Consider the following 72,089-nt stretch of genomic DNA (forward strand, 5'->3'; position numbering starts at 1 on the left):
GATGCATAGCTGCACCCTAATCCCTCATACCTCAGTGACAGGGGATGCATAGCTGCACCCTAATCCCCCCATAGCTCAGTGACAGGGGATGCATAGCTGCACCCTAATCCCCCCATAGCTCAGTGACAGAGGATGCATAGCTGCACCCTAATCCCCCCATAGCTCAGTGACAGGGGATGCATAGCTGCACCCTAATCCCCCATAGCTCAGTGACAGGGGATGCATAGCTGCACCCTAATCCCCCCATAGCTCGTGACAGGGGATGCATAGCTGCACCCTAATCCCCCCATAGCTCAGTGACAGGGGATGCATAGCTGCACCCTAATCCCCCCATAGCTCAGTGGCAGGGGATGCATAGCTGCACCCTAATCCCCCTATAGCTCAGTGACAGGGATGCATAGCTGCACCCTAATCCCCCCATACCTCAGTGACAGGGGATGCATAGCTGCACCCTAATCCCCCCATACCTCAGTGACAGGGGATGCATAGCTGCACCCTAATCCCCCCATAGCTCAGTGACAGGGGATGCATAGCTGCACCCGAATCCCCCCATAGCTCAGTGACAGGGCATGCATAGCTGCACCCTAATCCCCCCATACCTCAGTGACAGGGGATGCATAGCTGCACCCTAATCCCCCCATAGCTCGGCGACAGGGGATGCATTGCTGCACCCTAATCCCCCCATAGCTCGGTGACAGGGGATGCATAGCTGCACCCTAATCCCCCCATAGCTCGGCGACAAGCAGGCAGTGTTGGCTCCGAGAACCAGCCCACTACTTGGCTGTTTGTGGTTGTGTTGCTTAGTACAGCAGAGGGGGCGGTACTAGGGAGGTTGGCAATGCTATAATCTCTTGCTCCAGATTATTTCACTCTCCCAACAGCAGAGAGCTGTGAGCAGCTGACATCCCCCAGGAGTTACTCGTTCACACTGCTGCTGCTTCCTCGCCCTGGGATTTAAAAACCATTTTCCATCCAGGTGGAGCTCCTCGGATCTGCTGCCTTCATTGACCACTGTGCAGAAGACCTGACAAGATCCCAGTCTTTGGAAAACTTGGGCTTCTTTTTGCTTCTTTCCTCTGAGACAGACACAGTGCTCGCTGCCTTTTGTGCATTTAATGATTGGGGAGGGAGGGGGTCCATAGGAGCTCCATGCAGACAGGTGATGGGCGTTTCAGTGGAGATCTAGAGCTGCCTCCTTGGGTCTGATCAGTGCACAACATGCGGACCATGAGCCTCATTGCCTGGTAAAGATCAACCCATCTGCAAAAAAAAAAAGGAAAGGGGGAGAAAAAGCAGGTTGGTCCTGGAGAACCCACCCAACCCCTCAAAACGTCCAGCAGATCTACCACATTTGGTGGGGTGTTGATCCCCCTCTAAGGGATGGTACTGACTCCCCCAGACACAGGAGCAGTTCTGCAGCTCCTACATCAAGACATTGCATTGTCATTCAGTAATAAGTGCAGCAGAACGCAATGACGAGCTGGGCTTGGATTTTGCTTCTAGGCGTCTGCTACCTGTCTTCTTCATTCTGCGAGGTAGGTCTTGGCTTGGTCTTCATGTTCTCTATATGTTCTGTGTGCAGAGAACCTTTTATGTATAAGCATTGTGTGCAGAGAGCCTACATCTGCCTCCCATACAACCAGCACCCTCTCCACACTTGCACTAAGGGCAGGGCTGGAAAGACCTACAATCCATTGCCTCAGATCATGAGGAGCTCCTTACCATGACCATGCTGCAAGTCACCTGCACTTGAGCAAGTTGCAGACTTAAACCAGCCAACCATATTGAAGTCTAGTAAAGTCTAGCCAAGGACCTATTGGAGGGTGGACTCTCTTCATGGTTGTATTAAAATACATTGAAGGTGCCCACCAGTGTCACCATGGGCGCATGACTGTACAGTTAGACTTTTGGGCAAAGATTCTCCACCCTTTTTAGACCAGCTGCTGAAAATATATAATATAATATATATATATATATATATATATATATATATAAAATAATTCTTTTTTTTCCCCCTTTTGCTAGTCTTGCGTCACCATTCATGGTCCTAGATGATCGTTGATGACCCAAATTCTAGTTGATTTTTATTTTATTTTTTTCAGTGGATGGGCACCTTTAAGACAATAATTGACAGGTCTGTTTCCCAGGAGGTTCTGCAGTAGATGCAGATGCTCGACTCCTTAATGACAGCTGAGAGGTTCTGGCGCAAGCTCCTCTGTATTGACCTCCCATGGTGGCAGTAATAATGAAACCGCAAAAAGTCCAATATTCCTATATAATCCGCCTCATTGACTAGTGCAGTGAACCACATTCTGAGTCCATGCCTAGACAAGATCAGGGCATGTTCAAGCACATTGGACATCTCTAAATGCTATTTTACTCCATTCCTGCCCATAAGCTACTATGTCGGAGGACCTAACACATGTGCTCCCAGTGTTAGGAGTCCTGCTGAGCACAACTGTCTGGGGTATGCTGCCTCCTAGTAGAAAAGTTACTAAGCTATAATTATTGTGGATTTGTAGGATCCTAGTGGAAAAGAAAATGAAGCTAAACCTAAACTCGTTGCTGTTTTAGTGTGTAGAAGAAGAGGGGATCCTGGATTATTATTATTTTTTGGGGTATTTTTGCCACGCTTTGGCATAAAAAAAGCTCATTGGTCAAGATCAAGTTCAAAGATGATACATTTGTGTTTATTATTATTCTACAGTTTATATAAAAAGTTACATTTGTATAAAGAAGCTTTTGCATGTTTTCTGAGCAGTTTTAGATTGATTTCTATAGCATGATGGGTGTCCTCCAGCACAGACGGAGCTGATCATGAATGGTCGTCCCTTACACAATAAAACGTGTCTGAGAACTGGGGCATAGCTGGTAAAGTTTCAAGGCTCTGTTGTACACAATGTAATGTATATCCCTGGCTTCGTAAAGGTGGGGGGGGGGGGGAGTCCAATCTGGGTGCTTTTTGGTGCCATTAGGTGTAAAGGCAGGGATTTTTATTTTTGTCCACTTTCCTTGTTGACTTCATGGGTAAATGGAAGCAGTTACGGTACCTGCCTGTGGGTTCTTCTCAAAGCGTTTTGTTTGTCATATCCCCCCCCTTACATGTGGTGGTCTTCAAAGCCCCTGGTTTGTCTCTTTCATATAATGGCTCCTCCAGGTTGAGCGAAGTAAACCATGCAACCACTTCAGAACTCTGCGGTTAGGGAAGAGAAGGGCGTGCATGCAGAAGACTGGCTAACCATATAAAGGAATCATTAGAACGTGTCCTCGAGGATTAAAAAATGCTAATGTTGATGCTCTTGGCCAAAGGGCTTGCAATCCTGTCAATCTGTTTTATAGGAGTCTCGGATCTGTATGGTGTCTGACTAGGCCTTAGACTGGAGATAATTTTTTCATTTTTTTCTTGCTTGCCCTTTAGCTATAGCGTAGGACACAATAAGCTGATTTTTCATCTCTTGCCTTTATGTCTTGGTTTCCAGACTGCTGACATGCTTCCTTAGAGAAAACACAGACTCCCCCTTTTTTTTTTTTTTTTTTGTCCTCAAGCCTAGTTTGCTTCTGTTATACAACTGGCTGAGTGATTCCAAGTTCTCCGGTCTCCTGCTTATAAAATGGGCAGGGAAAATGACATTCAGTGACAACTTTTGAGAATGTAAAGTGGGTACAAAGGTAACTCTGGTCACCGATAAGGAGTAAGACGCAAGCGTGTCGTTGGTTTTGCTTTGTGACTGTGGAAGGAGATGTGCAGTAGTTTTTTTTTATTCCTCCTTGACATTGTGAAGGATTAGTTGGGCCTGCGCCAGGTACCTGAAATTGGGGCAAACCCCTCCTGGGGCTGGGGCTACACCCTAGGCTTTTTGTGGCGCCTTCAGTTAATTTTAACGCTAGATCTACAGCTGGAGTCCAAAGTGGCAAACTGACTTGGATGCAATCTTTCAGCTGTCACTCCCTAGTAAAGAAAATCAATCAAAAGTGCTACAAAAAGTCTAGGTGCAGCCCCAGCCTTGGGTACTTTTTGTCCCTCTGTGCTGGAGGTGTGTTTTTTTTTTTTTTTTTTTTTTTGCATTCTATCCTGCAGCGTGCTTGGTACTAAGGGAGGATCCAGCATGTGAGCTGTATATTATATAGTAGGAGTGGATTATCATTGGGAAGTGTCTATGAATTTGTATATATATATATATATATATATATATTTTTTTAAATGATGTTTCTTCCCTGGCTGCATTAAGGAAGCAGAGATCCCTCCGGAGCTGATCGAGAGACTGGCTCACAGTGAAATCAACAGCATCAGTGACCTACAGCGCCTCCTGGAGATTGATTCCGTAGGTAAATTCAGTTTCTTTTTTACCTTCTTTTGTTCGCTTCTGATTTTTATGGGTGTGTTTTATTTTTTATTTTTTTATTTTTTTATTTTTTATTCTATGTTCTCATGCATCACTTTCCTTTTGAGGGGGGGACAGGACACAAATGGTTAAAACGAGAAGAAGAAGAGGTCAGATTCCAGGCCAATAAATGGCAGCTGAGCTATTGATAAACTAACAGGGCTTATAATGAGTGGGTGTGACTGGACTCTCTTGGAGAGAGGAGGGGGATGGAGGCCTAGGCATTGGGAGATAGTAGTATAAAAGGTGACCTGTGTTCACGTTCATTGCCTAGTCCCAGAAGAAAGGACATTGGTGGAAGAGGTTGTGATGATGATTTCAGAGGTAGCTTTTGTCGCTGTGTATTTACAGCCCATCTGGTTGCTGTCGAAAAGGAAATGTAACGTGGATGTCACGGAAATGTTTTCTCTTTTGGTACCACGTGGTGGAGGGGCACGTGGGGCAAAATGTGATCTAGGCCATTCCAATCGAGAAAACCCTTTGGATAACTAGAGAGGAGAGGTGTCTTCAAAGGAACATACAACAAGTCCAGTTGCTCGGACGTATTACTTCTAATATACTTGACCTGGATGAATTTGGACCTTCAAGGACCCGATTAGGCAAAATTGCTGCCCGTAATGTCGTATTTGTGGATGGACGACACTGTTTTCTGGGACGATCATCATCAGCGTTGGCATTTTACTACTGTTTGAAAGGGGGATGTAACACACTTGCAAATTAGATCATCTTTTTATTAAACGAGTAGATCCCAGTTTTCAGGTCAAGTTCACACAGTCCATTTTACATGAGTGCATCCTAAAGAGAAGTGGAGGGGGGGGGGGGGGGGGGTGGTGGTGGCTTATTTCACTTTTTGAATCCAGATCTGACCATCATATTAAAAAGCGCCAAAATCGACTGGACCAAAATATGTCCACTGCAGCATGTTTTAGGTACGCAGCCTGGTCTAGCATTATGGAAAATGGGAAGCTACCTATAGGTGGCAGTAGAGAGACAGTTTTCTTCCTTCTAGAGGAGAGATCATTTGCATATTTATCAATGAGCTGCACCTTGCACCAGAAAAATCGGTGTACGAAAAGAAACCATAAGTCTAGACTCCATAGTCAATACTTACAATGCTGGCAGTGAGGCTGATCCTTCTCGAATCCCACATGCCTGTGACACTATTGAGGATTGTGCCTTTTAGATTATAACTACTTTTACTTGCTTTCGAACTCATTATGTTTCACAATGGAGCACAGTTATGAAGCTGGAGAATCTTGTGGAGCCTATTTTTGGTTAATTTTGTAAAGGTAAAAAAAAAAAAATTTTTTATATATATATATATTTTTTTTTTAATTTTTTTTTTTTTTTTTTTTCATTCATACTTTGGGGTGTGCTCATGGATTTCAGCCCATGCTGGATGATTGTCTATTACACTTTTTTTTTTTTTTTTTTTTTTTTTGGGTGCATATTGATAGAATATTATACTGAACTAGTGGAGTACATAAGGCCTTCTGCTGTCTGACAAGTGTTGAAACCACCATTGATGTGTGCAGAGAAGATGGTAGGCTGTGCCAAAAGTCAGAATGGGTAACCCTTATGGTTGAACTTTACATCCCCCTTTCCAATTTGGGACACCACCACCCTTCAAAATCTTCAAATGTCTTGGTGCTGTGACCCCCTTTGGCTTGTCCCGTCCCTCCTTCCTATAGACCTGGGTTTGGGGCCAATCTGAGTCGAGGGCTTCCAGTCTACACTGCCCCCATAGTTTCCATGGTAGACCTTGTCATGCTTTACTGGGCTCGAATGCTTTTTAGTGTTGTGTGTGTTTTTTTTTTTTATATAATAAATAAAATATATATATATAATCACAATATAATTCATAATTATAAACTCCCGCTGCTTTTGTAAGATAATTACCAAATATATCCCTTTATAAAGCCTTAGGGAAGAATTGCAGTAATTATTCCAATTATCCGGGATTATGTGGCACCAGATATTTTTGTAGCCTTCTACCTGTTGACAGGAATGTTTTCTTTTTCTTCTTCTTCTTCTTCTTCTTCCTTTTGTAAAGCTATAAACCAGAGAGGAAGATTATGCCTGGTGCTGAAAAGATAGTTGACAATAGCCGAGTTATGATGTTGTCTCTAATGAATAGGGAAGAGTCTTTGATAACGTTGGGTTGGTAGCTTCTGTTGAGTGCATGCCTTTAGCAATTTAGGCTGCCTTGCTTTTGAAGTCGTGTTGGGACCTCCTCACGTTGGCCGTAGTCATAAATAATAAAAAGCAATTATTTGTAGGGTATTAAACAAATCAGTGGTAGAGGATCAGAGAGCCTGTTGTAACAAGACTGCAAGGCTAATTTCTCTTGGATCCAAACAATTGTCTAGCAGGGTTGTAGGACACAGAGAGCTCCTCGCCTCATTCACACATCCTTTTTACCGAGGGCATAATTGCAGGTCTATTTATATAGGCCAGGTTTTCTGCTTCACAACCTCCCTTTGGCCGCTGAGCTTTGAGCAGGTAATGAAGCACTGCGGTCCCAGACAGCTGATTGTGCATGTTTTAATAAAGATAAAAGAAGCTTTTATCTTGAAAGGGGTAAAATACTGCTGAACTTCCAATTATACACCGCAACATTTCTCTGTCTGTATGGGGAAAGCGCGCACGGCTATGTGACGCCAGCAGGGTGGATGGGTGGAAAGATGGCTGTTCCCTAGGCCTCATGCACTCATATTCTATATTGAAAAGGAGGGTCTCAAGAAGTTGTCGGAAGGGGTTTTGATCCATAAGGAGAACACTAGGTGGATGCCCTGGTGGCACACTTATGTGGCGGCAGCAAAATCTGCACATGTTTTTAAAACTGTTTTCCGAGAACTTTATACTGATGACCGGTAATGTTGAGCGAACTTGTGTTTTTAAGTTCAGGGCGTCTAAAGTTTTGGTTCGGGTTATCGAAGTATCCCGTTATGGATTCTAAATTCCGTTATGGTCCATGGTAGCGGAATCTATAACGGGATACTTCGATAACCCGAACTTTAGACGCCGAACTTAAAACACAAGTTCGCTCAACACTAATGGACCTGTCCTCTGGATAAAGTAGTCAGTATGTGATCGGTGGGGGTCCGACACCTGCGATCAGTTGTTTTGAGATGGCGCCACAGCCTAGTCCAGTGATGGCTAACCTTCGGCACTCAAGCTGTGGTGAAACTACGACTCCCACCATGCTCCATTTCTGTGGAGTTCTGAGAAAAGCCAAGCAAGTGTGCATCTTGAGAGTTGTAGTTTTACCACAGCTGGAGTGCCGGAGGTTAGCCATCATTGGCACCTCGGACCCCATTGAAATGAATGCGACTGAGCTGCAATACCAAGCGCAGCCGCTATACAATGGACGACGCTGCGCTTGGTGAGCGGAGAGAAGGCAGCAGCACTACTACGAGCGCCGGTACCTTTTTCAAATTGCTGTTCGGTGGGGGTGTCGGCAAATCTGCAGCTAGTCTCTAGCAACTTCAATGCAAAATCCTCACGTAAGGCCTCATGCACACGACTGTTGTTTTGGTCCGCATCCGAGCCGCAGTATTTGCAGCTTGGATGCGGACCCATTCACTTCAATGGGGCTGCAAAAGATGCAGATAGCACTCCGTGTGCTGTCCGCATCCGTTGCTCCAGTTTTGTAGCCTTGCAAAAATTATATAACCTGTCCTATTCTTGTCTGTTTTCGGACAAGAATAGGCATTTATATTAATGGCTGTCCACGCCGTATCGCAAACTGCAGAACGCACACAGACGTCATCAGTGTTATGCGGATCCGCAATTTGCAGACTGCAAAACGCACAACAGTCGTGTGCATGATCCCCAACACTTATGGATTGTCCGGAGGATTCACTGCAGCCAAATCCGTGACTGAGAAATGCAGCGGAAGCATTGGCTTGAATGGAGCCATGAACGTGATTTGCGGCAATAATAGGACATGTGCTATCTTTGAACGGAAATACGGAAGCGGAAGGCATACTGAGTACCTTCCGTTGTTTTTGTGGATAAAATTGAAATGAATGGTTCCGTTTACGGAACGTAAACGGGGGGGAAAAAATAAAAAACCTTTTGTGCGCAGGAGGCCTAAGAGTACATCCACACATGACGGAAAAGTCTGCTGTGGATTTTGAAGTGAACCTGCAGCAAAAAAACACCTGAAATATCTACGTTTTTGTCGTGGAAATGGCTCTAGATTTCACTTTCTCCGTAGCAGAGGGTGAAATCCGCAGCATCAATTGACACGTCGCAGATTTTAAAAAAACGCACCTCAGGTCAATTTATACAGCAAATGTTTTTACGAAGTGTGTGGACGAGGCTACTTAGTTTTATGCAGTTTGCTGGCACTGTACAATGCTGAGAATTTGAGAAATGGCCGGTCCCTGATGGAACAGTCCTATCCTTGTCCGTAATGCGGACAATAATAGGACATGTTCTATTTTTTTTTTTTTTTTGCAGAATGGCCATACAGACACAGAATGCACAGTCATTTTGTTTTTTTGCGACCACATTGAAGTGAATGGTTCTGCATACGGGCTGAAAAAAACCAGAACAGACTCTGAAAACAAATGTGTTTGTGTGTATGACCCTTACGCTTGGTTATGCTCTGTACATCCGTGTACTGTTCACCAGCTGACCTGATGGAGGCCCCTAACATTTCCTAATATGGCTTCACTTTAAAGTTTTTTTGTTTCAGTTAATAATATTTATCAGTTAGTATTATCAGATCTGCGGTAGTCCAACACCCGGGACCCCCATCCACCAGCTCTTCGAGGTTGGGTGCTTGGTGAGCGCTACAGCCTCTTCCGTAGCCATGTGACGTCACCATACCTCGGTCACATGGCCTAGTGGCAGCTCCGTTCCATTCAAGTTGATGGGGCTGAGCTGCAATACCAAGCGCATCCACTATACTGTGCTGAGCGCTGAAGCTCCCTGAAACAGCTGAACGGTGGGGGGGGGGGGGGGCCCGGATTTTGGTATTTGTTTTTGATGACTTATCCGGTAGCTAGATCATCAATATTATTTCCCGGATAACCCCTTTAAGGGTAGGGCTACATTGGTCGCGGCCCGGATCGCAAGGGGCATCGCAGTGTAGTGGTGACCCCACAGAAATGAATCCGGTCGCAACGTTGGTTGCACATGTGCAGCGACTGCGTTCCCTGAATAGCAAAAAATCCAACACTGCTGCAACTCCATTCATTTCTATGGGATCACCACTACACTGCGATCCTGGCCGCGACCAGTGTCTCCATGTTGCCCTGCCCTAAATCCTATCATATCCCTATTACCTGGGATATCAAGGCCTATATCCCATTATAGTGTACCTGCAGCCTACCCAGCGCTGGTTTACGGGGGCCAAACTAGCCAGCGGCTCTGCTTTTCCATAGGGGCGCTCTCTGGGGAAAATAATCCCAAACTGAAACCAGTACTGGTTGTATGCTGGGAGTGAATTGCATTATATGCGCTCTAGAAATGAATATTAGATGGATACTGGATATTTGGGCCACTCAGTGGTGGTAATTAGGTGGATTGTGTATGACGGTATTATCTTGACACCGTATGGCGGTATTATTTAGGTTAACGTTATTAAAAACCTGGTTGAAAAGGCAATGCTGGGCCTGCTTTGGTTGTTGCTCAGGGAACCATTTCTGTAACTAGCCCTGAGCTCATGCTACATCTGTATGGGCCAAGAAAAGATTAATGAGCGTGTAAACTGGAAACCATGGAGTATGAATGACTGTGCACTTGGGTTATATATGCTTCTTTATAGGCAAAGCCACATTAAACCTCGTTATTCTGCTCCTTCACCTTTTACTGTCTTCAAGATCTGCTTCATTTATCCATGAAGATGGCACTTGTCTGCAAAATACCGATATGCAATGCCAATATCCTAAATGTTTACATTATTGCAAAAAAAATACAGACCACCGAGGGGACGGATTACCCGTAGTATAGATGATATGAATACTTACCACATTTTTGTGGCTGCTCCCAGACAGCATTGCAGGTCCTTTCTAGTATGAACAACTTCAGATGCTCCATGCCTCTCACACTATATAGAGCTGCAGGTTTTAGTGTCGCCACCTAGTGGAGAAGATTAAAACAGAATGAACTACAAATCTGACATGTGATATTATTACCAGCTATAAATGACACAAAATATATTGCGCTGTTCCTTTTAGATGACAACCATCACCATACCATTTACCAAACCTAACGTGCAATAAAAAGTATAATTTTTATTGTTTTTAACCTACCTTATGGGGGGTTCTCCAGGCAGCGATGCCGGCTGCTGTAGGTAATACTACCTGGGAAAATGTATGCAAATTAGCTCTCCTAATTCTTTAAAGTGATGGATTTCTTACTTCTGAAGGAGAGCTAATTTGTTTAGAATTGACCTTGGGTAGTTTCCCAAAAAATAAGATTTCAGCACCAAAGTAAAATTATCTTAAAGCAGTTGTGTCACAAAACATATTCTACATTTTTTCAAACCAGCACCTGGATCGGAATACTTTTGTAATTGCATGTAATTTTAATTTTTGTATGCTATAACCTGCTGTGTATGTGTGTGTGTAATAAAAAATAATATATATATATATATATATATATATATATATAATATATATTTTTTTTTATTTATTTTAGAAGCTGTGGCAGTTCACAGGGATGCGCCGTTCCCCCCCCCCCCCCCCCACCTTGGGCTGCCAGGCTGAATAGGATCTAGCAGAGCAATGATTGGGGAGATCTCTGGATCCATGTGAGGTGCAGGGCTGGTTCTAGCTTTGGTAGAAAGAGATTGTCATGGACTAGATGATGTCTAGTGCCTTTATCATTGTTGACCATATCAGCGATTTAAGGGTTTTTTCTAGGATTTTGATATTGATAGCCTATCCTCAGGATAGGCTAATGTGAGATTGATGGGGTTCCGACTCCCCTCACCCCAACTGACCAATTGCTCTGAGCGCGTAGGCCATGTGAAATAACGTCACGTCCATCGGTCACGTGGCCTAGGAGAGGCTCAGTCCCATTAAAGTAAATGGGACTGAGCTGCGATACCAAGCACAGCCGCTATCCAATGGCCGGCGCTGCCAGAAGTTCAGAGAGCTCTGGGGAGCACCATGGCTTCATCAAACGGATGATAGGACGGGGTATCTGCCCCCCCTGCGGATCTCATGTTGAAGACCTGTCCTGAGGATAGACCTTCAATATGAAAATCCTGGAGATCTCCCCCCCCCCCCCCCCCCCCTTTAACATTGGGTGAGCTGTTTGAGTCTATTTCTTAGTCTTCTTCATAAGGCCTGACCTTCCAGAGTTTGTCATAACTTGCAATGTGGTATTAAACCCTTATCATGCAGCAGTTTGAACCCGAGCCGAGGAAGCAAGTGACATTTTCATCCGCTGCTAAAATAAAATGACAGCAGGGCAGGAAGAGATTTGGTCGGGACGTGCTATATACAGAACATAATTGCATAAGAGAAGCAAGGACTCCCATAAATAACTTTTGGCCAGTGCTTTGGCCATTGAAGGTGGTTCTGATGACTAAAAGGCATAATTTTGGCACGTCTTGGCTCCCAGAAAGGTATTACAGGAAGCAACCCCTTGAAATAGGTTCAGTTCTAGATGGAGAACTCTTTATAGATGATGATGTTCACGGGAAACCGTATAATGCCAAGGTACTAAATCTAACCAGCTGTGTGAAACATTGCAGCTTTCATCCTCCTCCTCCTTCTTCATTTATGAATAGAATGACAATGTCATTGAAGACTGACACAACCCCTGTCCCAAAGCCTTACTAGGACATATGGACGTTATGTAGACTGGGTGTCAGCATTTTGAGGGAGCTATGACTGACTGCGGCTTTGTGTGTAGGGAGCCTGACCTAAAGGCTGAATGCTGCTCTGAGGGAATGTAACGCTGTGACTATACAGATAAGGGTGGGTTCACACTAGCGTTAGGGATTCCGTTATGGCTAATAAAATTTTAAAACTCATTCCGTGTGCTCTCCGTCCTAATAGAAGTCCTACGGGAAAATAGAACGGATCCGTCTGGGTCCCGTTACGCGAGACGGAAAACAAAGTCCTGTCGACCGGACGGAGAGCAAACGGAATGCCTTTTAAAGGCTTCCGTTTTGCATTCCGTCATAATACAAGTCTATGGGCAGAAAAACAGATCCGTCCTTTTCGTCTTTCGTTATAACGGAAAGAAATAACGGAATCCCGAACGTTAGTGTGATACCACCCTTACAATGTCATTCAGGGTCTTTGTAAAGCCACATGACAAACTCTGAGCAATGGCTGTGATGACCGAGACTGGAATGGGACTTGTTTTTCCATGGTTTCCATGGGCCTCTTATATGAAGACTTTTTTTTTTTTTGCCTATAGCAACCAATCAAAGCTCGGCTTTTATTTTTTCAGAGCAGTGAAATGTGAAAGCTAAGCTCTGATTGGCTGCCATGAACAACAGAGACTGTCTTACTATTAGTCTGTCCATGGCAACCAATCAGATTCCACCTTTCATTTTCCAAAGGAGCTGTCCAAAATGAATGGTGGAATCTGGTTGCCATGGGCAACTAAGCCAGTTCTACTTTACACCATTTTGATAAATGACCCCAACAGTCCTTACTATCACAGACCGATTGACATTAGTGGCAGAGACAGTCTTTAATAATAAGACTTTCTTTGTTGCCCATGGCAGCCAATTAGAGCTCAGCTTTCACTTCTCAAACAGCTCTGGAAAAATGAAAACTGAGCTCTGATTGGTTGCTATGGGCAATAAAGCAGTCCTACTATTAGTTTTGATATAAGTAGGTCTATTAGGCAAAACTTGTACCCCAGTTAAAAAAGGAAAAACTGGTCTTGTTTCCCATAGCAACTACAGTGTAACTATTATTATGTTTTAATTGAAGCACAGCTTTTAAGAAATAAAAGCTGAGTTCTGGTCGCTATGGGCCACAATGGCAGATTTTCGGGCCTCCTTGTGTTATTTAGTGCAGGGCTGGACCACGGGACTTAATCTTTGATGTCATGGCCACCCACCCTGGCACGTCACGAGGCACCACTTTTCGTTGGGGTGTTCTTTTTAGCTTTACCTAGGTAGAGGACTTTACGCCATCAAACCATGATGCTGATCGTAACCAGTAGCAGAACTGGCATCTAAAAAAGATAAAAGAATTTTAACAAAATTGGCTTAGCCGTCACTAGATTAGCATTAAAATAGTGTGCATTGTTTTTGTTCCCTGATGGTCCACATGAGTTACTGTGAATTCAATCATATTTTGTCTACCTAGGCCCATAGATCAATGCAAGGCGACTCCATTCTGGGCTTCTGAAAATGTAATTGCCTTTTTTTTTGGCAGATGTTAAAACAAATGCCAATACAGAGTCATTCCACGTAGGAGCACCTCCCCACCCCCTCCTACGTTTACTTGGCGTTCCTCCATTTTGCCATTTCGTCGGTAACGATCAAGTTGCATTTTCAGATACATTACGGAACAAGAGGGAACTAATTGTCGTATATTTTATCCATTCTCTAAACATTGTCAGTACATCAGGGCATAAAAAATTTAAGTGAAACTATTTGGTTCCTTGCCACAAAACCATTCTAAATTAACTGCTGGCAATGTCTTGCCCTCTCCCCACACCTCCCAGAGAGTCTAGAAGAGAATCGGAGATATAGAAAACGTAAGATATGGAAACAATGAACGCAGGATCAAAGCTTTTTTTTTTATGTTGAGAGACATACGTTGCCTGTGTTAATAGCAGGTCATAAACAGCAGAGAATGTAAAATAGCGGGGAAAAAAAGCTCTACAATTTTACTATATGTAATAATGAAAATATAAACCAAACAAATAGAAAAAAAAATAATAATACACAAAATTTACTGTAGGTTAGGCTACATTCAGACGACGGTAACTGTTTTGTGCTCCCCAAACTGCGGATGTGCAAAACACGGATACCAGCCGTGTGCCGGACAGGGCCTGATATAGAAATGCCTATTCTTGTCCGTGATTGCGGATAAGAATAGGACATGCTGTATATATTTTGCGGGGCCTCGGAATGGAACTACGAATATCACATGGTGTGTGACCCGCATCCGTTTCTCAAAACTGTGAAGCAGATGCAGACCTGGAAATACAGTCGTCTGAAGGCACCTTTTAAGATGATGACCTTTTTTTGGATCTGTATTCCAAAACCATCTGACCATGGGGATATATTGGAGCAGATAGACTAAGACTGGGGGTCCCAGTCCCAGCACCCCTGCCTGTCAGCTGTTTTAAGAGGCCGGTACGCTCATTGGAGCTCTGAGTGCTGTGGGCTCCTGGCAGCATTCCGAGCACAGCGTTGTACATTGTATAGCGGCTGTGCTTGGGGTTGCAGCTCAGCCCCGTTGACTTGAATACGACTGAGCTGCAACTCGGCCACGTGACTGATGTATGGTGACGTCGCTGGCCTAGGAAGAGGCCGCGGCACTCACGGAGTGTTGATCTCTTCTAACTGCGGATCGGCAGGGGTATCAGGTTTCAGATCTGATATTGGTTACCTATCCTGACGATTGGTCATCAATATCTTTTCCCAGATAACCCCTTTCATTTCAAAATCCTGGAAACCCCTTTTAATGGTCTTGTCTTGTAAGAGCCTACAAAAACATTGCTGGTTTCTCCCAGAACCAGTTTGGACTATAGGCTGTGTCTGATCTTGGATTTATGAATGGGTTGATATATACGATATTTCAAGGAGGCAGCTATGTTTTTCTAATTTCATACTTCTTTGATTTATAACTATGGAAGGTACTGTAGTGTGGATAAGCTGGTCACGGAAGATTTGCTTTTGACTTATTTTAGTAAATTATTTTTCTAGCGTTAGTAATAATGGGAGAATAGCTTACTTGGACTATGTATGTCTAACCATGGTACAAGATCCTACTGCAAGTGCAGGTTTTGGTGCGGAGAAGCAAATTGCAAATTTGTGGGAATGGAGCCATTTTCTTTTTAAGAAATGGCCAAACTTGTGATGAGTTAATAAAACGCCAGAACCATGTTTTTCAGTCATGGATAACCCATTTGAACATCTGATGGCATGGTAGGTAGAGAATGAATAGAGATTTTGAAATATAATCTACTACCCTGCTACTTTTTTTTTTTTTTTTTTAAGGCCTCAACTGAATATGTAAAAAGGTGATCGGGCCTCCAGACTTTCCAGATGCATTGTATACTTTACACTGTTTTATGTTGTCTTTTCAGTTTTTGTCTTAATGGTGACTTTTATTTTATTTAATTTTTTTACCGTTTCCTCTTTTTATAGGGTCTGATGATTTATCGGGAGGAAACGTAAAAACGCAGACACACAACTTCCATCACAATAAACATGTTCAAGAGAAAAGGTCCGTACCTATTCGCAGGAAGCGAAGCATTGGTAAGATTTACATATGTGGAAATACCCACTCCCACAATTTGTTATATTTTTTTTTTCTGGTTCATCGCCGCTATAACATCACTTTTTTGTCTGGTTTGCTTAGTATCCCCCGTTGAATTTAATAATGGGGAACTTTGGGTCTGCACTGTGATGTCATATCTCTGCAATGGTTTTGTACTTGAAATGAGACCTTACAAATTATGGAAAAGTTTTGTGAATGAAATACTGTATTGCACAATGTTGTGAAAGTTCAGCAAGGGATCACTTTATTTGTTAAAGGGGAGCGGTCATGTTGAACATGGTGGCTGATCTGCAGGCAGCTTGTCATAGAGCAGGAGGAGCGGAGCAGATTAATATATAGTATTGTGGGAAAAGATTTGTACAACTTGCATTTCATTCATTTAATACTCCTTTTTTCTGTTTTTGAGTCCATTGGGTGGTCCTACTTAGTGATAGCTATCTCTGTATGCAGTCCCATGCAAGGAAGGCTGTTGTTCATTGGGATGAGCTCACTGGACTCCAAATCTCAGAAAGAACAGAGATTTATATAAATAAAATATATTTAGTCTCTCTTTATGGCTCTGGAGGGTGCCTCAGAATGGCACCAATATCTGGACCTTCTGAGTTCCTGGACCAAGTAATTTTTAATAAAGTGCAATGGTGTTGGACATTCCTACAAACCCGGCTCCCGCTACCTTGTATAAATACCCATCCTGAAATGTTTATAGTCTCTTATCCAGTGCTGGGAATTGTTGGCCGTTTTCCTAGAAAAATAGCTTGCCGTGGAAGAACAGCACATCCGCCGTGTGTATGATCACCAACATGTCTCCTGCTGCCATGAAACTCCGTTCTCCTGAGGAGCATGAGGAACTGACATAATCACCATTTTTAGATTGTGCCATTCCTATCTTCAGGCTAGGCCTACACGGCGAAGTGTGTTGCGCGACAAAAAGGGTACAACATGTGTTGCAGGACTTTTTTTGTAATGAAGGACAATGGTGGTCATGTGAAATACTGCGCAGTTACAGTCGCACAAAAATCCAACTTGGATGGATTTTTTTGTGACTGTCGTGTCGCAGTTACAGCATGTCAAATTGATTATCATTACAAAAAATGTCACATGACTTTTCAGCGTCAAGTTGCGCGAAACATGTCACCATGTGGCCCTAGCCTAACGTTCAACATCTAGTAAGAACATTCAGAATTTTTAATGGAACTTCCTTTTTAAAAATATTTTTTTATTTTTATTATTTTTTTATTTAAAGGCTTCTTTAGTAAACTGATGAAGCTGAATACAGTGTTGGGTGACAAAACGACTGCCGACGTGCAACTATTGTAGTTGTATCCTAGTTCTGCCCTGTAAAAGTATTTATTGCTGGACCTAATTGTCTGTTTTCATTTCTCGGCGCTACGATTCATTGTGTTGGTTGTCTGGAGAGATGGCCTTGGATGATTCAGAAAGAATGATTATCACTCAGAACGTAGACTCAACTTTCACACTTACTTAGAGTATATATTTAGCAAGACATAGGTGACAGATTGTATGACTGGGACTGCGGCAGGTGTTTAGCTGAGTCATAACTTTGTGTGGTGCCTTAGTTGTATGATAGGTTTTCAAAGTGCAAATAAGTCGGCGGCTGTATCGAATTGTAAAAAAATAAAAAATAAATCTACATGCATATAGCCAAAAACTGTATTAATGATCTTCTCTTTTATTTTTTTAATTTTTTTTTATAACAGAGGAAGCTGTCCCTGCAGTCTGCAAAACAAGGACTGTTATATACGAGATACCTCGTAGCCAAATTGACCCAACATCTGCAAACTTTCTGATATGGCCGCCTTGTGTGGAGGTGAAACGTTGCACAGGCTGCTGTAATACCAGCAGTGTTAAATGCCAACCATCAAGAATACACCACCGGAGTGTTAAGGTAAGCAGATTGCGCAGATCTTGACATATGGTCTGGGTCGATTTTTGCCTTGGGGCACTGATAACAGATCCAGCCATGGTTTGGGACCCTGCTGTTGGCTTCATGATCCTTTTTGGTAGCCTAAAAATCCATGATGGTTAGTTGGTGTCACCCTTGTTAGTTTCCTCATGGTGCATGGCGTTGGCATGTCTTGTATTTTGAGCGGTCTTGGACTGGGGTCCTTAGGCTCACCACAGTAAATAATTCTGAGAGCCCATCCTTCATTTATACAGAACATGTACATGTCAACTCTTGTTGTAGTAGGGGCCCACTAATATCAGAACTTGGGTCCACAGGAGACTTCTTTTGTACTTTGACGTTTGCTTCTTTGAAATACCTTGTTCTACAGTGATGTCTTTGCTATACTTGATCCCATGATGGACTCAAATGTGATAGCCAAGGCCAGTTATGGCAAATGTTTGCTGGGGAAAACCTCTTCTGCTTCTTTGACTATCTTCTATCTTTTTTTTTTTTGATTTGCCTCACTATTGATTTGGTATTTTGGCACTTTTTATGTAGGCACTTTATATATAAATATCTCAACAGCTTTTTTAATTGATTTTAAGGGATAATCCACCTCCCAATCTGGATTCAGAATGAACCATTGGATATATTCTTCTTAATAAACAGTTGATGAATAAAGAAATATACTGAAATCATTCATCCCTATATTAAAATGATGTAGTTTGGCTAGTTCCAGATATTGGGCTCATGTTGGATTAGCTCATTTGCTAGCTAAAAATATAATTCTGTTCAAAGTGCTAGCTTTGATTGTAGTTTTGAGCCCATCTAAGACCACACCGATATGGAGTTTATGTGGTTGTATGCTTCCCTTTTTTTTTTTTTTTTTTTTTTTTTTTTTTTTACGACATGGCATGAACATGCTTCAGTTAACTGGTTTCTAATAGTGTTGAGCGAACTTGTGTTTTCAAGTTTGGCTTACAAGGTTCGGGTTATCTCTAGAATTCCATTATGGATTCCACTACCACGGGCCATGACTTGTGGTCCGTGGTAGCAGAATCCATAACGGAATTCTTAGATAACCCAAACCTTGTATGCTGAACTTGAAAACAGAAGTTTGCTCATTCCTAGTTTCTAATGAAACTGCCTTTGGCTGGGAAGTCTATTGGAGCTGTATAAAGAACTGAAAATAAGCAAAGTCACATTAGTGACTACATACTATACATCTGTGACTGATTGGTTAACCATACTATTTGAGAAAACATATCTGCAAGCTGGCCAAACTGGTCGGCTGTACTTTTCTGGATCTTTCTACTTGAGCTCAATATTTTTTATTTTTTTCTGCGTGGTTTTGACAAAATCATATCTTTTATGTTTTAAGCCCTTATAACTGTCTATATGCCATACTAACGCGAAGGATTTTTTAAAAATTAATTTCCTTTCAGCAAAATGTCAAAACCTTGGTCTATTACAAATGCTTGATGGCTAACAATCTAGATAATATCCATCTATGTAAAATTGGAACAAACTACAGCTAATTTATCCGACCGAAGTTAAAGGACAGAAGGTCAAAGAGCATGTTAGGAGAAAGGGTGTTTAATCCTTGAAACTGGAAGCTCACCCCGTCACCTCCCAATGTAGACAATGGAGCACAGTGTACACCGCAACACCCGCCTCTTTCTTGGGGCTTTATGGAGTTGACAAGCAGAGTTTTCTAATTCTGGGCTCTGCACTTGAATGGCTTTGTGTGGCGTCATTTAGTAAATTGTACGGGAGAGCCGCGCAGGATGTGGTGGAAAGTGTTACACTACGGGACTGCTCCGTGTTCTTGGAATGTTTTTAAACTTTTTTTTTTTTAAACTGTTTGCACAATGTCTAGCTTTCTAAAGACTTCCCTTTTTCTATTAAAATAGAGGCCTTTAATATGACAAGGTACTGAGATCATAGGAATGAATGCTGACTGACTGAGTACACAGGCACATCCAAAGATCAATAAATGATAACGCCGGCTGTTCCTACAAGGGCATCAGGCTGCATCTTTCACATCAAGTTGGCAACCTTACCTTTTCTTTCAAAGTGTAATTATATAGCAGCTGAGTAATAGCTTCTACTGTCCTTGGAAAGTTTAGGAATTTCGTCTAAAGGACTATTGCAAATTGTACGATATTGAAGAAGTTGTCAACTTTGTAATGGTCTTCTTAGGCTAAGTTAACATCTGCGTTGTAGATGTTGGGGCCCACGTCACAGAGTTTGTCAAAAATATTGCATGCGTGACTTTTTTATTCTTCACTAATATTTTTTTTTTCTCTTGAACGGAAACCTAACCGATCCCATTATAGTCAATGGGATCTGTTACGCTCTGTTCCTATCAGTTGTGTGCCGAATCCGGCACATGTAGTATTTTCGTTCTTCTGCTCCTGTAATAGAACAGACAAATGGTAATAAGTGTTGCTGATGTGAAAGAGCCTTTTCCAGGGTGAATACAAAAAATCTAATTGCAGTAGAAGGCTACTAAACCATGTATGAAGCCATTGGATGGTTGCTGGACCAATTGTGTGCCACCTGTAGGTTGAAAACCCTGCCTAACCTGGAGTTGAAGAATCTGCTTTTGAGGTCGCTTAACCTTAAGCCAACTTCTATGGTAAAAAAGTTGACCTTTTAGTGAAAAATGATCCACCTGATATTGATACATTAGTCATATTAGTGAGCTATAAGCATAATACACATGTCAATACATGATGGGCCTGACATGCAGACCTGTAAGGTCTTCCATATGCCATCTCAGCGAGGCATTATATTCCCATTGGAACTAGTGCCATTTTTGTTTCACACAAGTCGTAATGAACATGTAGTATAAAGAAGGGGAGCAGCAGATCCAAAAGAAATTTTAAAAATAGGGTGCAAGCCTATGTATCCAAATGAAGAAGCAGCACTCCAGAAATCTTCAGAAAATCAAGTGTTATATTCACCCAATGGGTTGCAATGTTTCAGTCCCTCTAGAGCAGGGATGTCAAACTCGTGGCCCTCCAGCTGTTGCAAAACTACAACTCCCATCATGCCTGGGCATACTACAGCTGTCAGGGAATGATGGGAGTTGTAGTTTTGCAACATCTGGAGGGCCATGAGTTTGACATCCATGCTCTAGAGAATCAATTTCAATGCAAATTGTTCCATAGAGGGACTGAAACGTTGCTATTCGTTGGGTGAATAAACGACTTGATTTTTATGAAGCTTGCTGGAGTTCTTCATTTGGATTAGGTCTCGTGCACACGGCCGTTGCCCGGCCGTTGCCATATTGCGGCCAGAAAACAATGGGTCGGCAATATGCCGGTACTGGCCGTGTGCTCCCCACATCACGGATGCGGACCCATTCACTTGAATAGGTCCGCAATCCGGAGCTGCGGTGCGGAATGGAGGCACAGAATCCCACGAAGGCAGTGCTCCACACTGCAAAAAAATAGAACATGTTCTATTTTATTTTATTTTTACAGTGCAGATGGATCATGGACCCATTCAAGTTGAAATGGGTCTCGATCCGTCCCAGCTGCCGCACGGATGTTGCCCGTGCATTTGGGGGATCGCAAATTGCGGTCCCCAGTGCACGGAATGGACACACAACAGCCGTGTTCATGAGGCCTTAGTCTGTACATGGCAGGCTATGGTCACAGTGTTCGGGATCCATGTAATATGACCATGTGCACGAGGCGTGCAATTTTTGTGTGCTTTTACATTGGTATTGTGGTCATCTTTGCCGTAGCACCTAATACTATGCTTATTAAAAATGTTTTTGTGCTTCCTAATCAACTCCCACAAATAGTCTACATGCCACCCAAACTTAGCCCATTGACCTTTCCAGACTCTTCTGTCTCCTGAATATTTCTCCCGTTCTTCATGTTCTTGCACAGCTCGCCACCTCACATAGAGATGATTCATTCTATAAATGCCCTGTCTGTGACTCCCCGCATCTAATGAAACGAGATGATGCCAGACTTGCTCTTTTGATGCAGATTTCATTCTGGATGTTTGCTGGAGATGATTAATATTTGAGATGTTATGAATTATATTTATGGTACTGCATCATTTCCACATCAGTTGGGTCTAATAGAGTCAGAATACCACATCTTATTGTGCATTCATGAGTGGTAAAGCATGGGTTATGATTAACTTCAGAGAGGCATTTTTGGTTTCTGAAATAGTTGCCTTGTTCTTGGAACTTGGACCTCGGATGGTTGCTGGTTTGTAGATGTGGGTTCGAGAACCCAACATGGGTTCAGTGATTGAATCTTCTTTTAAAGACAACCCATATTTATAGGGTTGGCAAGTGAAATTCTTTAAATGCAAAATGTCTTAGCATGGTTCTGAATATTCTGTCTACTACTATAATATATATATATATTTTTTAGATTTACTTTGTCATATATATTTTTTTATTTTAGGGAAACCGGTAGTTATTGTATTTTGTTTTATCTGACCACTCTGTTAAATGTTTAAATTTTGGAGGCCTCTAGAATCTGTGGCTCCAGTGTGTTCTTGTCTGACAGCATCCTGGAGGTGACATTGGGTGTCCACTCTGGATCAGCCTAGGCCTATGTGATATATTGACATTGAGATTCCCAAAGGGCATCTTTTGGTCTGTAGTGAACTGAATTACATATGTACATGCACATGAGTAAATCCCATTGCAAAAACATTGAAGTTGTGGTAATCCTGCATATTTACCATAAACTGCGAGCTAGCAAATGTCACCATGTGGTCTTTATAGAGCTATGTAGGCCTGTGGACTGAATCTTTTTGCTTTTTTGGCTGATGTGCTTCAACTAAAGCAGCTTATACTTAATTTGGCAGTGTCTTGGACTCTTCATGCAAGGTGGATTTAGGTGAAACCCTCCCCCAAGATGGCACACCACAAATTAACCTGATACACATGGTGCCCAAATGAATTTGAAACAAGACCTACTCATTTTTTAAATGTTTCGGATAAAATAGAGAAAGTGTGGTGGTTGCTGTGTGAAGAGCTAATTATTTCTCCCCTAAAGAACTGTCCTAATTATTCTTGGAGTGAATATTTTAAGTATTCCTTATATGCTTTCGTACAAAAGTGTTTTTTTTTTTTTTTCTTCAGGTTTTTAAATAGTATATATCATTGTAAGGTAGTTGATATTTGGGTTAAGGCTGAGAGCTGAAAGGAGATCAACCACATCTGGAATCTCAATAGATGGCCCTAGAGCAGGGATCAGCAACCTTTTGGCACTACAGCAGCTGTGAAACTGCAACTCCCAGCATGCACACTCGGCTGGTTTTGTAACTCCATTAGAAGTGAAAGAAGGATTCTGGGAGTTGTAGTTTCAGGACAGCTGGAGTGCCGGAGGTTGCTGATCCCTGTCCTAGAGGAACGAGATGGTGTATTGTGACCTCGTTGAGTATAAAAATCTGGATTGTATTTGAGAGAGACATAACATCCAACATACTATGATATGTAATGTTCTTGATCATGATTGTAGCCATAATGTTTTAGAGGAAACCTGAGATTGTTGAATGAATTGTTCTTTCATACTGGTAAACACACTATAATTTACCGATCCTATTCACTGTAGCTTGCTGATAGGATTCAGGTTACCTTTAATTGGTGGCTTTACTTGGCAAAAGGCGCCGCTTCTTCCTAACTGTGACTTGCGAGTACTAGCACTTCATGGGAAATGCCCTGGAGTCTGTGCTTTTGAAGGGATAATTAATATTGCCCGAACCTGCTGATATCAGCAGGACTGGCCAACTATCTAATGTGTATGGGATGTTCTGACTTTCCCTGGACAGCAGATGTAGTGGGGCGGCCAAAGAAGGATCGAGGGCTGTTGGATTTCAACCAGCATGATCCTTTTGTACTCAAGCCGTTGCCAGAAGTGTCTGTTAAAGGGGCTGTCCAAATGTTTTTAATACTGATTTGCCTATCCTCAGGGCAAGTCCTAAATATCGGTTCGGTGGGAGTCCGACTCCTGGCACCTCCGCTGATCATCTATTTGTAGATACAGCAATGCTTCGGTGAGTGCTGCAGCCTTCTCCTAGGCCAGTGACTTTGCGTTCATCGGTCACATGGCCTAGATGCAGCTCAGTCCCATTCAAGTGAGTAGGGCTGAGCTGCAGTACCAAGTACAGCCGCTATCCAATGGACAGTGCTGTGCTCGGTAAGCTGCGAGGAGGAAGCGGCACTCACTGGAGCACTGCAGGGGTGTCAGGAGTTAGACTCCCACCAATCAGATGCTGATGACCTATCCTGAAAGTATAAATTGTTGGGAACTGCTTTCTTCCTTTTTAAGAGTACTTGCATGCCTGGCGGTCATGTGTATGCCTCGTGAGGGATAGCATTTAGCCTTAACCTACAGCAGATGTTGCATTTAGAGTCTGTAAGACATGAACTCCTGGGATTCTCCTTTTGTCTTGTTGTCTCATTGTTTGACATTTCACTTGTGTGGTTTTTGTCGAAATTGAAAAGCACTGCAGAATATATAGGCACTGTGCAAATAGTTTATTAATATTGAACCAAGTTTGTTCTATGGTGAACTAAGTTTGGTTTAGTGGAACTACAAAGAGAAGAGGTGGGCACAAATATGTGACCTTGCGAGTCTGCTTTTTCTTTAATTCAATGGAGCAATGTTTCATGCAAGAACCATACAGTGTTACTAATACTATACGCAAAGTAGTCATTATGACATGAGTAGCTTGCTTCCCCCTGTAATAACTGCAGATTATCTAACTCCCTATACTAATCTCTACTCTTTATTGGCTGCTCTTCTGTGTAATTTTAAGCAATTGATTGCTGCCAGCAGAACCTCAATAGCTAAGCTGGTTGTACTGCCATATTTTTAATGGAGTGTATCCTGAGTGAAGTCGCAGGACCTCTTTCCACCTAATCATTTTGGCTTTCTGCAACAGAAGCTGAATTCAACGTACTCCTTGCAAACCAAGTGCCAGATCATCTTGAAGTCGGCAGAAGGAGGTCTTAAGTCACTCGACAGCTGTTTTTGTAGAAGAATTTAATAACTGTTTATATATAACTTGCTTTCTAATCTGTGATGAGACCTCGTACAGCTTCTCGATCATCTGTCCTGAAATCCTGGATGGTTCATTTATACCAGAGCAACAGCTGATGTCCAAAGGACGTATTTAGAGATGGTGGTAGAGGACCTGACCAGCTTTGTGAATTCTCCCTCCAAAGCTAAACAAAAACACAAAGAAGTTCTCCAGATCTCCTGTGTTGATATTGTTGTGCCCACCCTGCCACCCTCAGTAGTTACCAACAGCAGACTAACTTTCTACAAAAGGGCTTTATCTATTGGTATTTGTCGAGGTTAGAGGGTACACAAGAGGGCACGTTGGGTTAGCAGCTGTATTTATCAGCTGGACCTGTAGTTTTCTGCCTCTCTTCTCCCCTTGACAAATACTCGGGTCATGTGTACATATTTGTGTTTCCCCAATTTTTTATATATATATATATATATTTTTTTTTTATTTTTTTTTGCTTTTGAGGGTAAAACAATGCAGAGAGAGAAATTGATTTCAGAAGGCTAGGGAAAAAATAAGTCCTATCATCTTCTACATCACACAACATTGAATTATTAACAGCCGCCAAGAAAGCACCTTTTATGGTGATCAGTTGAACTTGGCCGGTAAGTGAAAAGATGAGTCATAGGTTTGTCTTGAAGTGAGTTGGGAAAATAACGGTCCATAGGGAGATTAAGGGCTTGTAAGACTAAGCTACTTCTAGATAATTGTGAAATTTTTTTGTAACTGTACATTTTTTTTTTTTTTCTTGTGCAAAGCGACAGTTTTTGAGAAGTGGGAATTTCCTAGAGCAGCTCTTAATTCGGACGCGGCTCGGCTGGATAATTAGAGATTTGTTGGAATTGCTGTCTTTGTCTTCACTCTTAGGTCTTAATCATCATTTGATCTTCGAGAGTTTTGCAGATTAGCCGTTCTTTCATGCCGGATGAGTCAAATTTACCCGGCATCTTGAAAAGCATCAACAGAGGGAGCTCGCCATGAAAGAAACTAAAACATATTACTTCGACCCAAAGTTGACCTTCTTGCAAAGCATTCATACTTGTCACATACAGCTTTGACTTGTTCAATGGAAATCTGACAGCACTGGAAAATGCCTTTAAGTTTGCCTTTTTTTTTTTTTTTTTTTTTTTCCTCTGCTACTGTCTGACTATAAGACTTTTGTTTGCAGGGCTAATGAATGCAGGCTCCATGTCCTGTTGACAAAAAGGGCAGTGACTGAATTTTCAGATACTTTCAGTCGGACAACTGGAAACCTACAGTGTTTTTTTTGCCCCATGCATACAATTTATTTTTTGTGAAGTAGTGTTGTGTTGTGTTTTTTTTGCATCGTTTTCATCACTTATGTAGGTGGGCATAACTGGTTCCAAATTTTTGGTCCATAAGAACAAAACTTTGAGAATACAGGTCTAGTATTTACTTTATGATTTCAATTTTATTTTTATTTTTTAAACTTTTAATAGGGTATGACTTCAATATATTGCTACACAGTTTTGAAGAGTTGCTTAAACACTGGAACCCACACTGATTCCAAAAAAGGGGGGTTTCTAGTTACTGGTGAAAAAATGGACAGATGGCTGTAAATGTAAGGCCATTCTACTGTTAGTGTATAGGACAGCGATGGCTAACCTCCGACACTCCAGCTGTGGTGAAACTACGACTCCCAGCATGCTCCATTAATTTCTATGGAGTTCTGAAAACTGTTAAGCAAGTGTGCATCTTGGGAGTTGTAGTTTTACCACAGCTGGAGTGCCGGAGGTTAGCCATCACAGGTATAGGAGGACATATGGAACACATAAGCAAGCTCAAGTGGAGGCATCTGTTTAATTTGATTTACTTTTGTTCCTTTTTTATGTGGGCCTATCTCTTCCCGATGATATAGCAAGTCAGTCAGCGCTTGTTTTAGGACCTTTTACACGGACAGATAACTACCTAGCCTAACGGCCGCATAGACAATGGTTTATTCTTGGGATTGTATTACACTGCCTGATGTTCAAGCAGTGCAAGTGCTAATCGGTGATGGCATCAATTGGTGTTTGTTTGCTACTGCAGTCCTTTCTCCCTGATTCAATTCTGTTGATTATCGGCAGCCCATTAATTATTGCACAGAAAGGTTTGCTGCCGATAACTGGTCATCCTTCATCATGATGAAAGATGCTCATTTGATAACAGACGAGTGTTTGCTTGTTCATCGGCTGCTAGATTATACAAGACAATTATCGGGAAAGAGCTTTCCCATGAATGCTTGTTCCCGATAATTGGCCCGAAAATCCTGCGGTCTAACATGGACCTTACGATTGTTGGTACAGCCATTAATTTACATTTTTGCTAACAGCACATGCCCGTTTGCGTAGGGTGGCAACAAACTAGCATTTTCATGCTTTCAACAAGTCCACTTAGCCGACAAGAGAGCATTAAAGGGAAGTTTACATGCAAGCAGGACTTGGGCAAGCTAATGGGACTGCAACTTGAGAGAAGGCAAAAATCCAAGCCTGCTGGATTTCAACTAGACCACATTCACTATCATAATTTGTATTTGCGTCATAGTCAAAATCGATCTGTAGCCCTAGCCTTAGAGAAGTGACCAAACGCGTACAGTCATGTTTTTAAGTTACTGTTTTTCAGGGGCAAGTCATCCCCATTCTTGGGTTGGATTTGGTAGTGAATGAATTTGGATTTCCCTGTAGATCGATATTTGACTGCAATTGGATGCTTGACAAATGTCGGCACTGTGAAAATGGGCTTTAGAGAACATACCCTTTAAGATACACTAACCTAAAGAATTATTAGGAACACCTGTTCTATTTCTCATTAATGCGATTATCTAGTCAACCAATCACATGGCAGTTGCTTCAATGCATGTAGGGTTGTGGTCCTGGTCAAGACAATCTCCTGAAATGCAAACTGAATGTCAGAATGGGAAAGAAAGGTGGGCTACAACAGCAGAAGTACCACTGGGTACCACTCATCTTCACTACAAATAGGAAAAAGAGGCTACAATTTGCACGAGCTCACCAAAATTGGGCTGTTGAAGACTGGAAAAATGTTGCCTGGTCTGATGAGTCTCGATTTTTGTTGAGACATTCAAATGGTAGAGTCCGAATTTGGCGTAAACAGAATGAGAACATGTATCCATCATGCCTTGTTACCACTGTGCAGGCTGGTGGTGGTGGTGTAATGGTGTGGGGGATGTTTTCTGGGCACACTTTAGGCCCCTTAGTGCCAATTAGCCATCGTTTAAATGCCACGGGCTACCTGAGCATTGTTTCTGACCATGTCCATCCCTTCATGACCACCATGTACCCATTCTCTGATGGCTACTTCCAGCAGGATAATGCACCATGTCACAAAGCTCGAATCATTTCAAATTGGTTTCTTGAACATGACAATGAGTTCACTGTACTAAAATGGTCACCAGATCTCAACCCAATAGAGCATCTTTGGGATGTGGTGGAACGGGAGCTTCGTGCCCTGGATGTGCATCCCTTAAATCTCCATCAACTGCAAGATTCTATCCTATCAATCTGGGCCAACATTTCTAAAGAATGCTATCAGCACCTTGTTGAATCAATGCCACGTAGAATTAAGGCAGTTCTGAAGGCAAAAGGGGGTCCAACACTGTATTAGTATGGTGTTCCTAATAATTCTTTAGGGGAGTGTAGGTGTGTATGCTAGGCTTTCCGATGGAGCAAAGGTTTATGCATTTTGAAACCCTTGATGCAAAGTGGGGGAAAGTTAAATGTCCTCAGTACACTCTGGCAGGTCAAACCCCACATTAAAGAGAATGCCGGTTCTTTATTCAAAGTTTAGCATTGATGGTGGGTAATGCTGCAGGAAAGACTTGGTGAGTCAGTTGCTGAGGCAGCCATTGGACGTCAAAGCCTCACCTGCTCAGGGGCTTTGCAGGTCAGGCTTCTGCATCCAGTGCTAACGTTAGCAACTGGCTGTTCCATCTATCAATTCTTGGCATTGGGCAGAAGAGCGGACATTCTTTGGACGTGGAGCTACATTTTAATTTAGTAAATGGACAGCTATATATCCAGAGGTTTGTACATGTGTTCGTACTGGGCTTGTTTTGCCTATCGAGGTTCCTTCATGTTGAGTACATACTCCTAATGTTAGTGGTCCATTAGTGACTCTCTTTGCTGTAGCACAGTTTCAGTAATGGTTACTTGCTCTTCTTGGTGTGGTCATAGCTGTGTAGGAAAATGTTTCTTCCGATAATATGTTTATCTACAGATTACAAGCTGATTCTGGCATAGCACACAGTCAATATTATTCTACAACCAGCATCTGAACAACAATGGGGGAATATCAGTGCTCTCAGATTGGTTTTATCCTCCCTGCCAATTTTCTTATCATGAAATGATGTCATTGCCTTTTAAGAAAAAAAAAAAGTTTTAATGAGTCTACAGAATAGGGCAAGTCAGTTCACAACACTGAATACTTGTTTCATAGGTGGCATCCAGCCACACTGTATATTGGGCCTAGATGGCAGGTAGATTGTTGGTGACCATGTATTTGGAAACTAAGTTGAATAAATGTGGCAGCTTGGGTATTGGCGAAGATAAGCGACTGGAGCATTTTGAACAAAAGTCGGTGTCTCGAAGTCATGCTGTCACCAAACTATGGATATTTTTGATAAATAGCCTTTTTTTTTTTTTTTTCGTCATCAAAGTTGACTGTATGACTGTTCGTGTACTAGGCTAAGCAGACCAGGTTGATGGCCAGTTGTCACACAGGCCAATACCAGCCGTTTTTGTTAGACTGGGCTTGCCTAGATGTCTCCTTTTTCTCATTTTGTGAAATGCTTGTCTATACTGTCCATTGGTAATGGTGACCTTTTGATATGTGCCTTTCTTATTCATTGATGCCTTTATTAACCACAAGGAGCATGAGGCAGGGCATAGGCATTCATTCAGTGATCAATGTGACAGCTGTGTCTTACAAAAGTTGGCATCATATGGAGAATGCACTGGGGGAAACATTTTGAAGACCATCAATCTGAATTTCCCCTTCATTTGCTAATAGCAATGGGTATGTTACGTTTGGTGTCTAAAGAGAAGTTAGTGACTTTTTTTTGGGGGGGGGGGGCATTGCATTTGGTTCTTTGGTAGAATTTTTTAAAAGGGTGGGTGGACAGGATGAGAAGAAGCAGCTTTGACAGTCCTTACAGTTCCATCTTGCAGAACCGAAGGTACTCCATCTGCCACCATGCAGAATCTGTTCTCTCATAGATTCTGTATGAAAACATTTCAGTATGCCTCGGTTTTGAAAACTGTATAGTCTGGGCCCATACATTTTCCATGGATACCAAGAAGATTCCATAATACTGCCTTGCTATTGATGTATTTTAAACACGATGTACTACTATAGTAGTCAGACTGTAGTCCTTCACTGTTCTGTTCCCTATTGATTGTGTGTGTTGTATTACTCTTGGAAAAAAAACAAAACATTTTCAAGCCTGTATAATGCAGTACGGAGATTTCCTGTCATTGATTCTTAGATGGTGTGTTGAATGCAATTAGAAGAAGTATTTAGGTTTATTTATATATTGTTTTGTGGTCGGTTACTACTGGAATCCATTTTTTACATTTAGCCCTGTAGCTCAAGAAATACTTTTTTTTTTTTTTAATTTTTTTAATTTTTTTATTTTTCAAGAAAAGCTAAATATGTATATATTTCTTTCAGGTGGCAAAAGTAGAATATGTAAGGAAAAAACCCAAATTAAAAGAAGTTCTGGTGAGATTAGAGGAGCACCTGGAATGCACTTGTACAGCAAATTCTAATTCAGATTATCGAGAAGAAGAAACTGGTAAGCCCCCTTCCATTTTTCTATTGACTGGTCTATCCTAAATACCCTGTAACTTCTATTACCGAGTAGTGCACTAATGATGCCCTTTCTTTTCCTTTTGGTCATGGATTTATTTTTTTAATAAGCAAGCAGCCTTACCATTGACCTTCAGGTCTTACTACTAGTAGAGGTCACTACTGGGGTAAATTGATACTACCCCTTTTTTGGCAGGCAGCAACTCTTCCCAGTCTACAGGCTGCATGTGTGCATTTTCAATGGGGAGAGGGTAAATCCAACAGGCACATACTATCCGGCATGTTGAAATTCAACATTCCCGATCATTCCTTCCACTGACATCTACACTATGTAAGTTAGGTAGTTGGTTGATCCTGCTGGACATATCGATTTTTGGAGCACCTGTAGTGGTTGAGTAATGGCAGAGCACTCCTCCAGTACTGCACTACATTGGCAGTTTGCTGATGGATGCCTTGGTTCCTCAGTAGATTTTGGGGTGTCTTCTCTATAGAAGTAGTGATATTGCTGTAGATCTTGGCTGTGTTCTTTCCATCGTATCTTCAGACCTTCACGCCAGTTGGTCCTCAGTACCATCATTTACCCGACTGTTCCAGGCTAATATAGTTTATGATGTATGGGTAAGAAAAAAATATATTCTAAGGTAAAACTCTTGGAGACAATTTAACATAATCCCTATGACTTGAATTTGACTAGCATTATATATTTTCATTTTTACAAATATATGTATGACTTCAACAAAAAAAATGCTAGCTTTTGCTCTGATTTTTATGACATTTTGTAGAGAATCCTTGGTATTAAATCTTTTGCTTTTACACTAATACTTTTTTGTTTTTTATAGTTTATGTACATTCAGATAATGTTTTATTTGTTATATTCTGGAACACAATAGTCCATGTTGAACGGTACCTGTTTTCTACAGCGTCAAGGTCATTCCTTTAAGCAGTGCTGATTGCTATCGCCTTTTAGCACACAGCTGTGGAAAAATTTGCTCAGTCATGTTAATATTTGTATTCTTTGACAGCTGTGACTTCAACACATCCTATATTTTTTTTCTTTGAAGTAAAAATCTGCAGACACCTTACTTCTGAAAAAAATAAAGCTGTCCCCACCACTTTTTTTTTTTTTTTTTCCAATTCTCAACAAACCCTTTTGGCGTCATAAGATAGATATAGATATATATATATCTATATCTATATCTCTATCTATCATATACATACATACATACATACACACATACACACATACACACATACATACATACATACATACACACATACACACATACACACATACACACACATACATACACACACACACACATACACACACATACATACACACACACACACACACATACACACACACACAGAGAGAGTACAGACCAAAAGTTTGGACACACCTTCTCCTTCAAAGAGTTTTCTTTATTTTCATGACTGAAAATTGTAGATTCACACTGAAGGCATCAAAACTATGAATTAACACATGTGGAATTATATACATAACAAAAAGTGTGAAACAACTGAAAATATATGTCATATTCTAGGTTCTTCAAAGTAGCCACCTTTTTTGCTTTGATTACTGCTTTGCACACTCTTGGCATTCTCTTGATGTGAAAGTGTGAATCTACAATTTTCATAGTCATGAAAATAAAGAAAACTCTTTGAATGAGAACTTTTGGTCTGTACGGTATGTGTGTGTGTGTGTGTGTGTGGCCTAGTTGCAGCTCAGCCCCATTCAAGTCAATGGGGCTGAGCTGCAATATCAACCACAGTTGCTATACAATATACAGCGCTGTGCTTGGAATGCTGTCGGGAGCTGGCTGCACTCGCCAGATCTCCGGTGAGGGCAGCAGTTCCCTGAAGCGACTGATCTGCAAGGGTGCTGGGATTCGGACCTGAGGATAGGTAATCTTTATGAATTCCTGGATAACCTTTTTTAAGCCACGGCCCCGTTTCCACTAAACTATGCCCTTTTTTCAAGCACATTTTTCATTAGTAAATCTGCCCAACATTCATAGATTACAGTGACTTGTACATCCAATTATATTGGTATATTAAGATTTTTTATTTTATTTTTTGGCCCATCATTTTTGTGGTAAAACAAATTTGACTTCATCTGTCAAAGCCAGGCAGTCCAAAATCGTGACCGAAAGCTGCCATAATCCTCAGTAAAATTATGAACTGATTTAGATTATAAAAAAAATCAATATAAAAATGTAAGAGAAAAAATTATGTAAAGCATACACGCTGTTAAAGAGAAATACAAAAATTAACATAAAATTAAAAAAAAGTGACTCGGCAATGTTGGTAGTGCACGTGGTAGCTAACAGGTTTCTCTTTCAGGAATGCACTTTAACATGCATCTGTTTGTCTCCTTACTGAACAAAATGAGTTTCCTTAGGCCTTTTCACCATCCCTGCCCTTGTGTTAACAGGAAGGCCTAAGGAAACAGGTAAAAAACGGAAGCGAAAAAAACTAAAGCCTACCTAAAACTCAGCTGGAAATTATTTTCCTCAGCAGGTAGGAACCCTAAGCTGAAAGTAACAGCACCAGCAGTGAACAAAATTTCCCATCCTTTTAATCATGTCAACACAATCACTTGTTCCAATCTTGACACTATTACCTTAAGGCTGCAAAGAGATTATATATGATTTGGCTTTGATAATTCTACCTGCTGGAATTTTTTTATTTCTTCAAGCTACACATCCCAGTAAGCATCTTGCATTCCTTGGCTGCCTTCCTTTTTCTCACATCTTTTTGAATAATATTTTTTTTATCTGTTTCTTATGCTTTAGCTTTACTGATTTTGGATTCTTCTGCAACATGTGCCATTGATGATTTTTACCGAATTATCTAAATATGCTCTTTCTTGCAGAAGATACATGTCCCACATTAAAAAAAAATAATAATAATGTCTCGATATTCCACTTGATCAGTCCACAAAATATAAATTATGAAACTCACCTTTACCTCTATTTTCAGTTTAGGATTTTTTTGAAAGGCCAATATGAGATCAGATAAGTCATCTTTTTGGATACCATCATACATCTAAAATGGCCAAGGCCATTAGTCCATCTTTAAAAGAGAAAAGACTCTTTGGGTAAAAAAAAAAAAAAAAAAAAAGTACTCCACCTTCCCTCCACTAAAGTTGATGTGTTTCTTTGGAAATATATGTGAGGGGGTCCATTGATAAAATACTGTCTGGACTCGGGGTGTAACAGGTTTTGTCCACAGAAAGGGCTTTTTACTTTTGAATAAATTTTGAATGTTAGAGTTAAAAACCCTTTTTAAAAAAACTTTATTTTTTTGTATCAGGGTGTGGGATAATACCGTGACCAGCTCCATTAAGCTACATCTTCCCTTCAGCTGAGGGAAAGTGAAGAGGTATGTGACTGGAGAGGCTCAATTTCCCCATAGCTCTGTTTTTATTGTACCTGCTCCCTACTCCTTATGAGCCTGGTAGCCCTTTCCTAAAATTCTAATGGCCTATTTTTGTTCACTGCCTATTTTCTAAAAGTGGAATAGATAGCCACACAACGATCAGATCCAATGACTTTAGGTACTATTTTATGATTTTAATGTGGTCTTGGGTGTAAAGTGAAGTTTTTGGATGTGGTTCTGTTTTTGTTACAAACTTTTCAACTTTCAGTTTACATAGTAACATTAGTTATAAGGTAGTATTTTTAAAATGTAGGTCCACCTACCAATTAGTTTATTTTGGGAATGGTTCATTAAAATGGACTTTGTTTAGAGGAGTTGATAATTTGGCATTTTTGAAACATTTCAGATGTGAATAAATTTTAAAAGTATATCCTAGTATACTTTTTGCTCTTGGCAATGCAGGAGAGAGGGAATTTCCCTGTATGAATGGTATTTAATATGTTTTCTTTTACTTTGTTTTATGAATAAAGGCATTTTGGTTGTGTGTTGTATAGGAACCAGTTGGCTTTTCATTTATTGTTTCCCTGAGCCTTAGCGGAACAGTTTTTGAATGGATTTTGTTTTACAAATGATTAAATATTTGCTTAAGCTTAAAGATGTCGGGGAGGTATAGCTTGGGGCCCCCCCCCCCCCCCCCTTGAACTTGATGGTAATGAAGCCTGAAATAATTACAAAGCCTGAATCCAATATGGATTTGCATTAAGTCTTGTGATGAGCATTGTGAGAATTTGGCCTTGAACTCTAGAAAGATTTGGAAAGATAAGCAGACAATCATGCCAGTTCAGGGGAAGTCCTGGAAAAAAAATTGTAATATTTCAGAATTTGGTCAACAGGACCTTGATAGTACCCATAACCCCATTGTGCCACCATGGTAATTCGTCCCGAAGCAAATTTCATTGTGAAATTCAGCTAAGCAGCCGAATCAAAGTTTTGAGAACTTCGCTCCTCTTTTAGTAATTGGAGTAAATATGCATCCCCCAATTACTTGACCAAACTTTAATTTTTTATTTTATGTTTTAAAAAAGAATATTTTTGCAAAAAGTTATTTTATTTTTATTTCAAATTTTGTAAAGTGCTCACAATTTTAAGTTTGTAAATTTTAGTAAAAATTCAATGAACAACCAATGTAAAGGTGAAAGTACGTGTATATTTTGTGGACAAACTGTTAAAATGTTTTCAATTTCTAAAACTGCTTTTGTTTTTTGTGTTTCTTGCTTCTGGCTAATTTTTTTTCAATTTTTTTTTAATTTTTACAGATGTAAGGTGAAATAAGCTAGAAACTTTCATCTGGGACTTGGATGTACACACTTTGTTACATTCCTGAATCTTCTACGTATGGTGCTTTTATAGACTTCATTTTTTTTTTTTTCTTTTTGTTCTCGTGTGGAAAGACAGGATTAAAACAAAAACATAAGGAAAAAAAGGTTCAAAGGACATTCTGTGAGAACAAAGGAACAATGTACATTTGTTTTAATGTGACATCAAAGCAAGTATTGTAGCACTCTTACAGAGAAGAGAGACTCTTCCCCTGTCTGAAAACTGCGACAACAAAACAAGATGGTGGGATGGATGAAAGAAGGATAGGTTTAAAAATTTAAAATACGGTGAACATGGCAAGTGAATGAGGACTTCATATCAAAGCTGTGGTGCTTTATGTCAAGTGATGTGCCTGCTAATATTGATGAAGATGGATGGTCATTGACAGACCATTGGCACAAGAAAAAGCCAGGAATGTATCAAATGAACAAGTGTCTACGCAGAAGTTTTCAATACATAAATCCTTGCTCCATGATGTTAAAGTCTTCACATAAAAAAAAAAAAACCTGGGAAGCCTTAAGAGGACTTTTTTTTTTTTTTTTTTTTTTTTTTTTTTTTTTTTACTCTATAGAGTAATTATTATTATACCATGGGGTAATTTAATTATGGCAGCACAGTCCTACCACTAGGAACTCACCTGCTCTAATATTGGTCAGTTAATGATTCTAATATCTATTTGTGTCATTTTGCAGCAGTTGATCTTCAAAGTGTTGAATTTTGTGCGTTTGCGTATTTGCTCTTGCTTGCCAGAAATAAAAACACAAAAAAGAAAAAAAAAACAACAACAAAATGTTTACTCATTTTGCCAACCTAATAGGATCTGGAAAAACAATGTTGGTGTCATTTATTTACCCCATATCCCACCTCTGGTTAAGAAGCGAAAGCTGCCTTTTTGTGGACCGAACTAACCCATCAATTCACAATGAACTTGGGACCAGATAAAGAATCTTTGTGCCCAATGTTTCTGAAAAACCACTTTTATGTTCTGTATGAATTCTGATGATGGTTCGATCCACAAAATGGCTACCTCCAATTAATGTAACATCAAATTCATAGCAATCTGGAATTTTTTACTTGGGAGACTATTGAGGATTTTATTGATATTTATATTTTGTTTTGCTTACTTTTTTTTTTTTTTCTCTATATCTTGCCGGTAGACAGATAATCTTAAGGTAGCCTTAACATTAGATGAATGTCAGCCGAACCCACCAAGACCAGACAACCATCTAATGTATATGGGGTCTTCTAGACTTTCCCCTGACTGCAGATATTGGGATAAAGAAGTTTTAGGCAGTTGGACTTCAACATGCCTGATTTATTTTGTTCGAGGGAGATAAGCTGCCACTAGAGATGTCTACCAGTGGCTTATTCCCAACTCCACATTAAGAATAAGGACAAACTGAAAGAGCAGTATCTGAACTGTATTGGTAGCCTTTTTCCCCCTTTATTTGGCCATTTTTAACTAACTTAGTTTTCGGAATTGGAGGCAGTTATAAATCTACTACAAAGGCAAAGAAGTCGGCCTATAACAAAATTTGGTTAAAGTGTCGAGGGGTTTTCCAGAAGTACAATATTGATTTATCTATTCTCGGGATATTTCATCAGTATCGGCTCAGTAGAGGTCCAACTCCCAGAACCCCCGCCGATTGGCTGTTAAGAGGCCGTGGCACCCTGGGGAGTGCTGCAGCCTCTTCCTAGGCCACTGATGTCACATTCATTGGTCACATGGCCTATGCGCAGCTCACACCCACGCTAAAATGGTGTAGAAAAGCGATCAGAGCAGAAACCTGAATGAAAATATCCTGTATAATTGTTGAGGAGGTGGTTAACCATGGTAGGCCCACAAACCCAATTGGATTGCAGGATCAAACACACTTAAAACAGCAAACTAAATTTTAAGTGTATCCATCTATTTAATTTACCCCTACTTTTGACATGAAATGTTGGTACATTGTAGGTGCAGTTACAAACACTGCATAAGTACGGTGATATGTGCCTGTTCCAATTAATTTGATCTTATGGCAATTTTTATATATTCAGTGGAAAATAACTGAAAAGAACCCACCTCCCCGCTATGACTTCATAGTACAGCCCACCCCGGTATTCAAGCTAATAAACTGCATTCAATTATAAAAGGAAACAAACAAATCTCTCCAGTCCTTGCCTCATTGAATTTCCTTTTCATTGTGTCTGCATAATTTAAATTTAAAATAAAATATTGTATGTTAATAAATCATGGGATATCTGTGCAAACATTAGATTTGTGCCAGTTGCCTATTAATGCTAATATTTTATTTTCTATATTTCTATTTTATTTTAATTTTTTTTGCTATTTTATTTTTCACACAACACTTTCACATTTGTCAGTGTGTGAAATGGACATTTTATTCTTGTAACTGCATTGTACAGTGTCACAGTAGCAAGAGAAATATTTGCTACGTGTATTTGAACAAATCCTAAATTCTTTATTTTTGGTAAAAAAAAAAAAAATCTATGTATGCTTATGTGTATTCAGAAATGTGTTCTTTTTTTGTAAAGTTGAAGTTTGTATTTTTATCTAAAATTAACATTTTTATATGAGTACGAAAAGCCTACTATGTTTTCTTGAACCAAAAAAAAAATAATGCATTGTGTGGTCATATTTTTGTAGCACCATATCATACAAATAATTAGCTATATCTGTTGCATAGAAGTGTTCTAGCACTTGGTTTACGATATCCTATATTCTACTGCTGCTGTTAAAGTAAATGTATATCTAGTGAGAGTCCATTCCCCAATATGTCAATCTGTTGAGTGGCTGAAAAAGAAATTCTCACGGAGGCTGCCGAGTTATTGCCCATTTGGTCATACATTCTGCTTTATTCTTTAAACCTTCATGTACTGTATTATTGAAAAATGTTTGGCAATCTACCCCAAATTCCTAATTTAGAATTTTCATAAATTCTTTTTTTTTTTTTTTTTTTTTTTTTTTATATTGCTCCCCATTTTGACTAAGCAGTTGGTTCTTATTTGCATCCTTATAAAACCAGTTAAAACTTTTTTTTTTTATATTTTGATTTATTAAATAAGTTTAAGAGTATGCCGCTACAATACACACATTAAACTGTGGCCCATTGAATCCCTGCAGTACTTGTACACATATCATTGCATTTGACAATTAGAAAGATGTAGGGCTGTTTGGCTGCAGGCAAAAAGTCCCATTGTAAGTATTTCATAAGTTAGCAAAACCTTTCCAATAAAGTATTAAATGTGTTTAGTGTTGGCTGCCTGCCATGTTCTGTTTTATCAAATGGGAATGTCCCTCTAATAAATCTGTTATTTAGAAGAATCAATCCTTCTTTTTGTAGGCTTCCTCTTGAAGATGGTTTCTCTGACCTAGAGCCTTCAGTGGGCCTCTACCTTGTTTGTTTTCCCCCAGAATCAGAACTTATGTCCCATCCACAAAATGAAGTGGTAGTTGAGTATGCGTTCTTCCACTCCACTCACATGGGGGACCCACCAGTGGGAACCTCAGCGGTCAGACACCTATTTCATATCCTGTGGAGCCCTGTACTTGGCTATCTCCCTCAGTCCCACTTTAAATGAAGTAGCAGCACGCATGCTCAACCACCGCTCCACACAGGTCACCCATTCTCAAGGTCAGTGGGTGTTCCATTGATAGGACTCTCTGTGATCAGATGTTTATCCCCTACCTATGGATAGCGGATATGTTTCGATTCTAGGAAAAGCCCTAAATTTACTAGTCTGTACTCTACAGTTAGGGCTCATGCACACCATCCTGTTACTCCTCCCTACACCCTCAGTCGTACGGAACTGTAATGCAAGACTCTTAGAACACTTTTGGGTCTTGCTATACCTCCATACGCCTTAAAGTGCATCATGACATGCTCCATTGTATGCTTCCTTATGAAGCAGTGCTTCTCGGGTAGACTATTTCCATAATGTGGCACTATATGAAGTGCCTATGGCTACAGAACCGCAGAAACTCTGTGCCTCTGTATAAGCATGAGGCCTTATTCAGTCTTTTGTTTTGTGCATTTTTTTGGTAGGTCCATGAAATTTCTAGTTTTTAGACTGTCATCCTGAGTTACGATGAACAATCATTATACTTTGGAAGGGAACTTTTCCTACTAAGGCACAATCTTGTATATGTGGGTACATTATTGGCATTTGACTAGTAATTCCCAACATTTTCCCCATGACGGACCCCTGAAAAATTGTTTTCTTACTAAGGAACCCTCATCCTGGCAGCTCTTGCTGTTGCCAATTTCCAGGGAACCGTGCTTGGCAAAGACTGCTTTAATTATCAACAAAAACGTGTTCTATCGGAGCAAGGGTGGGAAATCTACTGCGGCCTGAATTCCAAATGGTTGCCACCTCCATGAACCATAGCACCGATCAGCGCTACAGATTTCAGTTAACCATTAAATACCATTATAATAGATTGCTTCTGGGGAAAATACATTCTTTGGAATACATTCCCATTAATTTGTGATGGTTTAGATTTTACTGGGCAAAAATAGTCACCATTTTATTATTTTTTTTGTTGTTCAGTCCGCACCTTTTACTCATTGATCCACCAAGATGCATTCAGCGCCAAAACTGGAAATTCATGTATTAAATTGTGTGTTTGCTCCTTTGCAAATAAGTGTACAATTCATAATGTAATGCACATGAATGTCTGTGTCTGCGTAAAACAGAAAAAAAAAAATTAAACCCTGTATAAAAGTGTAATTTATATATTTATGTTTTGGTGGGATGCCAATAATAATGCTTATTTTGTTTTATTGCCTAAAGTATCTAATGAAACAAAGGCTTTGTATATCCATTAAAATGATGTAGATGGAATGTATGGTTGTAGCATTTTGGACACCTCTTATGCGATATTCCTATTTCTGCATAATGTGCGTACAAGTGCGTTCTATGACATTGCACAGGTTTTAAACAGCGAAAATAAAATATCCTATAAGTGAATTTTTTTTTTTACTGGCTCCTATATGTTCGGTTACATGAATTCATATGTCATGGTTACTTAAAATCTCTTATATATTTTTGGGTTCTGGTGCCTGAGGTGGCTCCATGACCCCCTGCCACATACAGATGTAGCGGACTTAACAGTCAGCCATAATGTGTTAACTAGATGTGATAACCAAGTGTGGCCGTTAACTCTACACCTCTAAGACATCAGTATTATGGTAGGTGGAGGATGTTATATATTCTGCCTAGTAGAGGCCTAAATAAGTTGCCTACTTTTGGAGGCCTTTTGGACTGACCCTCTCCCCCCCCCACGTCACTGGACCTGTGAAGGGAAGCATACTTACCTGTTCCCCGCCACTGGGTTCTGGCACCTTTTTGGTCCCCTGCTGCCACTGATGTGCTATCATCTGGTTGTACGGGGGTCAAGTGTGCCGCTGCCATTGCGATGCCTTCCTCATGCATCATATGACCCGTTGATGTGATGCATCACACATGATCCCCATCAAACCAGAAGAGCTGGAACTCAGTGGCAGGGAGCAGGTAATTATGCTTCTTTCTGCAGGTCCAGTGACATGGGGTCTCAGGCCGAAAGGTACACGAATGAGGACAACCCCTTTTTAAAAGCATTGTAGGATGTAGGGCTCTTTCACACATGCCAGTTTTCAGTCTGGGTGCAATGTAGTGCTGTTTTTCACGCATCATCTTTGCGTTCAAGAAAAGTTGCAGGATGTTCTGTATTCTTTGTTTTTCAAGCAGCTTTGGTTAGGTAGAAGTCAATGGGGCTTGAGTGAAAAACTAAAGACATCTGGATACAATGCATTTTTCACTGATGGTTTCTAGGAGATGTAGATTGGTATTCTTCAGTTTTTCTTCACGCACGTCAAAAAACGCGTGCAATCCGGACAATAAAAATGTACACACTGAATCCAATCGCAGAAAAAACGTATTGAACTTGCTTGCAAAAACATCAGTTTTTCCCTGAACAGATCCTGACGCAATCCGTATTGCTCTTGTGAAAGAGACCTTAGAGAAGGCCCCTTCCATAAGTTATCTAAAATGTGATTTCTATTACGTAGAGCCATATTTGCAACTGTGTAACGCTTCATGTCCCCTGTGGTAGTGCCGCAGGGGAACTGAACATTTTGCTTGATTCCCTAACAAACTAGAGCGCCTCCTTGGGCACAACCTGTGATAGTATTGTTGGGGGTGTTGTCTAACAAGTAGACTTGTACAGAGTGATCAACCCCTTTAAGTGATTGTAACCTACATGTGAAGAGTACGGTATTTTGTGGATCCAACTTGTATGTTACTTATAAATTTACTACGAACCAGTTATCCATTTCACTGTTAACATGATTAAGCCTAGTGGTAGTTTCATGCACAGATCCTGTACAGTGTATCGAGATCCAAACAATTGACCTGTATGGACTATGTACGCTGTAGTATGGTGGTTCCTTGAGGCACCATTTTTCTCCCTTTTTTAGAAGCATTGCTGCTCCATAAAATGGCATTTGATGGAGCATGTCATACATTTTTTTTCTAAATACCTGTGATAACCATGAGCACCATCTAATGGAACTGTAATGGTGCAGTGTGCATGTTTTCATGTGAATAATTCCCCCTAGTTGGGGCCTGAGATTCCTCAAATTAGGTTGGTTCAATGGTACTTAGAGTAACACTTTTTTGTGTTCACACCAATTTTTCTCACATTACTGACTTGATGGATCACCATTGCTTTCATAGCTCTGTGACCCTTTTTCTGAGTGTCTGTCCCAGTTGAGAAGATGCATTTGGGCCAAGTCCAGAAAATCCTATGCAACTCTACCCATGTGAACTATTCTACATCCGCCTTTTTTATTTTCTGAAAGACCACAGTAAGTATGAAGAATGGCACACAGAGGAGGTTTAATTGCAAGTTGGAAAATATTATCCCTTCTAAAAATTACATGTTCATTTTTAAAAGCAGTCACTGAGAACACAACCATAAAACTGGGTGTCTATTAGTACACCAGAAAAGAAGTGATGTAATGGGGAGCCGGCGACGCACTTCCTCCTTGCAGCGCCGCCGTCATCCCATCTGTGTGCAGGAGCGAGGGCGCATCCTCGTCTCAAAGGGGCAGGGAGGACCCGGCCGCGCATGCCTCCTCAGCGTGGCCAGCGTCCCTCTAGACTACAAGCAGCAAGCGAGCCGAGCGCCGATAATGATGAATTTGTGTAATGTGAGTCACGTGATGCTGGCCACGTCATGTGACTCACCAGTCAGGGCTATTTAAACAGGCAGCCTGCTGGCCACAGGTTGCCTGTGATTGGTCTTTTGTTACCTTCACCAGCGTTCTCTTGGATTGTGTATCTCGTGTCTGCTTTGACCTCAGCTCGGTTTGTGACCTCAACCTCGCTACCTCCTTTTGTACTTGACGTGACCATTTGGCTTCTTACCTCGGCTTTGTTTGTGACCTCGACCTTCTTAGCTCCTTTTGGTATTTACGCGTCCTCCTGGCTTGACCCTTGCTTTATCTTTTGGTATTTGTATTTTTCTTTAGGCCCCAGCACTTATTTAAGAAAGGGACCGTCGCCAAGTTGTACACCGTCAGTGCAAGTAGGTAGGGATAGAGGTGCGGTTGGATATCAGGGCTGCACCTATCCCTCCCTACAGTGACAAGTGATGGACAAAGATTGCTAATTGCATTTGTTTTGCTGACGGAGGAAGTGCAGCCATATTGGATGTAAGTTTTGCGTTCGTTATTCATATACTGATGATAAAATTGTCACTTTGTCATTGATTCAACAGGCTGACTGATTCTGAGAAGCTTGGTCATAACAGACAACCAATATGGCTGCACTTCATGTTGTCACCGAAAAGCCACCTCAACAAGACAAAAGAAAAAGTTTGCAAACTATGGCTGCTGCTTTTGGTAATTTTAACATTCTGGTCAAAATGGCTCATAAGTCATAACCTTTCTGTTGAATGTGTCTGAGCTTTGGTGATAATTAGACACCCAATATGGGTGTCATCTAAAGAATTGTCATGTATATAGCCAAGTCTAGCAGCAACCTCCTGACTGATATGGCCAAATATTACTTGCTACATAGCTGAACTGGATGGTCGAATGTCTTTTTCAGTCTAACAAATTGTTACATAGTTTCATTAGGCAGGTATAGCTGGATCAATCCGGTAAAGCTTCTTAAGCAGATGACTTTCTACTCTTTGAGGTCACCTAAGAGCTTCAAATCCCCCCCCCCCCCTTCCTGCTTCTTCCTCCCTATATTACTTTAATAGGCAAGGAGTTTCCACCTATGGCTGCTACAGCAATATTCATATGGATTTAATATGTCCTCAGCGGAAAGGTCTATGAAAGGCTTGATGGCTTTGGCTTGAGTGGGGAATCTAGTACTGCTTCAGACGCATACAAACAAGCTGTAGTTTAGGGATTTGGTGTGTCTATGTGTGCCAAGAATAAGTCAAGTCCAGGGAGAAGATTAAGTTATTTCCATTCCCATTGGAGATCTTATGACCAAAAAAATGCTTTTTTTTTTTCTCCTGGATTTTGGACAGAGATGTGACAAGGAGGCAAAACTATGGGGCATCTTCTGGGATCACAACTTTCCATCAGAAATGTTATGCTCTTTTTCAAAGTTCACATGAAAAGGCTGATTTTCAACTCAAGACTCCTTTAATCTCCAAACTCCTTTTTTTTTTTTTTTTTTTTTTTTTTCTTTCTAATAAATGACTTCAATACTGGGTCATACATCGTCTCGTAGACCACTTTAGCTTTGATGAGATTAAATGAAGCATAAAGTAACTCAATGCATACCGTTCCGAGTCTATAGATGGAATCCCATCTTAGTTGTGGTAGGTGTGCGGAAATATCCCTAATGCGAAAAGTGTATTTGTTATAGACGGCTGCGTGATCAAAGGGAGGAAATATTTCATAAATATCCTGAGCCGGTGACAAGGTCATCGGTGAATACACTTCACATCTGGTGTACATTTAATTTTGTAGCGCAAATGATTAGCTTCCCTTTTGTGGATTGGTTGACAACACAATGCAGCATGTTCCTAGATAGAGGATGGATGCCCCTGACTTCCAGCCGTGATTCTTGTGTGTAAAACATATCTCCTTACTCTGTAGTTTTCCCAGACGAGCGTGCTTTTGGACGGTCATGCTTGAATACCTTAATAATTTTTAAATGGTTTAGAAAATTTAATCTTCAGATAAAACATCTGTGTAATATCCAGGGTCACCTGTCTCAGGCTTGAAAATCGCTTGTGGTTACCAAGCATGAAAGAGGGCATTTCCCCATGAGAATGGAGCCAGAATAATTTAGGTCAGGACAGGTTTAGCGACAAATTCCATGCTGGCACTTTTTAGACTTGAACAAAATGTACATCCTTTGTCTTTTTTTGGCGGAGACAATGTCCTATGGTAAACTTTAATGCTATCAAAATATGCAAATTTTTTAAATTTTAACTGGAATATTTCTACAGGGAAAGTCATTGTAAGTAGTAGATAAAATGGAAAATTATAAGGTAGTACTACAATAGTACTCGCAGTTCAATAAATCACAGCTGAAAGTCTGTTATGGTATTTGGAGCGCTTAGAGATCATCTTAATTCGCTGCCAAAGTACTTGTGATATATTGAAGGTCAAGTAAATAAGTCCATTAAAGGGAATCTTTTATCAAAAAGTATTTAAAAAATAAATGGTTTTAATCCAAACCTCGCCGTTTGGATAATATATTTAGTGCTTATGTTGTGTTGCTGTGGAGAACAGCTCCTCTTAACATCATTTTGACAGCCTGTTTAAACCTGGGATGGACACATTGTGCAAGAGCAACACAAATGGGGTGTAGAATATAACAAGGTAAGAAGCGCAATGACGAATCCTCTCAAACTCTATTTTTTTCTTATTTTTCATGAGATACTTCATAGTCCAAGGGCAGTGAGCAAAAACAAAGTGATTACAACCTCATACATGAACCTGGCATAAAATTGTTGCAAAGTTTCCCCCCCCTTTTTTTTTTTTTTTTATAAATTAATCACCGAAAACTGTGATGGTCATAAGTATGGTAAAGTAACATATGTAGGATATAGGAAGGAATTCTAGACATGAACACCTATGGTGGGAATTTAATGAGGGTCATTTTTAAAGTCCATTTTGCTTTTTGGTACATTGCGTAAAATTTATCAAATGTTTCATATTGTTGCCGCATCTCTACACATAACGCTTTTGCCTATAAATGCTACTCCATTTTTATGCCATCTCTTCATTGGGGTCACTTTGGATCTTTAAAAAAAAAGTTGCAGTAATAAATCTGGAACGAAACTACGTAACCTAGCCAGCCGCACCCACTTTCCCATCTACTTTTCAAAAGTAGTAGGGAAAATACAAAACTTTTTTTTGTAAATTTCTCCCAAAAGTTGCAAAAGCCCTTCTTTTGCAACTTTTTTTTAAAGCCATTTCTGGAGTTCAGGGCTTGATACATTCCCCACTATGTGCGCTAGAGATGGGGAAAGAAGAAAACACCTAAGAACTTGAGCAAACAGCTATATTTTGGGTCTGTACCCAAAGTTCCACATTTTACGAAGTTCTAATATAGCACCCATAGAAATAGGTTGACCAATAATGTGTCTGTTTAATTTGAATGAATACAGACAGGAAAAACATTGTCATGTTCCACTGGATGAGTTATGAAGATGATCTCCCCAAGCATGCTATACACAAGTACCGACCATAACACAATAGCTCCATAGTACTGTACTGTAGGGACACTGTATGTTGCTGTAGGGCTTTGTGCACATCACTCTGACATGCCCCTAACACCAAGGTCTGTGAATTCAGCTTGTGCTATTGGGTGTCAAAATTGGATTTAAGCAGTAAGGAAAATAACCTGAAGCTGAACCCCCCCCCCTTCCCCGCCAAATCTGTGCCCAATAGCGTAATTGTTTTCTAGATACTACATGGAGTAATAAAAAAAAATGGCGCTGATCTTTAAAAAACTTGTCTTTACACTTATTTGATATCTCTGGGTTATCTTAAGACAGTCATAAGCGAACACAAATCTGTGTGACTTTAGAATACGTTGTGTACATTTTTTACGATCTTGCTTGCAGCATTTTTGTCTTTGATTGGGATGAATGTGTTAAATTCTTGAACAGTGTGAATGTTCTCGAAGTGACAACGGAGGCATGTTCTTCTTAGAGAGATGTTACAGTCAGAAACGTTTATCACCTGTCTAGGGTATAGAGCAGGGATGCTCAACCTGCGGCCCTCCAGCTGTTGCAAAACTACAACTTTCAGCATGCCCTTATAGCTGTCGGTTGTCCAGGCATGTAGTTTGCAACAGCTGGAGGGCCGCAGGTTGGACATCCCTGGTATAGAGGATAAATTCTACATCTGTTGAGATCAAATCAATGGAACCCCCAGCAATCGCAATAACAGAGGAGCTCCCCTAGTCCCCCGATTCCCCCCAGCTGCAGGGAGCTTGAGTGGAGTAGTGTTCGAGCATACAACAAGCCACTTCATTCAAAGTCTATGGCAGAGGAAAATAAGAAAAAAATGGAGTTTGAGAGGATTCGTCATTGCGCTTCTTACCTTGTTATATTCTACACCCAATTTGTGTTGCTCTTGCACAATGTGTCCATCCCAGGTTTAAACAGGCTGTCAAAATGATGTTAAGAGGAGCTGTTCTCCACAGCAACACAACATAAGCACTAAATATATTATCCAAACGGCGAGGTTTGGATTAAAACCATTTATTTTTTAAATACTTTTTGATAAAAGATTCCCTTTAATGGACTTATTTACTTGACCTTCAATATATCACAAGTACTTTGGCAGCAAATTAAGATGATCTCTAAGCGCTCCAAATACCATAACAGACTTTCAGCTGTGATTTATTGAACTGTGAGTACTATTGTAGTACTACCTTATAATTTTCCATTTTATCTACTACTTACAATGACTTTCCCTGTAGAAATATTCCAGTTAAAATTTAAAAAATTTGCATATTTTGATAGCATTAAAGTTTACCATAGGACATTGTCTCCGCCAAAAAAAGAAAGGATGTACATTTTGTTCAAGTCTAAAAAGTGCCAGCATGGAATTTGTCGCTAAACCTGTCCTGACCTAAATCATATAAAAAAAAATTGGGGTGAGGGCCTGCTGCTGAGCTGACCATCTAAAAATTTTTGTGGGCGAGCGCCTGCTGCCGAGCTGACCATCTAAAAAATTATGGGCGAGGACCTGCTGCCGAGCTGACCATCTAAAAAAAATTGTGGGCTAGGGCCTGCTGCCGAGCTGATCATCTAGAAAATGTTGTGGGCGAGGGCCTGCTGCCGAGCTGACCATCTAAAACATTATCAGTGAGGGCTTGCTGCCGAGCTGACCATCTAAAAAAAATTGTGGGCGAGGGCCTGCTGCCGAGCTGACCTTCTAAAAAATTATGTGGGTGAGTAGCCTGCTGCCGAGTTGACCATCTAAAAAAGTTTGTGGGCAAGGGCCTGCGTCCGAGCTGACCATCAAAACAACCATCAAAAAATTTAGGGGTGAGGGTCTGCTGCTGAGCTGACCCTCTAAAACATTATGGTTGAGAGCCTGCTGGTGACCCTCAAAAACATTATGGGGGAGGGCCTGCCGGTTATCCTCTAAAACATTATGGGTGAGGGCCCGCTGCTGAGCTGACCGTCTAAAACATTAGGAGCGAGGGCAGCCTAATAAGCATGTTGATATGATGGAGGAGGAGGACGAGAAAAGGGAGATTGCCTTTATGTTAAGCTGCTTTACTCTGGTGGAGTAGAGAAGTCAGGGGCAATCCAGGCCTTATTCACTTTTATAGGAATCAACCGGTCAGCATTTTCAGTTGACAGGCGGATGCTCTTATCAGTTATTATGCCCCCAGTAGCACTAAATACACCCTCTGACAAAACGCTGGCGGCGGGGCAGGCCAGCACCTCCAAGGCGTAAAGCGCCACTTCGTGCCACGTGTCCAGCTTGAACACCCAATAGTTGTAAGATGCCACGCATCAGGTTGAGGGTGCTGGCGGGGTGTCATAAACCTGTCCCAGTACTTGGAGAGTGTTGCCTTGCCTCTGTTGGAACTGCTGTGTGTTCCCCTTGTCTCCCCTCCTCAGTTGGCCAAGGAACTCTGCAGTCGGCGTTTTCAGCTGGAAATTTTTGGAGCAATTTTTTCACAAGGACCTACTAGTATTGCACCATTTTGATCGTCCTCCCCACCACAGGAATGAGAGATGAGAAGTTCTCTTTGTAGCGGGGGTGTTGGCCAAAATGCGTACAACGCAAGGGTCACGGGAAAGGCAGCCTAACATAAAGTCAGCCATGCGTGTCAGAGTCCCAACAGACAAGACCGTTGTCCTCATCAGGAGGCTGACTCTCAATCTCCTCATCCTCTTCCTCCTCTTCTACCCATCCACGCTGAACAGATGGAATAAAACTTCCATGGGTACTACCCTCTGTAGCGGAGGCAACCGTCTCCTGCTCCTCCTCCTCCTCATCATACAATTCGGGCTGAGAAGATGAACTGAGGGTGGTCTGGCTATCACCCTGTGTACTTTCTTCCCCCATTTTCACCTCTTCCACATGCAAAGCGTCTGCCTTAATTGTGAGCAGCGAGCGTTTGAGTAAACACAGAAGTGGGATGGTTACGCTGATAATAGCGTTATCGCCTCTCACCATCTGTGTTGATTCCTCAAAGTTGCGTAAAACCTCACAGAGGTCAGACATCAATGCCCACTCGTCACTTGTGAAGAATGGAAGCTGACTGGAAAGGCGATGACCATGTTGCAACTGGTATTCCACTACTGCCCTCAGCTGCTCACAAAGCCTGGCCAACATGTGGAACGTCGAGTTTCAGCGCATGCTCACATCGCACAAGTCGGTGAGCTGGCAATTGCAAGCACTGCTGCAGTGTTGCCAGACTGGTGGAAGCTGTCGATGACTTGCGGAAATGGGCACACACGTGGCGCACCTTCACCAGTAGATCACGCAAATTGGGGTAGGTTTTGAGAAACCGATGAACCGCTAGGTTGAACATGTAAGCTAGGCATGGTATGTGTGTGAGCTTGCTGAGCTCCAAAGCCGCCACCAAGTTACGGCCACTATCAGACACAACCATGTCTGGTTGTAGGTTGAGTGACAAGAGCCACAGCTCAGTCTGGTACCTTTATCCCCTGCCACAGATATGCGGTGGTGTGCTGTTTGTCACCTAAGCAGATCAGTTTAAGCGCGGCCTGTTGCCGCTTCCCCACTGCAGTGCTACACTGCTTCTAGCTACTGACTGATGGCTGACTGGTGCTACAAGATGATAATTCGGAGGTGGAAGTGGAGGAGGAGAAGGGGGTGGGGTTGCAGCCACTAACGTAGGTGGCGGCGGAAACCCTGATGGAAGTAGGGCCCGCAATCCTTGGCGTCGGTAGCACCTATGCCATCCCAGGGTACGACTCGCTCCCAGCCTCCACAACGTTTACCCAGTGTGCCGTCCGGTAAATGTAGCGTCCCTTGCCAAAAGCACTTGTCCATCTGTCAGTTGTTAAGTGGACCTTCCCAATAACTGTGTTGGTCAGGGCACGGGTGATGTTACGGGACACATGCCAGTGTAAGGCTGGGACTTTACACTGTGAAAAATATTGGCGGCTGGGGACAGAGTACCGCGGGGCAGCCACTGCCATCAGGCTGCGGAAAGCCTCAGTGTCCACAAGCCTAAATGGCAACATTTCCAGGGCCAGCAATTTGGAAAGGTGAGCAATTAGTGCTCTGGTCTGTGGGTGGGTGGCTGGGTATTTGCGCTTTCGTTCAAAGGCCTGGGGTATAGACATCTGTACGCTTTGCTGGGACACAGAAGTGGATGTGCTAGCTGATGGTGCTTGTGAAGGTCCAGGTGCATGGGGGGAGGCATCCAGGCCTGCGTCTTGGACAGGGGATTGGCCAGCACATAACACAGGGGAAGAGGAGGCAGTAGTGTGACCCGCAGACACTGGTTGTGGACCCAGGCATTCAGCCCACCTATTAGGGTGCTTTGATGCCATGTGGCGGATCATGCTGGTGGTGGTGAGGCTGCTAGTGTTCATGCCCCTGCTCATTTTGGTACGGCACAGGTTGCAAATGACAATTCTTTTATTATCCGCACTTTCCTCAAAAAAAGCGCCAGACTGCGGAACACCTACCCCTTGGCAAGGGAGATTGCCGCAAGGGGGTGCTCCGGGGAGCAGTTGCGGGCCTGTTTGGTGTGGCCCGCCTTTTCCTTTTTGCCACCCCACTGCCTTTTCCAGCCTGTTGCGGTGCTGCGGATCCCTCCCCCCTCTGTACTGCTGTACTCGATCGGCTTGCTACATTCCGAGGTTGGGTCAGTGATTTCATCGTCCACCTCCTCCTCTTCCACTTCCTCACTCTGGTCATCCTCCTAACTTGTTTACCTAACAACAACCTCAATTATTGACAACTGTGTCTCATCCTCATCATGAACCTCTTGAGACACTAATTGCGGTTGAATTATTGGCAACTGTGTCTCATCATCATCATCCACCTCGTGAAACACTAATTGCCATTCCCCACCGACATCTTCTGCTGTGGATGTTCCAGAGTTTGGGAATCAGGTCACAAGATCTCCTCATGTCCCTCTTCAAGCGGGCTTGGCAAGAGGCCCAAATGAAGGAATTAAGGAATGGCGATGAAAACAGTTCCTCGGAATATCACTAAGACTCTCCATGGTGGGTGGAAGGAGTATCAGGGTAAGGATTCTGTTGACCAGGCTCTTGGCTACTGAGACTGGACTTTGTGGAAGACAGGGTGGTGCTTAACCGTCTGGAAGCATTATCTGCTGCAATCCAACTGACCACCTGGTTGCACTGGTCTGACTTCGAGAGTGGTGTCCTTCGCAGACTGTGTTTCTTGTGCTCTGGCAGCACAGTTTCATCGCGCCCAAAAATATTAAAATATATATTGCTGCCAGATACAACTATAGTCCTTGAAAGGACTTTTGGGTCTCTAACAAGTTTTAGCAATTTAGTGCAGGTTGCACTAAAAATATATATTGCTGCCACACACAATAGTCCTTAAAAGGACTTTTGGGTCTATAACAAGTATAAATACCAAAATATTCCTATTTCACGCCCTACACTATCTCTCCCTTCTGCTCTCCAGCTCTCCCTGACTAAGACTGAGCCAAACACGTGTCATCGGGTGCTATATAGCACCCGATGACGCGTTTCGGCCAGCCAGTCACTGTAATGCCAGTAGCCAACATGGCTACGACATTACAGTGAATGGCAGTACTACCTGTACGTTTATTTGCTGCGTAGCAGCCAACAAACGTGCGGGGAGGAGACTCGAGTAAAATTAGTGTTCAGTCGAGCATGCTCGCCCAACACTAATAGCTACAGACGTGGACAAAATTGTTGGTACCCTTTGGTCAATGAAAGAAAAAGTCACAATGGTCACAGAAATAACTTTAATCTGACAAAAGTAATAATAAATTAAAATTCTATAAATGTTAACCAATGAAAGTCAGACATTGTTTTTCAACCATGCTTCAACAGAATTATGTAAAAAAATAAACTCATGAAACAGGCATGGACAAAAATGATGGTACCCCTAGAAAACACAGAACATAATGTGACCAAAGGGACATGTTAATTCAAGGTGTGTCCACTAATTAGCATCACAGGTGTCTACAACCTTGTAATCAGCCATTGGGCCTATATATATGGCTCCAGGTAATCACTGTGTTGTTTGGTGATATGGTGTGTACCACACTCGACATGGACCAGAGGAAGCAAAGGAAAGAGCTGTCTCAAGAGATCAGAAAGAAAATTATAGACAAGCATGTTAAAGGTAAAGGCTATAAGACCATCTCCAAGCAACTAGATGTTCCTGTGAGTACAGTTGCACATATTATTCATAAGTTTAAGATCCATGGGACTGTAGCCAACCTCCCTGGACGTGGCCGCAGGAGGAAAATTGATGACAAATCTAAGAGACGGATAATCCGAATGGTAACAAAAGAGCCTAGAAAGACTTCTAAAGAGATTCAAGGTGAACTTCATGCTCAAGGAACATCAGTGTCAGATCGCACCATCCGTCGTTGTTTGAGCCAAAGTGGACTACATGGGAGACGACCAAGGAGGACACCATTGTTGAAAACGAATCATAAAAAAGCAAGACTGGAATATGCCAAACTACATGTTGACAAGCCACAAAGCTTCTGGGAGAATGTCCTGTGGACAGATGAGACAAAAATCGAAGTTTTTGCCAAGGCACATCAGCTGTATGTTCACAGACGAAAAAATGAAGCATATCAAGAAAAGAACACTGTCCCTACTGTGAAACATGGAGGAGGCTCTGTTATGTTCTGGGGCTGCTTTGCTGCGTCTGGCACAGGGTGTCTTGAATCTGTGCAGGGTACAATGAAATCTCAAGACTATCAAGGAATTCTAGAGAGAAATGTACTAGCCAGTGTCAGAAAGCTTGGTCTCAGTCGCAGGTCATGGGTCTTGCAACAGGACAATGACCCAAAACACACCGCTAAAAACACCCAAGAATGGCTAAGAGGAAAAAATTGGACTATTCTAAAGTGGCCTTCTATGAGCCCTGACCTCAATCCTATTGAGCATCTTTGGAAGGAGCTGAAACATGCAGTCTGGAAAAGGCACCCTTCAAACCGGACACAACTGGAGCAGTTTGCTCATGAGGAGTGGGCCAAAATACCTGCTGAGAGGTGCAGATGTCTCATTGACAGTTACAGGAAGCGTTTGATTGCAGTGATTGCCTCAAAAGGTTGCGCAACAAAATATTAAGTTAGGGGTACCATCATTTTTGTCCATGCCTGTTTCATGAGTTTATTTTTTTACATAATTCTGTTGAAGCATGGTTGAAAAACAATGTCTGACTTTCATTGGTTAACATTTATAGAATTTTAATTTATTATTACTTTTGTCAGATTAAAGTTATTTCTGTGACCATTGTGACTTTTTCTTTCATTGACCAAAGGGTACCAACAATTTTGTCCACGTCTGTATATGTTTCTTTGAACTATGGATGAATAAATGAGCTGCTTCACCTGTTCTCTGTGATACCACTACGCCAACAATGAAAGGAGGGATAGGGCAGAGAAGCTACTGAGCATGTCCACCACTGAGTCCACTACTGAATGCAGAAGACGGTGGACCAGAAGGGTAAACAGCAGGGGGTGCTACCAGAGAGGAAAATGTAATGTACATAAATGACTAAACAAAATCTTCATTGCATGTATATTGCAATATAATCATTTCATAGAGATATTTTTCATGGGATAACACCTTTAAGGAATGCTCTGGTCATCCTAACCAAAAATACCTGCTCACAAAATGAAGCCATGGGACAATATTTTAGTAAGTTACATTTGGTAATTTTTGCTGTGGAAGATTTTGCTAAGCACTTCTTAAAAATAGGAGTGAAGCTCAACCATTTTCTCAAAATATTCTGTTCTCCAGTTGTTTCTCCTTCCGTGAAATTGCCTGAATACGTGCCTGCTGATCTGAGCTACTATTAAATGGCTTTATTCTTTTCTAAAGTAAAATCTACTTAACTACAGGCTTGGATAATGAATATTATTGTTGGTGATTCATCCATAATAGTCTATAATATTATGTTATGAAAATCAAGCGTCCGATGCAAAAGTGTGGTTTTCCCGTAAGAATGAAAAAAAAATATAAAAAATAGATCCCTTCCTTGCCAAACCTCCAAAATGCTTTTTTTGGTGCTGGACAGAAGTCTTGTGTTGTAATAGGCAGTGTAAGCTCCTTTCTAGTGTGGCCAGTCAGTCTACAATTGACTGGCCGCTACTATTTTACAGTTTATAAGAACATATTGAGGTTGTAAATCCTTTATACATGTTGGATATTTTTTAACATATATGCCTGAGGACAAGAACATTTATATAACTCCCTGTCCTTAAATTCTCCATGGGCTAATGCTAGACAAGTCCATAGATCTTTACAGACCAAAAAAGTTGCCAAAAACCTGTTCTTTGGGTGCCTGATGGTTAGTATATGTTTTCAATATGGTGGCCTATGGATAAAATATATTGGGGGTTTAGGACTGGTGATCATCTCTAGGAGTGCTCCAGATGTAGGTACAACTCTACTTTAGACTTCTTTTTATAGATATATATATCTTTTCGGGGCTCCTTCTGCTCTGCTATGAGCCCACTAGATCCATTATGTACATACAAGAATAGTTCAAGAGCAAACTGGTGGACAAGAAATTATTTGCTTTCTATCCAGTGTGGTGAAGGGCTCACTTTATTAGTGCATAGTCATCTATTTTATTGTATCCTGAAACCAAATTATTCTCATATAATCCTTTTAACGTCCTATCTCCCTCACTGAAAGTTTACTTTCTTTGACATTTTTGTTAAACATGTGCACCTTCTCTAATATACAGCAGAATTTCCTTAAGCTAGCATGTGATGTTCCTATAATCTATCTGAAACTGGTTCTGGACCAAGCCCAGTCCTCAGATAATCCAAACAGGTAATTTTTTTAGGGTTTTTATAATAACGCAGAGGTGATTTCCTATGTTTCACTATATACTCTGCAAGGGTTTTCTCTATGTGTAAGTCATCAAAGTATGAGCCATTGGGGTTCCTTGATAATGGAATGAGAAAGATAAATCTAAAATCATTTAGTCTCATGGTATTTTAAGAGGTGTATGTATAAAAAGGTCCTTTTGAAGGTCTAGAGATGACTTTTGGAGGTATTTCAGGTAGGTTGTTATCTTAAAAATTAGATTTTTACTAGACATTAATATCTTTAAATATCTTCCAGTAAAAATGTCTTCCAGCTTGCATATACTATTAGTTTCAAGTATATGTCCTTTAAAAGAGATTCTTTTTCAAATCTGTATGAAATAAAAGAGAGTGCAAGAACTGAGGAATGGATAGTATTTACTGCCAGAGGCAGGTTCTGAAGTTATGATAAGTGTATGAAATGTAAGCACATACATCAGTGTCCTTAGACCCTAGTAGACCATTTCTTGCCTCAGGTGGCATTTCAGGTGAAACATTAGCTATCATGGCAAGTAAAGGACACTATAAAGGTGTTACTGCTGTCCATTGGTAATGTTCATATAGTCAAGGCTAGATGGAAGAGTTGCTTGGCCTCACTTTCAACATTCTTATGTTTGGCAAGATCATAGCCTGGGTATCTAGCCAATGGCACATTGTATTTAGCTTGAAACATTTTGAAATCCAACATATACCACCATTTTGACATTTAAATTATAATATATGCAAAAGCAGAGCAGCACTGCTGGAAAAAAGTATAAGTGTGCCAGTGGACTGAAACATTGCACTGTTGAATAAAAGACTATTGAAACCTGTTTGGGAGTGCCGCAGATTTTTTTTATTATATATGTATATATATATATAGAAAAAACAAAATACAGCAGCATCACAGTCAGACAGTGTGTACTGGGTGCAACTCCTCACGGAGGTCGACTTCTCCTCCACGATATGTACTTTCCAAAGAACGAGGCAGCACTTCCAGAATTCGGTGACAGGGTGAAGACCCCAAAACTTTATTCCCAGCAACGTTTCGGCCTACTCAATGAGCTTGACAAAGGCCTCATTGAGTAGGCCGAAACGTTGCTGGGAATAAAGTTTTGGGGTCTTCACCCTGTCACCGAATTCTGGAAGTGCTGCCTCATTCTTTGGAAAGTATATATATATATATATATATTGTCCAAGCTAAACTTTTTTAACAGACCTCTCCAGAGTGGCTAGACACGCTCGGTGGGAGGTCATTCTTATCGTTGGATTCTGGCTGCATTGCTCCATGGTCACCATGGCAGGTCCATGGTCTCTGAGAATCAACATCCTGTTGACTGGCATCATGTGATCTCTGTGGCCAGTGATTGGCCTTTTACACTCCTCCTCCTTTGAGGAGGTCTGCTAAAAAAAGTTGAGTCTTGAATAACCCATTTAAAGAGTTTGTCTAGTTTTGAAAACTCATTTTCATATTCTGCATTAATATAAGGGTGGAGGTCTCCTGTTTAGGATCAGAGTGAAAAGAGGTTACAAAGAGCATCTCTTGCTCTCATGGACTTGTCTTGTCCTGAACTATACAAACAGCCTGTTGATTTCAATGGACGCTGTTTGCTTAATTTCTCCTGTGGTGGCACTTCAGAGAAAATGAACACTTTCGGCCTGGTATCTCCACAGATTGCAGCTGATTGCTTAGTCTCCCAGTCGGGGGACAAATTGTAAACAGCCTTTTGTGAAGGGACCCTTCTAACAAATAGGAACTGACAACCCTTTAAGGATCTCATTTCTTGTGCTTTGTGGAGAATAGAAGCCATAAGGTCACACCACCAAAGGGGAAGATGAACTACTCCATCTTAGAGGAAATTCCTAAGGTAGCTATAGGGTATGCTAGAGGAATGGCAGATGGGAGGGTTTGGTCCAGTCCCACTTCATCTTGGTGGTGCGGACCTTGCAGTCCCACATCTCCACCGGTAATAAAAAGCTAGGACTCCACAGTGGCTAGGGTCTACTCATGCAATGCTGCATTGTCACAGCTTGTGGGTTAAGTCAATGTTAAAAAAAGGTGCGGCCATGTTAATTTTCCTTTGTTACAGGAATCACTTTCAACTTTCTTTTTCCAAATGGAAACTTTGACATTATCAGGGATTCACAGGTGACCATAGTGGAGTAGAACCATCTACTGGAGCAGGACTTTTGCCATGGGTCTCCCTTTTCCCCCTCTGTCTTTAGCCTCCTGTATTTGCTGAAAGCAGCGTATGACAACATATCACTCTGAGACAGCAAAGGGAAAAGCTGCTCTTGTTAGACATAGGGTGTAATTTTCTTTTCAGCTCATAGTAATGTTGAATATATTATTAGGAGCACTAAAACTATACATTAGGCTTGTCAAACAAATAATATGGCGTTTCAGTGCAAGTAAGAAAATATACCACTAATCACATGGCACCGCTGGTGATAGATAAGTGGGTAAATGTCACCGCATCTAATTACAGTATTATCCAAGAGACCTATTATTCTTCATGCTTGGAATGTGGTGGAAAATGACTTCTACTGGTCACTTGTCTTCCGAGCTCAGGGGATCAACCTGGAAGTGGCAGGAAAGCCATACTGTAGATGTGGATGTATTTATGGAGGTAAAGGGAATGCATTTCCTATATTTTCTTTCTAATGAAAATCAGATACTGACAAATAGGGGGAGATTGATCAAAACTGGTGTAAAGAAAACAATCAGATTCCACCTTTCATTTTCCAGAAGATGCACTGAAAAATGAAAGGTGGAATCTGATTGGTTGCTATGTGCAACTAAGCCAATTTTCCTTTGCACCATTTTTGATAAATCTCTCTCATATTCTATTTTTCTACTCTATTGTTGATTTTTCAGTTCTATTTTCTGTCCATGATTGCAGGAGTGGTCGTCTTACCGGAGCTGCTGGTAACGTTATCTAAAGGCCAGATTTTTAGTTTTTTATTGCCGGTTTTCCGACAGCAGTGGTTGGATATATGGCTGAGTAAACCGCACGGAGAGCGGCTCTCAAAGAGCTCAGGCCTAAGTGGTCTGACAGAGACCAATGATCTGTCTTAGAACTTAGGTCTTTTTCACACTTCCACACTTCAGCATTTCATCCATGATGATATCCGTGAAGGATCCCTGTTTGGTCTGTGTGTCCATTTTTTTGCCCTCCCTCTGTCATCTGTTTTCCCCAGACACTGCTAAGGTGACAATTATTTTCCAGAGCATCTCCTACCAATTGTCTGTGAAAATCACAGACACGACATAGTGCCATCTGTGTTGTGTCAGTGGTTTTCATGGACCTTGAAAAAAGGCTTTAAGAAGGTTTTCTGGCACATAGATATTGATGGCCTATCCTGATGGCCTCACCCAAAACACCACCAATCTGATATAGATCACCTGTCCTAAGGATATAGACTGTTACATAGTTAAATAGTTAATACGGTTGAAAAAGGACATAAGTCCATCAAGTTCAACCAAGGGATCGGTGGGGACACGAATCCCAGAAGGAAGTGAGACTCAGATTTGTACACATTTTCATAAGCATTAATGTCATTTACTTTCAAGAATTCATCTAAATCTTTTTTTAAACTGTCCACTGTTCCTGCCGTGACCACGTTCTGAGGAAGTCTATTCCACACATTCACAGTTCTTACAGTAAAGAAGCCTTGACGCTTCTGGAGACTGAACTTTTTCTTCTCCAGTCGGAGGCAGTTTTCGCTTGTCTTTTGAGGGCATTTTACATGGAGCAGTTTTTCACCATATTTGTATGGCCCATTTATATATTTGTATAGGTTAATCATGTCCCCCCTTAGACGTCTCTTAAGACTTAAATACATTTTATTCTTTTAATCTTTCTTCATAACTAAGACTCTCCATGCCCCTTATCAGTTTAGTTGCTCTCCTCTGTTCCAGCTGCAGTGCCTCCTTTCTGTGGACTGGTGCCCAGAACTGAACTGCATATTCCAGATGAGGCCTAACCAACGCTTTGTAAAGTGGTAATATTACATCCCTGCCCCGCGAGTCCATGCCTCGTTTAATGCATGACAATATCCTGGTGGCCGTAGAAGCAGCTGATTGACATTGTGTGCTATTATTTAATCTACCATCTAGAAGGACACCCAAATCCTTCTCTATAAGTGACTCTCCCAGTGCTACATCACCTAGGACATATGAAGTACAGAGATTATTACTACCAAGATGATAACTTTACTTTCATCCACATTGAACCTCATTTGCCAATTTGATGCCCAATCACTCAGAGTGTCGAAGTCAGTTTGTATTTTATGGACATCTTCCATAGACTGCACAGTACTACACAGCTTAGTGTCATATGCAAAAATAGAAACGGGTCTATTAATCCCGTCCTCGATATCATTAATATAACAACAAATAAATTCTCCACAATTCTCTGGACACAGTCCTTCAGTTTTCAATCCAATTACAAATTATACTTTCCAAGCCTATAGACCTTACTTTACCTATTAAACGTCTATAAGGGACAGTATTTAGTGATGTTTGGCCTAGAATGTCCTTCTTTTTTGGGTGAAGCAAGTGGCCACTCTAACTTCCGCTGTTGTGAAACAATACTATTTCCATCATGCACACATGGCTTGGCTATTTCTACAGAAGTGAATAACAATGACCGAAGTGCTGAAGGCTGCTGACCCCTGATATACCTGCTTGGACAAGAGCACATGTGTATGGGGGAGTCAGGAAAGATAGTTGTCGGGCAAACGAGAGTTTGCCAACATCTACTGAAGGTGTATGGTCATCCTTGGGCCTGTGGAGGAGTAAGACACAGTGGAGGAAACTGTTGGCAAAGAATGGATGCCTTGAAGTGGAATGACCGTTGGAAGCAGCTGCCACCATCAGAATCAACCTTTAATTATTACAATTAACAGACAAGCATTTTGGGTGTTCTGCATTTTACACCCATGTCTCCTGCTATCCCTCTAAGAGGCGGTGTCTAAGAAGAACCACTCACCTACATACCCCTGCTTGGACCATCTTATACACACAACCTCATAAACCTACATTACTGCTGGGCTTTTGCCATTTTTGTCCTCCTACATATGAGATCATTGTGAATTCTACCTTTTTTTTGTGTACAAAGGTACATTTACTGTGGCACGCTGACAAATGACACATCCTGTTTGTGCACACCAGCTGCCTAGCACCTATCTACACTCAGCCCTAAACTGCTCATGGTTTCATGTCGTTTCACATAATGCCTTTATTGCTTCCTTTATGTTATTCTATATCTTCAGTTGATGTCTTTATTCCATTATATGTTTCCCCTCGGAACGTGATGAATGAATTCATCTTTTTAGTATAAGGCTGTAAAAAGCAGACACATTTTTTGACATCCCTATGATGGTTGTATTAAGCTGAACTTAGACCTAAATTCTCCTTAGGATAGGCTATCAATGATTGATCAGCGAGGCTCCATGTTTTCTGATTATTTACACAGGCAAAAGGGGTCGTGCATAATTCAGCTTGTCCACATCAAGTTAAAGGGGTCTTCCTGTCTTAGAGCATATGCCATGAATGTTAGATTGATGTAGGTCCTGCATCTGGAACCTGCAGAATGTGGGTCCCTGACCCCGTTGCACTCGGCAAATGAATGGAGGGGTGTCGGTGCATATGTGTGATGCTCTCTATTCACTTCTATGGGAACTAGAGGAGCAAGAGTGCATGGCTGTTTATGTAACCCCCTTCTGTGAACCCTAAAAGTAAATGGGGAGAGCTGTGCTGTATATCCACCTGGATCGGTGGGCTCACAGGGAGTAATGAGGGTCGGAGGACTCATATTCTGTGGCTATAGCATACATGTCTAAGATAGAAATACTATTTTAATAGGATGAGCAGCAGTGTCTAGGAGGAGCAGAAATAGAAGAATAAGCTAGTTAGTCTATTTCTTTCAACATTTACATCCAAACATTGCTGTTAATATTTATTTTAATCTGTTCATGACCACATCACTTAAATTAATGGCAGAGTGCAGAAAGACAGTTTGAATAACTACCATGTATTTATGGGCGACCTTCCCCTGGCGATCGCATGGGTGCTGCTTTGGAAGAGGGAGGGTCATGTTTGACTGTAAATGATCTGAGTGCAGACATTGAGACCTGATTGGGTCAGGTCCTATACACCCCTTCCAGACCATAAAATGTAAATTAATAGCAACTCAGGGAGGTGTCCTTTTTCAGAGGTGTGCCCTTTATCAGAGGGTACGTCCTTTCTCCCTGTAACTGTCGCAGCGTCTATCAGAAGTTAAAGCTGTTGGCAGTGGAAGGATAGAACTGAGCATGTGTGACCACCTCAGTGAGGTGGACAGAGAAATAAAGAAAAAGACCATGTGGCAGGTAACGCTGTATGGGTACATTTTATTGAATAATTCAAAAACTATATAACATTTTTAATTGCATGCAATTACAAAAGTATTCCAGGCGCTGGTATGAAAAATGTAAAATATTTTCTGTGAGACAACCCATTTAATGGTGAAAAGGCTGTGCCTTATATGACACAACTCTGGTGAGCAAACAATCATCAGTTTACTGATAACAGATCATGTAATTACTGGAGTTACCTCTTTACAGCGAAATAATGATGTATGTTCAAGTTCAAACCAACCTCCTAGGCAACTAGATCATGGAACCTATGGTAATATGGTTTCCCAAGATCCTATAGCAACATGATTTTCCAGTAAATCAATAGGCCTTGGAGGTCACCAATAAGCAAAATCTGGCCACCAAAACTGCACTCACATGCACTCTTGCACATGTATGATAATTGAACAACTCTGTTATTAAATTATTTATTGTAAAACATTACATTTCTGATTTCTCTTACAAGAGTCTTTCTTATCCCTATGCTCTACAGTTGTATTCAGGTTCTAGAAAATCAGGAATGGGACAATTGCCAGTGTTCGAGATATCACCGACTTGCTATGCTGACCAGCCAGTTTCAATTATCCAATTAAATAGGTATAGGAGACTTGTGGATAGCCGCCAGTGATCAGGGAGGAACTGGTCTGGAGTCATATCACAACAGAAACTTCATGAAAGTTTATAGCTTGATAAGAACATACTGCAGGAATCCAGCTCAGCTTGTTTGTGTAGTACATGACTGTGGAAATAATGTGTGAATAATTTCTTACTTAAAGTCCAAGGCAAAAATTAAACTTGAAAGCTCATCATTGGTCTTTAAGGTGCCGATACACTTTCAATAGGTAATGGCCTCCAGGTTCTTTCCGACTTAGTTCTCAAAGGGGAAAAGGAATTAAGCCACAACCTGACACCTCTGGTGGCGGCTTATCTCCCTTGAGAACAAATGTTTTGGGTTTTGAAATTCAACATGTCCTTGTTGCCTCCAACATCATCCATCACAACCCTACACACATAAGATATCCATCCAGTCCTGCCAGAATCCGTATGTTTGGCTAGCTTTACTCCTATATGTATGGCCACCTTAGGAGTTGCCATTCATTTAGAATGTGATCTATTTTCATAATTTACTAAATACTTCAGGACTACCTCATTTGATCATGGCACCCCATTTTCTGTTGACCCATGGGCTCCAATTTGCTATATATGTTTGGTCATAAAATAATGAAACATATGGCACTAACACCATTGACGTTGGCATGGTACCTAATTTAGGTTACGCTTTCCTTTTTGCTAGACTCTGAAACAATTAAATGAGGTAATTCCATCTATAAGAGTTAGGGAAATGCATTTTAAAGGCAATTCCCATTTCTGGGACCCTTATTATTTTTCGGGAGAACGGGAGTCTAAACTGGGGTCACTGTTCTTCCAAATGGTAATGGTCAACCGTGGATATGCATAAATTGGAAAGATAGGAAACCACCTTTATATCTTCATTCATGTGCTCTCCAGAACAAGTTATTAAAAAGTTTAAACTATGAGCTCCCTTGGCTATCAGTGGAATGGAAACCACCATGCTAAAGACCCATAGCATACATTTGAAGTGACCCAGTGGATCACTGCTAAAGAGTTCAATGTTTTGTGATTTATTGCCTAAACACTCTCATGCAAAAATGTACTCTTTTTGTTTGTGCATTGTATCCCTAATGGTTATTTATGGGCAATATATAGTTAAGAGGCAGCTTTTAATTGCAGTTACCTGGTGCACGGTATGGTCCAACATCCTGGTTACGGAGTATCTAGTCATCAGAGCTAGAGGCAACATTTGTTTGTGTGAGCTCCATAGAAGTAGGAATAAAGACAAACCTAGTCCAAGGAACCTTCATCCTTGAGACTGAATGCTGTCAGGAAAAGCAACTGAACTGAGAGACTACCCTGAGCGAAAGACTGAAATCCACACAGATCCTAGAGAACCAAGGTCATGCCTGATACAGACAGCAAGGTATCACTTGTTCATGGCAAAAGACTTTACTGCTTGTGGTCTAGTTTGATGAACTAGGGTAATCTATGCCCAGGAGGAGCCAGAGGACGAGAGTGGTAATGGTTCTATCTGTAACAGTGGCTTTCCTCACACCATTATTCTATAGGACCATATAGTGAAAGGAGGGCGCACCCTTTCTTCCCCCAGTGGCACAACCTGGTTCTGGGGCTTGAGCAAGGTTGAAAATTATTGTATTTTTTCCACTCTTTCTTTCTCAGGTCTCTTACTGCAGAGTCTATGACTGGCAATCTCACTTTTGCAATTGTGCCTGTAATTCGCAACCGAGGCATACAAGTTTTTCAAGATACGACAGGCCAAGCCATGTCCAAGTGTGAAGGGTGTCTTAAGAGTATTCACCTTACTGCAGTAATGTCAAAATAGCTTAGGTAGTAGGATTTCTTACGGACTCTCAACCATGCAGATTTCTGAACCTTCCTTCCTTCCTTCTTTCTTTTTTTCTTCCAGAGGTCATTGAGTGTCTGTAGCTTTAGTCCAGTCCTGTGAGGAATAGCGTACATAGAGTTGCTTCCTCACTCTCTTAGCTGAAGTAAAACATATATTTGTCCCGTGTTAGCAAGTAAATAGAAGATAAAAAAAAGACTGAGATTCTTCAGTGATTGATACCTTTTAATGACTAACTGAAAAGATCATGACACGCTACTTGGGCCTCTTGCTCAGGTGTCTTCCTCAAGAGGCCTGAGGAAGAGGCCTAAGTAGCCTCGAAAGCTTGCAATTATGTCATCATCAGGGGTGGATTGGCAATGTACCCTATCGGGAAACTTCTTGGTGGGCCGATTGCCTACAGTATGCTCTGGGCCAGTTTGATGGTCCCTGCCTAATGTCCCTCATGGTGTTAAGATTACAGGAGGGCCAGACTCGGCCCTGTGTCCTAACTACAATACAAATTACAGGCTGCAGTCAGCCCTGCTGTGATCCCATTATCATGCCGCTTTCAAGTTAATGAGATCGCATCAGGGCTGCTGGCAGCCGCAATGTGTATTGTAATGAGGGCCACAGCTGGCACAGTCCCTACTGTAATCTTATCATACTGCAATGTGCCTGTCCCTGCCCCTGATCAATGTACCACTGCCTGTACCTACTTCCTGCAGGTCTTTTGACACCGGATGGCAGAACAGAAATCATTACTCTGCCCTCCGGGTGCCAAAGGACCTGTGACTCTTCCCAGTCCCAGTGTCAATGCGACTCTCACACTGTGTCGTGCTCTCTACCCCTCTTACAGCACATTACTGTGACCACTATAGGGGCATTACTGGGGGCACTATAGGGACATTACTGGGGGAGGGAGGCATTGTTATGGGCACTATAGGGATATTAATGGGGGCATTACTGTGGGTACTATAGTGACATTACAGGGGTAAGGGGGGCATTACTGTGGGCACTACAGGGACATTACTGGGGGCATTACTGTGGGTACTATAGGGGCATTACTGGGTGCAAGGGGGCATTACTGTGGGCACTACAGGGACATTACTAGGGGCATTACTGTGGGTACTATAGGGGCATTACTGGGTGCAAGGGGGCATTACTGTGGGCACTATAGGGACTTTACTGGGGTAGGGGGGCATTACTGTTTGCACTATAGAGACATTACTGTGGGCACTATAGGAACATTACTGGGGGCAAGGGGAAAGGACATTACTGGGGGCACTGTGGGGCATTATTACTGGAGGCACAATATGGGGCATTGTTATTATGGGGGGCACAGTACAATACATAATATTATTAATACTGGGAGCAATATTATTGCTTGAGGCACTTGAGTTGACCATGCCTACTCGTGTTGGCCCCACCTTCTGTAAATCTGGGCCCTCCTACAACATAGGGCCACTTTTAGTTATTTTTTCCAGGGCTACTTTAAATTCCAAATCCGCCCCTGTTCATCATCTTTTCAAAGTTATCAACACCTGGGAAATGTCAATCTTTTTTGATCTCCTAGCTAGAACTCTTTAGACTCAGCTGGGGGCGGGTTCAGGATCATCACCCAAGCTTCCTGTGGGGGCCGTGCCAGAGTTGACTATCTCTGTCACCTCCATCCATTACCATACTGAGTATACATAGCATAAAATGACATTATATAACATGACAGGCATTAAACAGCAAATAATTTGCAAGTAGCCCCTGCTCTGGAGTACTGCAGATAGAGATCACCATAAGTGTAGTGACAACACAACTATCTTCTGCTGTTTTATAGTGACATTAAACACAGCTCGTCATTATGTAACCGCGGTCTATGTTACAAAGTCATTCTCTGTTTGCAGTTCTAAGGAAATGCTTGTCTGAGAGCAGCATGATTATAATAGAAAGAAATGTCCATTTATTTACACGAAAAGCATTTTATGGACAGAGGCCTGTAGTAACTTGTGCCCTGTCATAAACACTTCAACTACCATCTGTTAAAAGCCGAAAACTTAAAAGAACTTTGTTGTAATCTCATAATTCACATGAGCATTTTACGCTTGTGAACCTTTCCTGACCCTGCATGGAGAAGAGGGACAAAAAAAAAAATCCCCTTTTCTGAGAACAAGTTTCCATTTTGTTGGAGAGCTTGAAGAATAGTGTTTCAAGAATAATTAGCCACAATAAATTGGTAATTACTGCTGGATGATGTATCATTTCTCGTTCTTGGAAAGGCTTAAGAGATTTTTCTTTGATATCTCATAAACACAGGTTGTCATCCTTCCACAGAACTTATGACCTTACATATTTTAAAGGTGTTTTCCACCATAAAAAAACGAAAATGGGGTAGAAAGAAGTCTTAGGTCCACCGATTCTCCGTCACTGCCTTTCTGATGCTGCTCGGGTCCCCGCTGCTCTTCACTTTCTGTCCCGGCTGGAGATGCCAGGATCACTGGATGAGGCAGGACACCACTAAAGCAACTGAGTGGTTGAACAGGCCTTTCCAGAAATTGCAAGCATGTAGAACCGGGACTGGAAATGGAGGATGAAGCAGTGTTGGAACTGCAACAGTGGGAACGGGGGAATATCTTGGCCATCCCTGACAATCTCATGCCTGCACATATGCTGCTACACTTCTGGGTGGTGGCCAATGAACAGTTGCTGCACCACTTGTGGAAACAGAGTCCCTGCACTTGCCTTGCTACTAGTAGGAGCAGCGCAGGCATGAGATTGTCATGGCCAGCCGAAATGGCCAGCCATGTTGATCAAGCAGCAGATGGAGTGTCCTCAGTTTCCAGGACGCCCCATTCACTTGAATAGGACTGTGCTGTTCCTAGGTCATGTTATTGATGAACGTGACATCATATGGCCTAGAAAGAGTCTGCAGCGCTCATCGGAGGGCCATCGTTTCTTAAAACAGGCGACCAGTGAGGGTACTGGAAGTTGGACCCCCACCGATCAGATATTGAAGACCTATCACGAGGATAGGCCATCAATATCAAAATATTGGACAACCCCTTTAATGATCACACCCAAGGAAAACTGGCATTCATGACTTGAGGGGTGGCAATAAAAGCTACATTTTGTAATCCAAAAGAAAAGCCTGGAGGTATCTTGGATCCTGACATCTGGACCATTTAACAATACACCAATGAGACCCTGCCAAGTTTCGAGCAAATAGGACTTAAAGGGCTACGATGAAACTGGCTGACCTGTTGCATGAGCGCTTGGAAGCTGAAGGCATCTGTGTCGGTCCCATGTTTATATGTGCTCCCACGGCTGAGGAAAATGATGTTTTAATATATGCAAATGAGCCTCTGGGAGCAACTTGGCAGCTGAAGGCATCTGTGTTAGTCCCATGTTCATATGTGTCCGCATTGCTGAGAAAAATGATGTTTTAATATATGCAAATTAGCCACTAGGGGCAACAGGGGTGTTGCCATTGCACCTAGAGGCTGTGCTCTCTCTGAAACTGCTGCACCCTCTCTACTTTGATTGACAGAGCCAGGCAGTTAAAACATCATCACGCCTGGCCCTGTTAATCAAAATGGAGAGGGCGCAGCAGTTGCAGAGAGAGCAGAGCCTCTAGGTGTAACGGCAACTCCCCCGTTGCTCCTAGAAGCTCATTTGCATATATTAAAACATCATTTTTCTCAGCAATGCAGACACATAGGAACATGGGGCCAAGTGCACATGTAACAGATCAACCAGTGTCATAGGCACAAATCTGCTGACAAAAGTTATGGATCACATAGAGTAGACCTCTAGGAATGACCTTGCTTAGTGATCTTCCTAAGGATATGTCCACCGTGTGATATAGTGCATGTACCTGGAATAGCATATGACTATATATTACGTGATATACTGTATTATAGTGGAGTAATAGAAATGGCTGATGTAACAGTCCGGCTAATCATGACAGGACATAGCTGTTACACTGGTTACACATCTGTACAAACACAATGAAGACTTTGAGAAGACCTTCTCATCCCCTGATAAAATGTGCCCCATCCTTCTTCCAGACAGACTTCAAACAATCACTTGCGTTTACATGGACCAGCAAAGTCATGCCCATTGTGTCTGCCCATTCTCTGTCGCTCCTCGGACTATTGGCACATCTGCTAATCGTGTTAGTCACTCAGAAGAAAGCATGCAGGGCCCGATCGGTCTTATTTTAGAACAATGTTTAGTTTAGCTTGTGGAAACCTGCGCCCAGATAATGCTCTTCACATTCCACACTCATGCCATTTCCTACCATGTGCACTTGGATAAATAATGAGCACAATGTAGAAGTACCAGTAGTCAGGCAAAAAGACTTTCGCTGTTCGTGCACAGGGAACGCCAAAAATACTTGACCTGATGGACAGTTTTATAACGTGTGGTAGAAGTGCCATTGTGACAAGCTGGTACAGAAGGTTGGCACTGGATCAACTGCAACTTTTCAGTAGAGGGAGTTGAACACCTATTGTCACAGCCTTTTCACGTATCACCAGAAAATGAATTGAAATTGAGTTCTTGTTAGAAACATATGGGGTCATTTATTAAGACTGCCGTTTTAGAAGCCAGTCTTAATACCCCTGCACTGGCGCTTGATGCGCCTAAGTTATGTAGAGGCGCAGGTCTCAACATAACTTAGGTGCATCCACAGCGGGCCTAAATCTACGCCATCTCCCTTTCTAGATTTGGATCATTTTCTACCACTAAAACAGAAGTAGAAAATGATAAATAAGACAGGACGGCCCGCGCGCCCACCCCCTTCCCTGTCCACGCCACGGCCCCTTTTTTAGAACTGGTGTACGTGACGTGGATGGGAAAGCGTCGCAGAATCGGCCACAAGTCTCCTTTGCGACCGAACCTGCAACAGATACAGTTGAAACTAGAAGTTTACATACACTATATAAAAAGACACATATGCATGTTTTTCTCAATATCTCACATGAAATCAGAATAAACCTTTCCTGTTTTTGGTCAATTAGGATTACCATAATTATTTGCCAAATGCCAAAATAATGAGAGAGAGAGAGAGAGAGAGAATGTTTTAAGGTATTTTTATTACTTTCTGCAAAGTCAAAAGTTTACATACATTTCATTAATATTTGGTACCATTGCCCTTAAACTGGATCACTTGGGTCAATTCCTCCTGACAAAACTGGTAAGACTGAGCCATGTTTGTTGGTCACCGTGCTCGCACCTTCCTTTTCAACTTTGCCCATAAATTTTCAATAGGATTGAGATCAGGGCTTTGTGATGGCATTGACTTTGTTATCCTTAAGCCACTTTGTAACCAGTTTGGCAGTATGCTTCGGGTCATTGTCCATTTGGAAGACCCATTTCTGCCCAAGCTTTAACTTCCTGGCTGATGTCTTGATGTTGCTTCAGTATTTCCACATAATCTTCTTTCCTCATGATGCCACCTATTTTGTGAAGTGCACCAGTCTCTCCTGCAGCAAAACAACCCTACAACATGATGCTTCCACCCCCGTGTTTCACAGTTGGGATGATGTTCTTAAGCTTCCAAGCTTCTACCTTTTTCCTCCAAACGTAACAATGGTCATTATGGCCAAAAAGTTCAATGTTATTTTTGTCAGACCACATGACATGTCTCCAAAAATGTAGGTCTTTGTTCCTGTGTGCATTTGCAAACATTAATCTGTCTTTTTTATGTTTCTTTTGGAGCAATGACTTCTTCCTGGCAGAGTGGTCTTTCAGCCCATGTTGATACAGTACTTGTTTCACTGTGGATAATGACACAATCTTACCAGCTTCCGCCATCATCTTCACAAGGTCTTTTGCTTTTGTTCTTGGGTTGATATGCACATGTCGGCCCAAAGCACGTTCATCTCTGGTATACAGAACCCATCTCCTTCCTGAGCGGTATGATGGCTGGACAGTCCCACCTTGTTTGTACTTGCGTATAATTGTTTGTACAGATAAACGAGGCACCTTCAGGTATCTTGAAATTGCACCCAAGGTTGAGCCAGACTTGTGCAAGTCCACAATTCTCTTCCTGATATCTTGGCTGATTTTTTTTTTAGACTTTCCCATGATGCTACACAAACAAGCAGGGTGTTTCAGGTGTGCATTTAAATAAATCCACAGGTGTGTCTCTAACTCAGATGTTGCCAACAAACCTAACAGAAGCTTCCAAACACATGACATCATCATATGGGCAGGCCAGAATTGTTTAAAGGCATAGTAATCTTAGTGTATGTAAACTTTTGACATTGCAGAAAGTAATAAAAATGCCTTAAAACATTCTCTCTCTCTCTCATTATTCTGGCATTTGGCAAATAATAATAATTATGGTAATCCTAATTGACCAAAAACAGGAAAGGTTTATTCTGATTTCATGTCAGATATTGAGAAAAACATGCATATGTGTCTTTTTATATAGTGTATGTAAACTTCTGGTTTCAACTGCATATGGCAAAAATTGGCCCCATATTTTTAAAACATTTTTCTGTATTATTTTTTTTACTTAAATTGGTATTCTGGGACATTTACGGCATATTGAAAGGAAATACCATAAATGTCTGTTAAATGTAGGACTTGAGTCCCACCTCTGGGAACCAATGTCAAGAATGGTGACCCTGAAGTGAATCAGGAGCAAATTGCGCATGAATTTCCACTCTACATTCACTGCGATTTTCCGACATCCTATAGCAGCGAATGGAAGAGTGGCTACTCGTACTATCCGTTTACTGCTATGGGACTTTCGAAATAGCCAAGCACTCCCGCTTAGTCATTTTTGGAAAATCCATAGCGGTGAATAAGGAGGATGATGTAAGGTGTGCTCTCTCTTCATAGGTGTAGGTAAGACAGAATAGACTATGCATACAGATAAGTCTATTTATGTACCATGCGCCGGCCTGCAGGCGAGGCATAGGACTGAAGAGGATGGGAGTGGTGACTGAGGCAATGAGAGTCCTCACAGTAGCTGATCCTACGCCGACTCTTCCTCAGGCCACGTGGGAAGTGAGTGGAGCGGCGCAACCCTTTTTCCCCTCAGGGCACACCCTGGACTTAGGGAACTCGTGCCTATTGATGGCTGGGGCGCCCTTGATGGTGGATAGTCATCAGGGTGTAAGGCAGTAGGAAAGGGACATGACGCTGGCGGTTGACGGAAGCAATGATCAGGGCCGTTTGATTATAATAAATAAAGCCTCTCTTTACTGAGTAGGTGATGTGAATCGTAGTACAAATATATGCAGTAGACACAGTTCCAAAGGCTGTATATAGTAGATGGCAATAATGGCAGTAGTCCTCCCTGAGTCTCTCTCCCAAAATAACCACAGGCATGCAGTCTTTCTCAATATACTTTCTGCAATTCCCAGTTGCAGTGTGCAGTCCTAGATTCCAAAAAGTCTCAGAAGTGTGGTTGGTGCCAGAGGGAGGTAACCCTTTCCACATGCACTAAAGTCTGTTGACATAAATGTGCATTTACCTTACCGTCTAAATCCCAGCATGGCTTTTAAAATGGTTCTCAAACTTCTGTAGTTGTAACCCTTAGGAGAGTTGCTTTCTTTCAAGTTCCCACCGTCAGGAATGGTGTTTACCTGGATGAGGCTTTTCTATAGGCCTGCTTTGTACAGCTCACCAAAAGAGGTCTCCACCCACTCCAGCTTTGAAAGCAGGGTGGGAGTAGTGTGTGTGTGTGTGTGTGTGGGGTGGGGGGGGGGGGGGGGAAATCAGACTCAGGGCCATACTAAAGGCTGCCAAATTAACTACTTCTTACCTATCTTACCTATATCTATCCATTTGAGATTCACAGTGCACAGATCATCATCACAGTAAACATTCTGAAGTGGTGGACCTGGGTATTAACCCTTTACTGAACCCTGGATGTTTGGTTACCAGACATGAGAGCAGAAAAGTCCTCTTTAATGCATTCATATACTTGAGATATGACATTGTGGTTTTACATCTGGAAAGGCAGAAGGCACAGGTATACCCAGCACATCAGACAAGGTAAAGCAGTCCTTTCCAGACTGTAATGTTTTGAGATGCCCTTTACCTTATGTTCCTCCTTATTTTGGGCACCTGAGAAGGTTCTGCCCTCTGCACAGCTTTGCATACAAGGACAGGGAAGTGAACTTTCCTTCTGGGTTAATGATTTCTTACTTATCTACATTCTTAGTGCATTCCATTTTATTTATCAAGTAACTTCAAACAGAGGAGGATTACTGTGATCCACCCTTCACCAGCAAGAAATTATGTGTATCCTCGATCATTCAAACTTCTACAAGGCGTTTCCTTCTAAGAATGTGGCCTACCAGAGCTTGAGATGTGAACATGTCAATTTATGGGCTTTACAAATGGGCTTTACAAATGATGCTATCAATGTGCCA

The 72,089-nt window shown here is 41.5% G+C and overlaps 1 protein-coding gene across 4 annotated transcripts; it reads left to right on the forward strand.

Moving 5' to 3' along the window:
- Positions 1 to 887: 887 nt before the first annotated feature.
- PDGFA (platelet derived growth factor subunit A) lies at positions 888 to 39,877 on the forward strand. 4 transcript variants are annotated; one of them, XM_044294625.1, is made up of 7 exons: positions 888 to 1,535; positions 4,230 to 4,326; positions 15,694 to 15,804; positions 17,545 to 17,732; positions 30,477 to 30,600; positions 33,049 to 33,134; positions 35,312 to 39,877. In XM_044294625.1, the coding sequence occupies exons 1-6, from the start codon at positions 1,473 to 1,475 to the stop codon at positions 33,102 to 33,104; spliced, it is 639 nt and encodes a 212-aa protein (XP_044150560.1). In that variant the 5' UTR covers positions 888 to 1,472; the 3' UTR covers positions 33,105 to 33,134; positions 35,312 to 39,877. The 4 variants fall into 4 exon arrangements, with proteins under 4 accessions (XP_044150560.1, XP_044150563.1, XP_044150561.1 ...); XM_044294628.1 differs by lacking the exon at positions 33,049 to 33,134 and adding an exon at positions 33,930 to 33,998; XM_044294626.1 differs by lacking the exon at positions 35,312 to 39,877 and adding an exon at positions 33,930 to 33,965.
- Positions 39,878 to 72,089: the final 32,212 nt, after the last annotated feature.

The sequence above is a fragment of the Bufo gargarizans genome, chromosome 5 (genome assembly GCF_014858855.1).
Source record: "Bufo gargarizans isolate SCDJY-AF-19 chromosome 5, ASM1485885v1, whole genome shotgun sequence".
NCBI classification, from domain to species: Eukaryota; Metazoa; Chordata; class Amphibia; order Anura; family Bufonidae; genus Bufo; species Bufo gargarizans.

Coding starts and splice junctions, on each gene's coding strand:
- PDGFA (XM_044294625.1), top strand. CDS start 1,473: ATGACGAGCTGGGCTTGGATTTTGCTTCTAGGCGTCTGCTACCTGTCT. Junction 4,327..15,693: donor CCTGGAGATTGATTCCGTAG/GTAAATTCAGTT, acceptor CTCTTTTTATAG/GGTCTGATGATTTATCGGGA. Junction 30,601..33,048: donor TTATCGAGAAGAAGAAACTG/GTAAGCCCCCTT, acceptor TTGTGTTAACAG/GAAGGCCTAAGGAAACAGGT.